The following is a 72,089-nucleotide window of genomic DNA, read 5'->3' as shown; positions in this document are numbered from 1 at the left end:
GTCCTTCTGTCAGACTGGCTAGTGGAGCGGTGGAGTGACGGCGGTCACTTCGGCTCTGCCGGGGGCGCGTGTCAGGATAGAGGTGTCAGGCCACCTTTGCGTTAAATGCCCCTGCAATTTGGTCAGTCGGTGTGGTGATTTAGTCAAGGTTGCTTCTGAGCGAAGCCAAGGCCTCGGGCGAGCCGGTGATGTGTCCGCCATAAAAAGGGGGCCTCGGGCGAGACGGAAGTCTCTCGAGGTCGGCTGCCTTTGGCCGAGGCTAGGCTCGGGTGAAGCGTGATCGAGTCACTCGTGTGGACTGATCCCTGACTTAATCGTACCCATCAGGCCTTTGCAGCTTTATGCTGATGGGGGTTACCAGCTGAGAATTAGGCGTCTTGAGGGTACCCCTAATTATGGTCCCCGACAGTAGCCCCCGAGCCTCGAAGGGAGTGTTAGCACTCGCTTGGAGGCTTTTGTCGCACTTTTTTGCAAGGGGACCAGCCTTTCTCGGTTGCATTTCGTTCCGGCGGGTGCGCGCGAGCGCACCCGCCGGGTGTAGCCCCCGAGGCCTCGGAGGAGTGGTTACACTCCTTCGAGGTCTTAATACTTCGCTTAACGCTTCGGCTGGTCTGGTCGTTCCCTCATGCGAACTGGTCGTAGCCCGGGTGCACGGTCGGGGCCCAAGCTCTCGGGCTGGTATGTTGACGCTGTCAACGATTTGGCCGGAGCCGGTTTTTGCGAGAGCAGACCCCGAGCCTCTGCACAGGGCGAGAGGACGATCAGGGACAGACTCGACTTTTTACATACGCCCCTACGTCGCCTTTCCGCAAGGAGGAGGGGGGGAGTGCGCCATGTTACCCTCGATGGGCACCGAACATGGTGTCTCCGGTGAGCTGCAAGCGGGTAATCCGAGTGGACGTCCGTGCCCCGTTCGTTGGGGGTCGGCTAGGGGCCCAGAGGCACGCCCAAAAGTACCTGCGGGTGATTTTCCGGACCCGGTCCCCTGGCGACGGGGTCCGAGGGCTCGATGCCTCCCTCCGATGGGATTCCGTTACAAGATCGTTCCCGCTGGTCTCGGAAATGTCCTAGGGTACCTCGGGAGCGCAGCCCGAGCCTTGGTTATGTATCGAACGTACCCCTGGTCATCCCTCGCTCGGCGTCTGAGGCGACTATGAACCCTTCGGGGGCCAGCCTTCGAACCCCTGATCAGTAATGGGCGCGGAGCCCGAGTAGCCTGAGGCGGCCATGGAGCCCTTCGGGGGGCTGGCCTTCGAACCCCTGACCAGTAGTGGGTGTCGGGCCCACGCGATCTGAGGCGACTGTTGAACCCTTCGGGGGGCCAGCCTTCGAACCCCTGATCAGTAATGGGGGGCTCGGAGCCCGGTTCCTTCGCGGAGAAGGATCCCTTTCGGGGTATCCCCCTTTCCCGGTCCCTGTTGCAAGAGATAGAGAAAGAGGAAAACGGAAAAGGATACGAAATCGGACGACGTGGCGTACCTTTTCTGACGCGTTTATTACGGCGAAGGTGAAGCGTCGCGCGCTCCTCCTGCCTGAGGTGCCGCGTGTCCCGCCGCGGAGTTAATGCGACGGGGCGAGTGGTTGGCGGGGCGGCCGTTGTGCGTGTGTGATCCGTTCGAGGAACGGGTCACGGGCGCACCGTCTCCACGCCGTGAGAGGAGGCTCTCTTGCTGTCTCAGGATGGGACGTGAGCCTGGCTGACGATGTGACCGCTGCGCCCGCCCGCCTGTCACCGCTATTACTGCCAGCCCACTTTCGGTCGCTTTGACCGACGCGCCAGGCTGGCGCTGTTGAGTCGCCTCGAGTCGTGACATAGGCTCCGCAACCGAAGAGGCGCGATGGTGGCACAAGTGGCGGAGCGGTTGCTTGTATGCAGCAACTGGCGCGCCGGTTGCTCGACGCGTGGGCCTGGGTTCCCAAGCTGGCGTGCCAGAAGTCGGAGAAGCGCGTCCATCTGGCGCGGTTGCATGCCGCCTGCACGGCTGCCCGCCCCTTCTGCCCGTTGGTCTGGGCGAAAATGGGGGGTCGCCTGTAACCGCTGGACGGTCGTGCGCACCACGCGCGGCGGTTTGGCTTCTTCTGCCCTGAGCCGGCTTGCATGACATGCGGGACCCAGCCCCCGAGTCGCAGGGGAGGGCCTTGGAGCGTGTTGGAGAAGACTCAGCCCGCGGCGCTTGGGGGCGCACGTAGGGAGAGTTGCCTTTAAAAGGAGGGAGACTCCTTTCGTAAGGCAACCATGTCTTCTTCCTCCCTTAAGCGTCGTGTCTTCCCATCTTCCAGGCCCCCGGATGGGGGGTATCCACCGCTTTTCCGCCTCCTCGTTGGAGGAACGCAACTCCATGGGAGTTGGTACCTCTCAGCCATCGTTCGGCTTCAAGGATTTTCATCATGCTGCCCGGCTGCTCCCCTCCGCCGGCGGTCACCTGAGATGGCGACCTCCGGCTTGATGGTGGGGGAAAGCGAGCCGGGCTGCGGCCTCTTCCCCTCCCTCAGCCTCAAGGATTTTCATCACCAGGGCTGGGGAGGGGAGTGCGCCGAGTTGAGGTCGGCCCCCGCGTGGGCGGCGGCCCGCTCCTTCACTCAGTGATTGGAGGGAGAGGCGGCCGTCGTCCGTGGCGCTGGCAGCTGCAGCGTGCCTGGCCTTCAGGCGCGAGTGGCTTCGGAGCCGCTCGCGGTGCCGGCATCCGCCACGGCAGCTTGAAGAGGTTCTGCTGCCGGCGAGATAGCCGGGGCCGGCCACGGGCTGACCTCCAACTCTATGGCCTTCTGCCCGTCCTTGCCTCACAAGTTTTGGCATGGGCGGGGGCCTCCTGGCAGCGGCATCGAGCCTGAGGTCGGCGTTGCCGCTGCTTGGTCCCTCGGAGCAGAAGGCGTCGTCGTCGCCGCTGCTGGAGCGGGTGACGGCGCACCATTCGTCGGCCTTCCGTTGCTCCGCAGGCCTTCCCCCTCGGAGGGGGGTTGTTCGTACCTGCGGAGGGGGAACCGGAGTTCCGTTTGTAATGGCACTTCGAATGCCGGTGTGTTTGTTCATTGCGGCTGTCGGGGCCTGAACGTGTATGTAATTTCGGCACGGAGCCGTGTTTTTTCCTCATTTTCGAGCATTAAGTCTCGCCTGTTGATTATCTGAACCGCTTTACCAAGCGTGAGTTGGCCCGTGTCAAGGTGACGGGTGAGGTATCCGTATCCCGGAGGCGTAGGAATCCCTCGGCCCGTTCGGCCTTGTTGTCTGGGGCTCCTCTAGCTTAGTTGAAGAGACCCCTCGGCCGCCCTTCGGTGGACCGAGGCCAGGGGTAGCGATATCAGTATGAACAAAGGCGGAGTTGGCTCGAGAATGGGAACCTGGTTGGCCGGAGCCTAGCCGTGTCGTCCGTCAGCGGAGCCGACGCCAAAGTCGACCAGTCGAGGCCTCGGGTCGGGCTGGCGCCCTTGGAAGCCGGCTGACCGAGGCCCCAGGGGTAACCGGTTGAGCCGCCTGCTCGGGCCGGATTCCCGGAGGGGTCCCTGGATCGCGGCGCCGCCCGAGGCTGGGTCGGGCTTCGCTGAAGACGTCGTCGATGCCGAGGGTGCTACGGCTCCCTTCAGCGTGAAGACCCGAGCCTGCGGGATCAGATCATCTTGTAGCGTGTGCTTTCTGCGGCCGCCGAGGCCAGGAGAACACACCCTCGCCGCGCTTGCGAAGCTGCGTCTTTTTTCCTCTTGTTTCGAGCATCTGGACTCTGTCGGTAACAGGGATGTTTGTGTGAGCGAGAGCTGCTTTTCGCGGAAGGGACGAGTGAGGTATCCGTATCCCAGAGGCGTGGGAATCCCTCGGCTCGGTCGGCCTTGCGGCTTACGCGTACTTTCACCCGTCCATGAGGCCCTGTCCCCGACTTAGTCGAGAAAGCTTGAAGGACTGCTTCGGCAGGAGAGCTTCCGAGCGTGATGACTCGTTCGGTCCACGGAGTCGCTTTATCCGAGCGCAAGTTACTTATCGCAGAAGGTGATGAGTGAGGTATCCGTATCCCGGAGGCGTAGGAGTCCCTCGGCTCGGTCAGCCTTGGCTGCTTACGTGTACCTCGTCATTTCCAGGATCCGCTTTCCGAAGTAGTCAAGAAGCACGAAAGAAATCCTGCTAAAAAGAGATCCTTTTTCGAGGAAAAATTCGACGCAGAGGGGGTCTCCCCCCTTTTAGCCCCCGAGGGAGGGTCGGGCTTTGCCGAGGCTAGGCCGACCCTTCCTTGACGACTAAACTTTGCGTAGGTGCGAGGTATATGAACAACTTGAAAAACATCTTAAGGGTAGAAGCGACGTAGCTGTTTGATGTTCCAAGCGTTGCCGTAGATCTCGCCTTGATTGTTGGGCAGCTTGTATGTTCCGGGCTTCAGAACTTTGGCGATGATGAATGGCCCTTCCCAGGGGGGCGTGAGCTTGTGCCTCCCTCGGGCGTCTTGCCGCAGCCGAAGCACCAGGTCGCCCACCTGGAGTTCTCGGGACCGGACCCCTCGGGCGTGGTAGCGTCGCAGGGACTGTTGGTACCGCGCCGAGTGTAGTAAGGCCCTGTCCCGAGCTTCCTCCAGCTGGTCCAGCGATTCTTCTCGGCTAGCTTGGTTGCTTTGTTCGGTGTAGGCCCTCGCCCTCGGGGAGCCGTATTCCAGGTCAGTGGGCAAGATAGCTTCAGCCCCGTAGACCAGGAAAAACGGCGTGAAGCCCGTGGCACGACTCGGCGTCGTCCTTAGGCTCCAGACCACCGAGGGGAGTTCCTTCATCCATCGCTTGCCGAACTTGTTGAGGTCGTTGTAGATCCGAGGCTTGAGCCCTTGTAGAATCATGCCATTGGCACGCTCTACTTGCCCATTCGACATGGGATGAGCCACGGCGGCCCAGTCCACCCGGATATGGTGATCCTCGCAAAAATCCAAGAATTTTTTGCCGGTGAACTGGGTGCCGTTGTCGGTGATGATGGAGTTCGGGACTCCGAAGCGATGGATGATGTTGGTGAAGAATGCCACCGCCTGCTCGGACCTGATGCTGTTCAGAGGTCGGACCTCGATCCACTTGGAGAATTTGTCGATGGCGACCAGCAGGTGCGTGTAGCCCCCGGGCGCCTTCTGCAAGGGACCGACGAGGTCCAGACCCCATACAGCGAAGGGCCAGGTGATGGGTATTGTCTGCAGAGCCTGAGCGGGCAGGTGTGTCCGCTTCGCATAGAATTGGCACCCTTCGCAGGTGCGGACAATTCTAGTGGTGTCAGCCACCGCCGTTGGCCAGTAGAAGTCTTGCCGGAAAGCATTTCCGACAAGGGCTCGGGGCGCTGCGTGGTGGCCGCAAGCCCCCGAGTGTACTTCTTGCAGCAGTTCCCGACCTTCGGCGATGGAGATGCACCGCTGGAGGATGCCCGAGGGGCTGCGATGGTAGAGCTCCTCTTCGTCGCCCAGCAAGACGAATGACTTGGCGCGTCGCGCTACCCGCCGAGCCTCGACTTGGTCGAGGGGTAGCTCTCCTCGACGGAGATATTGCAGGTACGGGGCCCGCCAATCTTGATCTGGTGTGGCCCCGCTCTCCCCTTCCTCGACGTTCAGTGCCCTGCCCTCGGGGGCCGAGGGTACCTCGGGCTGGGCCGAGGGTACCTCGGGCTGAGCCGAGGGTACCTCGGGCTCGGGCGTGTCGTCGAGCTTGACGGAGGGTTGATGCAGATCCCGGGAGAAGACGTCCGGGGGGACTGTCGTTCGCCCCGAGGCTATCTTAGCCAGCTCGTCCGCGGTTTCGTTGTAGCGCCGAGCGATGTGGTTGAGCTCGAGCCCGAAGAACTTGTCTTCCAGGCGCCGAACCTCGTCGCAGTAGGCCTCCATCTTCGGGTCGCGGCAGTGGCAGTTCTTCATGACTTGGTCGATGATGAGCTGCGAATCACCGCGAGCGTCGAGGCGTCTGACCCCTAGCTCGATGGCGATCCGCAATCCGTTGACCAGAGCTTCGTACTCGGCCACATTGTTGGACGCCGGGAAGTGGAGGCGCAGCACGTAGCGCAAGTGCTGTCCGAGGGGCGAGATGAAGAGCAGTCCCGCGCCGGCCCCCGTCTTCATCAGCGACCCGTCGAAAAACATGGTCCAGAGCTCCGGTTGGATCGGAGTCGTTGGCAGTTGGGTGTCGACCCATTCGGCCACGAAATCCGCCAACACTTGGGACTTGATGGCCTTCCGAGGGGCGAACGAGATCGTTTCACCCATGATTTCCACCGCCCACTTCGCGATCCTGCCCGAGGCCTCTCGGCACTGGATGATCTCCCCCAGGGGGAAGGATGACACCACAGTTACCGGATGGGACTCGAAGTAGTGTCGCAGCTTCCGCCTTGTCAGGATCACAGCATACAGCAGCTTTTGAACTTGTGGGTAGCGGATCTTAGTCTCGGACAGCACTTCGCTGATGAAGTAGACCGGCCTCTGAACGGGCAATGTATGCCCTTCCTCTTGCCTTTCGACCACAATCGCGGCGCTAACCACCTGAGTGGTCGCGGCGACGTAGACCAAGAGGGCTTCTCCGTCCGCCGGCGGCACCAAGACTGGCGCCTTTGTAAGGAGCGCCTTCAGGTTGCCGAGGGCTTCCTCGGCCTCAGGGGTCCAAGTGAAACATTCGGCCTTCCTTAAGAGGCGGTACAGAGGCAGACCTCTTTCGCCGAGGCGTGAGATGAAGCGGCTCAGGGCCGCGAGGCATCCCATGACCCTCTGTACTCCTTTTAAGTCCTTGATGGGTCCCATGCTGGTGATGGCCGCAATCTTCTCCGGGTTGGCTTCGATGCCTCGCTCGGAGACGATGAACCCTAGGAGCATGCCTCGGGGGACCCCGAAGACACACTTCTCAGGATTAAGCTTGACTCCTTTCGCCTTGAGACACCGGAATGTCACTTCAAGGTCGGAGAGGAGGTCGGAAGCCTTCCGTGTCTTGACTACGATGTCATCGACGTAGGCCTCGACTGTGCGACCGATGTGTTTGCCGAACACATGGTTCATGCACCGCTGGTACGTCGCGCCCGCATTCCTCAAACCGAAGGGCATGGTGACATAGCAGTACATGCCGAACGGCGTGATGAAAGAAGTCGCGAGCTGGTCGGACTCTTTCATCCGGATCTGGTGATACCCTGAGTAGGCATCAAGGAAGGACAGGGTTTCGCACCCAGCAGTGGAATCCACGATTTGGTCGATGCGAGGCAGAGGGTAGGGAACCTTCGGACATGCTTTGTTGAGACCAGTGTAGTCTACACACATCCGCCATTTCCCCCCTTTCTTCCTCACAAGCACAGGGTTGGCAAGCCATTCGGGATGGAATACCTCTTTGATGAACCCTGCTGCCATTAGCTTGTGGATCTCTTCGCCAATCACTCTGCGCTTCTCCTCGTCGAATCGGCGCAGAGGCTGCCTGACGGGTCGGGCTCCGGCCCGAATATCCAGCGAGTGCTCGGCGACATCCCTCGGTATGCCGGGCATGTCCGAGGGACTCCACGCAAAGACGTCGGCGTTTGCGCGGAGAAAGTCGACGAGCACTGCTTCCTATTTGGGGTCGAGCCCGGAACCGATCCGGATCTGCTTGGTGGTGTCGCCACTGGGGTCGAGGGGGACGGCCTTGACCGTCTCCGCTGGCTCGAAGTTGCCGGCGTGGCGCTCCACGTCTGGCACCTCCTTGGAGAGGTTCTCCAGGTCGACGATGAGGGCCTCGGACTCGGTGAGGGCCTCGGCGTACTCCACGCACTCCACGTCGCATTCGAACGCGTGTTTGTACGTGGGGCCGACGGTGATGACCCCGTTGGGGCCCGGCATCTTGAGCTTCAGGTAGGTGTAGTTGGGAACGGCCATGAACTTCGCGTAGCATGGCCTCCCTAGCACGGCGTGGTAGGTTCCTCGGAACCCGACCACTTCGAACGCCAGGGTCTCCCTTCGGAAGTTGGAGGGTGTCCCGAAGCAGACTGGGAGGTCGAGTCGCCCGAGGGGCTGGACGCGCTTCCCAGGGATGATCCCGTGGAAGGGCGCAGCACCTGCTCGGACGGAGGACGGATCGACGCGCAGGAGCTTGAGGGTCTCGGCGTAGATGATGTTGAGGCAGCTGCCCCCGTCCATCAGGACCTTGGTGAGCCTGACATCGCCGACAACGGGGTCGACGACGAGCGGGTATTTCCCCGGGCTCGGCACATGGTCGGGGTGGTCGGCCCGGTCGAAAGTGATGGGCTTGTCGGACCAGTCTAGATAGACTGGCGCCGCCACCTTCACCGAGCAGACCTCCCGGCGCTCTTGCTTGCGGTGCCGAGCCGAGGTATTCGCCGCATGCCCTCCATAGATCATGAAGCAGTCGCGGACCTCGGGGAACTCTCCTGCTGGGTGATCTTCGTTCTTGTCGTCGTCGCGGGCCCTGCCACCCTCGGCGGGTGGCCCGGCCCTGTGGAAATGACGCCGAAGCATAACGCACTCCTCGAGGGTGTGCCTGACGGGCCCCTGATGGTAGGGGCACGGCTCCTTGAGCATCTTGTCGAAGAGGTTTGCACCTCCAGGGGGCTTCCGAGGGTTCTTATACTCGGCGGCGGCGACAAGGTCCGCGTCGGCGGCGTCGCGTTTTGATTGCGACTTCTTCTTGCCTTTCTTCTTGGCGCCGCGCGGAGCAGACGCCTCGGGAGCTTCTTCCGATGGGCGGCCCTGGGGCTGCTTGTCCTTTCGGAAGATAGCCTCGACCGCCTCCTGGCCAGAGGCGAACTTGGTGGCGATGTCCATCAGCTCGCTCGCCCTGGTGGGGGTTTTGCGACCCAGCTTGCTCACCAGGTCGCGGCAAGTGGTGCCGGCGAGGAACGCGCCGATGACATCCGAGTCGGTGATGTTGGGCAGCTCGGTGCGCTGCTTCGAGAATCGCCGGATGTAATCCCGGAGCGACTCCCCCGGCTGTTGCCGGCAGCTTCGAAGGTCCCAGGAATTCCCGGGGCGCACGTATGTGCCCTGGAAATTGCCAGCGAAGGCTTGGACCAAGTCGTCCCAGTTGGAAATCTGCCCCGGAGGCAGGTGCTCCAACCAGGCGCGAGCAGTGTCGGAGAGGAACAGGGGGAGGTTACGGATGATGAGGTTGTCGTCGTCCGTTCCACCCAGTTGGCAGGCAAGGCGGTAGTCCGCGAGCCACAGTTCCGGTCTCGTTTCCCCCGAGTACTTCGTGATAGTAGTCGGGGGTCGGAACCGGGTCGGGAATGGCGCCCGTCGGATGGCCCGACTGAAGGCCTGCGGACCGGGTGGCTCGGGCGAGGGACTCCGATCCTCCCCGCTGTCGTAGCGCCCCCCACGCCTGGGGTGGTAGCCTCGGCGCACCCTTTCGTCAAGGTGAGCCCGACGGTCGCGTCGATGGTGCTCGTTGCCGAGGTGGCCCGGGGCCGCAGGCGCGGTGTTGCGCGTGCGCCCGGTGTAGACCGAGGCCTCCCGCATGAATCGGGAAGTCGCGGCATGAGGTTCCGAGGGATATCCTTGTCTTCGGGATGCAGTGCTCTCGGCCCGCCGGGCCGCAGCGCCTTCCAGGAGATTCTTGAGTTCTCCCTGGATTCGCCGACCCTCGGTGGTTGACGGCTCCGGCATCGCGCGGATGAGCATTGCTGCGGTTGCCAGGTTCTGACCAACCCCGCTGGATGCGGGCGGCGGCCTGATCCTGACATCGTTGGCGACGCGGTGCTGGAGACCTTGGGGCAGATGACGTATTTCTCCGGCCAGGGGTTGGCCCACCCATGCCTGTCCGACGTCCCGACGGATCGGCTCAAGCGCTCCTGTTCCCTCGTTGAGCCTGGCCTGCGCCTCGCGGACTTGCTCGAGTTGTGGGTCGTAACCCCCCGCCGGAGCGGGGACCACAGCTAGCTCCCGTGGGATGTCGGCGCGAGGCACCGGCCTAGGGAGATCACCATCCTCCGGCATGCCAAGATGGTTGCCTTCGGTGGGATCCCCTAGCTCGATGTGGAAACATTCGCGGCTTGGGCCGCAGCTCTCGTCGCCAAGGCTGCGGCTTCCATCGGAACAGTCGGATAGGCAGTAGTCACATGCGGTCATGAAGTCCCGCACGGCACTGGGGTTGCCAAGTCCGGAGAAATCCCAACCGATGCTGGGATCGTCATCTTCCTCGGACCCAGAGGGCCCGTAGGTCGAGACGTCCGTCAGTCGGTCCCAAGGCGACCGCATGCGGAATCTCAATGGGGTTGCACTCGCCTCAATGAGAGCGCCCGCCAAAACGAGGTCGTTTGGCGGGTTGAGGCCGAGTCGAAATGACGCAAGATGGGAGTTAGTCGGTACCTTTTGGTCGACGAGGAGCGACGTAGTCACATCGGGGACTGGTTGCACCGTCATCTCTGGTTCGAGGGCGACGTCCTGCAGGCTTTCCGCGAGCGCGCCGGCGTCGTCTTCTTGCTCAAGGTCAGCGCGCCGCGGGGGGACGGCGCTTGCCTCCGTCTTGAACGCGAGGTCGACGTCCGGCGTGCCTTCCGTCGGGGCGTCGGGGGCGTCGATTCGCTCGACGGCCGACGAAGCGCGGCCTCCCGTCTGGCCTTGACGGCCCCACCTCCTCCTCCGTTGGCGGGGGAGAGAACGGAGCGAGCCCGAATGTCGCTCTTCCACCACGCGGGGAAGAAGTCGTTGATTCCGCCGCCGGCGGGCGGGTTGTCGGCCGCCATTGTCGTAGTCGCGCGGCGGTGGAAGAAGTATCATGTCGTAGCTGCCGTCGAAGGACATGAACTCAAGAGTCCCGAAACGAAGCACCGTTCCGGGCCGGAGAGGTTGCTGGAGACTGCCCATCTGGAGCTTGACGGGGAGCTGTTCGTCAGCACGCAGCAGGCCCCTACCTGGCGCGCCAACTGTCGGCGTTTCGAGACAGGGGGTCCCTAAGCCGACGAGTGAGTGTGCTGCGTGCCCCAGCCCAGATGGGTCGAGCGTGTGGGCGAGCGCGAAGGGGGGAGAGGCGAGGTGGCCGGAGTCGAGCGTGAGAGAGGTGGAAGTCCCGCGGCCTTCGTGTTCGTCCCGCGCCCAGGTCAGGTGCGCTTGCAGTAGGGGGGTTACAAGCGTCCACGCGGGTGAGGGAAGCGAGCGGCCCCAAGAGAGCGCCTGTCCCGTCCTCGGTCCCGCGCGGCCAACCTTTTCTGAGAAGGCCCTGGTCCTCCCTTTTATAGTCGTAAGGAGAGGATCCAGGTGTACAATGGGGGGTGTAGCAGAGTGCTACGTGTCTAGCGGAGGGAGAGCTAGCGCCCTAGGTACATGCCAATGTGGCAGCCGGAGAGATCTGGGCACCCTGCTGGCGTGATGTCGTGGCTGTCGGAGGTGCGGCGGAGCCTGATGGAGGGACAACTGTTGGAGCGGTCGAGTCCCTGCTGACGTTGTCCTGCTTCCGTAAGAGAGCTGGGGGTCGCCGTCGTCATAGAGCTTGTGGAGCACCATCATTGCCCCTCCGGCGGAGCTGGCCGGATGAGACGCCGGTCTTGTTCTCCGTGACCCGAGTCGATTCGGGGTAGGATGATGATGGCGCCTCCTGCTGACGTGGCGGTCTGTGCCCTAGGCAGGGCGACGTGGGGGTTCCTCCGAAGCCGAGGTTGAGTCTGCCTTCTGTTGCCGTGGCCGAGCCCGAGCCAAGGGGTCGGGCGAGGCGGAAGTCGTCCGGCCGAGGCCAGGGCGGAGTCCGAGCCCTGGGGTCGGGCGAAGCGGAGTTTCGTCGTCTTCCGGGCCTTAGCCCGAGTCCGAGCCCTGGGGTCGGGCGGAGCGGAGTTCGCCGTCTTCCGGGTCTTAGCCCGAGTCCGAGCCCTGGGGTCGGGCGGAGCGGAGTTCGCCGTCTTCCGGGTCTTAGCCCGAGTCCGAGCCCTGGGGTCGGGCGGAGCGGAGTTCGCCGTCTTCCGGGTCTTAGCCCGAGTCCGAGCCCTGGAGTCGGGCGGAGCGGAGTTCGCCGTCTTCCGGGTCTTAGCCCGAGTCCGAGCCCTGGGGTCGGGCGGAGCGGAGTTCGCTGTCTTCCGGGTCTTAGCCCGAGTCCGAGCCCTGGGGTCGGGCGGAGCGGAGTTTGCCGTGGCGCCTTTGGCAAGGCCTGTCTGCCTGTCAGACTCACTCCGTCGAGTGGCACTGCAGTCGGAGTGGCGCAGGCGGCGCTGTCCTTCTGTCAGACTGGCTAGTGGAGCGGTGGAGTGACGGCGGTCACTTCGGCTCTGCCGGGGGCGCGTGTCAGGATAGAGGTGTCAGGCCACCTTTGCGTTAAATGCCCCTGCAATTTGGTCAGTCGGTGTGGCGATTTAGTCAAGGTTGCTTCTGAGCGAAGCCAAGGCCTCGGGCGAGCCGGTGATGTGTCCGCCATAAAAAGGGGGCCTCGGGCGAGACAGAAGTCTCTCGAGGTCGGCTGCCTTTGGCCGAGGCTAGGCTCGGGTGAAGCGTGATCGAGTCACTCGTGTGGACTGATCCCTGACTTAATCGTACCCATCAGGCCTTTGCAGCTTTATGCTGATGGGGGTTACCAGCTGAGAATTAGGCGTCTTGAGGGTACCCCTAATTATGGTCCCCGACAAATACGTCAAATTTATATTATGTAACTGAAATGTATGTTTGAACATGAACCAAACGTACTCCACTCACCCTATTAAATTCCATTCGTCTACCACTCCCCCACATGACCATAGCTTGTAGAACGAAGTAGCTTGTATTAACCCTACAGAATAATGTTTGGCCAACTATATTATATACAATGGTTATCATAGAAAAAATTTAAACTGTTGAGAACATGGTATTAAGAAAATACCCTTTTAAGTCCAATGGAAGACCAGACCGAATTGTATGTTCCCACTTAAAAATATCATGTGCCCATCCAGAACGTTTCTTATTGTAGGCAATCTTATATTTCTTAGAGGCCATGATAATTGCTTCTGCAAACTTCTTGTATGGCATGTGTTTACACCAATCTTCAGTGGGTGTAAAGTCCATAAAAGTTACGTGCTTTTTACCATGATCGATTATGAAAAGTGCGTAGCATCCGTTGAATTTCCATGGCATAAGAACCTACAAAATACCAGTCATTAGGATTGCAACGGAGTGCCTTTTATAAATACATTCGAAATGAACACATACTTACATATTTACAACCAGTGATATAATAGTTCAATGAAGGCCAACAGTCGAGTGTTTTGGCTAACTCTTCTGCTGTAGGATCCTGATGGTACTTTGCAAGTTTACCAAAACCAACCATTCTCTAGATAAATATATATACATGTCCACATTAGGATTATATGTATAGATACAATATATTACTACATTATTGATTGGAAACAAACTTACCCAGAAGCGCATGTCCATATAATGTTTTTTATCCTTTATCATTTCATCTTTCGACATATGTGACTCTTTAATTGCCAACAATCGAACAGCCATGTCAAAACATTTTAGAGTCATATCTAGATTTACCCTTAATACGTTTTGCAGGTCTTTGACAGATATTTCTATCTTAAAAGGGTTGAAACTTCGCACCCATGTCATCCTGTAATGCAACATGACAAAAGTATATATCAAAACTTTACGTAGTTGGTACATATAAAATAGATAAAACAATGAGCACTTACTCTAATGTCGTATCATCTTGGATTGTCATGATGTAATCACATAGAACATCTATTAAATCAGCTTTGGTCACTGGCATGTCCTTTGTGGAAAGGCCACTCAGTAAAAACTCATTAGTGCACTCATCGGTCGGGATTTTTATAGGAGTTCTTTTATCCCAATCATGAACAAACCACCTTTCTAAGTCTGCTTGAGTGATGGGGCCATCACCATCTTCCATCAATACTTCGTTTTCTTCAGATACACAAGGTAGTTTCCTCTTCTTAGGATTTGTGGGACTATCTAATATCTGAACATCAGAGGAGCATCCAGCATCGACTTCTTTGTCATACTTGTATAACGGACACCCCTTTCTCTTGTTTATATCTGAGGATAGTAATATAGCAGCCAATTTTTTCCTAAAGTGTGACATGTCGTCCTGCAAATAAGAAACAATTTATTTAGCAATTATATGTATCAATTGGATTGACATAATAATAACAGAAGACAGCAAACAGATATTCATGTTATAGCCACATGTAATGTCATAGTAGTAATAATATACCTGGGTAAAATTATCAGATAGTTCATCCCCTGTCCAGTACTCGATATAGTTTAGTAGAAAGAGGCCACACGAGGAGCTACATCAACCAGATGATAAAATGTCAAGATTAACAGCAATGAATATTAATAGCAACACATAAGAATATATGGTGTACCTATCTGTTTGCTTTGCATATTCCATTTCTATTTCTTTAAGTGGCCAAGAAGCAACTCGGAGGTCTGGCCACCTATGATCTTTTAACTCCTTACGTTGAGATACCATATCAATTTGTCTTTGGAGTCCTTTTATCTTTATTATTATTATAAAAACATAGAATTAGAAGATGAGAGTGTAAGTTAATAAGGGATTCGTAATTGTTGAGTTTGTATAAACTCACAGTGTCAATGAGGTCATTGCGACCGGATGATGTACCAAGTGAGTCGAGCACTTGTATCTCCATATTTCTTGCATTGATCACAGCAAGATACCAGTGCATTTCTCGGATATTTATTGGAATAAACACCTACAAGTCAATTATAAATATTGCATAATAATACATGTAAACACTAACCGTGTAGATTGCAATCTCGTATTTACCATGTCATGGTCTAGATAAAGTAAAACTCTTCTTTCAGCGCTAGATATTTGTGCCATGTCTTTACTTGGATATAACTCATCTGTTTTAGTTTCAGCATCACCGTCTCGCTTTAGAAAGTTGAACTGAAAAGCATTTTCTATATGTACACGACCTCCAGATCGGCATTTTAGATGCTCTTGAGCTTTTATTAAATTTATGTAACAGTCTATCACCTGCAAGTATGTAAGTTATGGTTTAAAATACCAGGGTGAGTATATTGGAAGTGTGGTGCTCCTAGCTAGTTGAATTATCATGAATTACCTCATCACCTAGATATGCGTCCGGTTGAAATAGGCATTCCATCCACTTCCTTTCCACAAAAGCATCATCAATAAGCACGACTTCTACCCTTGGTTCACAAGGGATTTCTTTAATCCAATCGATGAGTGCAAGATCACCCTGCGTGCAAATATAATCTACGAACGAAACAGTCATGAGATCAAACATGAATCACTTGCAATAAAAACAATACAAATTGATGCAGACGATAGTATGGAAGTTATCATACCTTTCGGAACTATTGTAGTAGTCACCGATTTTTTTGGCTTGTTATGAGACAAGGACATTAGTAGAGATTCATCTATAGACTTTGTATTATCTCTTTGGATGATTGTAAGTGCAACATTTTCCTCTTTAGATTCCATCCACAGGAGACAAAAACCTATAATCATTGTTACTATGTATTATTTGATACACGATTCAAATGTTTCTACTATAACCAGCTAAACAATTTTACATGCATTAGTGTGAGATCTCCACACTGCTTTGCAGACTTTATCAAGTGCTCCTCAGTGTCCCAACATGCTGGTAGGCCGCCGTACTGGCATGTATCTGTTGGGAACCATTATATACCGTGGTCCAGATGCCCACACCACCAGGAGCTGCACAACTTTCTTGTGCCCGGGAGGGAGGGAGGTCCTGGACGTGAAACTTTTATCTAATCTGAAGCCCCCCCATGCAAGATGCAACCAATTTCTTAACTGACATTCTGAAACCTGAGTGGTGGTCCAGCTTGTGTACTTTTGCTTTTGAAGTGGCAGGCGAGTACTATTTTTAAACAGTGGGCGATAAAACATGTGCGGTGCGGTTGCGGCTTTCTTCTGTGGCTAGGAGCTGCATTTCAGCCCCCCACTTTGAATTTGAGTTGTTTATTACGGGCAGTACGCATTACCCTGGAGTGTGGACTTTGTTCATAAGATTATCCCGACTCCTGAGAGATTCGTTCTATCTGATTTTCCTTGGAATGTTCGTGATCTTGGTATGCATAATAAAGACCATGACTGTCATTGATTGTGAATTCTGCCTCTTGATGAAAAAGACGTCAACGGACAGGAATATAGGCTCCCCTGTTCGATGGGCTTCATGCCCAGTTTCTTCTGCTGCTTCCGTTCTACTTGTCGAGGCATCACCTCCAAGATGAAGCTGCCACCGTTCCATGTCGAGGCGCACACCTTGAGTATCAGGAACACCACGTGCATCCGGTAGGACAGGAATATAGGGACCGTCAGGGCCATTGTTGCCACTGTGAACAGCGCCTGGAGCAGGGAGCAGTAGGTACATGACCTGCCGGTTCCGGTCACCCAGCAGTCCGCTCAGCCTCCACCAGATGTTGTTTGCTTTCTGTGCTTTCTTTGAGAGCTCTCTGACAAACAGTTCATAAGATAAACAATAGGTTTTATGTTTTTGCATTGGAACATTTGGTTCTATGTTGATCCGCCCTGAGGCGGACGGGCCAGTGAGCGAGTGGTTTGGGTTGTTTGCACGGTACCAGTTGGAACTATGCTATCTTCTGGCAGCTCTCACGCACAAAGTCTGGTGATCTCGTCCTTGGATGGGGGCATGGCTGCTGCGGTGAACCCCGCGATGGAGAGCTGGGAGCTGCTGCTTCTGCATAATCTGCAATTTCAGTTTGGAAACCGCCAAGGTCATGGATAAGAGTCACTGGAGTAGTGGAGTGTGGAATATGGGTCACAAAGTTTTCACATTGTGCAATGAATATTTTTTATTTATAGAGAGCACACCTCAAATTGGCACATTAAAACAGATGAAGGTGTGGTTAACAATAGGTTCTTTAGTAACCTCTTTTATGTGCAAAGCACTAAGAATGCACTGACCGACATATCAAAATATGCCAACCAGATTGGGAATTCATTTTTTTAATGTAGTAGTATAAGCATATGCCAACTAGAGCAAATGGACTTTAGTGATGTCGCCTGCTGAAGCAAACAACATAACCCATCTTTTGTGCGTGCCATTTTTTTCTTGATACTGCTGTTGTGCGTGCCATTTTTTTCTATTGGCAGACTACTCGAGACATCATTAGGCAACACATAACAATGACATTTCTCCATCTTCGATGTGAAAAATCAGGTCCCCCCTCCCACCATACTTCTGTGTACCTTATTCTGCATTTTTTCTCCAGAACTGACTACATTCGGGGCTTGAAGTTCAAATGTGACTTACCAGATCTTATTTTGGTTTAGCTTGTAATGATACAAGTATACAAGGAAAAAAATCACATCTGTAGTACATGGGTGAGCAGATGCACTGGTTAGGACACATTCAACATCAAATGAGAAGCTAGAAGAGTCACAGCTGCAAACTGCTATGGGGGCAAGCAAAATCATGCTCTGTTTTAATGTTCTAATTTTGGCCATGCTGCTTCCAGGAATTTCATCATCTGATAGATGGCAATATAGAGTTTCTTGTAAAGTTGAGAGATTTGGTCATTGATGGGTACAAGAAGGTTTTCAAGTTTTTTTCCAGAAACTTGATGGGCATTTTCATGTGCTTTCTGGGAGAAGCAAAAAAATTCCCAGGAGTCAACTACTCTGGATTCTGTGCAAATTGATAAGGTTCCAACAATCTTGGTACTTATGCTTGCACAACTTTGTGTCTACGCGGGACGTTAATTCTGTTTTGCTTAGATTTCATGTCTCCTTTGATGCTAAGATTTGGTGTGGTTAGCAGGAAAACAATGGAGTGGTGGGTTGCTGATGGATTGTACTACTTCCGGACCTGAAAGGAGCTTTTTACAATGGCACCGGGGAGTAGCATTGTGACTGTAGTCCCCGAGTCGGACTGTGGAGATGACGATGGGCTTCCTGAGTCGATTGGGGGTATCAGGCTTGACGTAGACTCTGCAAGTAAACCGTGGTCTACATCGGCATCGCTAGCCAATGTTGCATTGTCATCGCTGTGTGGCTTGAATGATTTGCTCGAATGCCCAGTGTGTACCAACTCGATGCGCCCACCTATACTCCAGGTCTGTCTGCTTAGACTTATCTTCTCCTTGTATGTGCTTTGGTGATTTCAGTATGCATCTTGCATGTTATCTGTGTGCAAAGAGTGCTGATAGCTTACATTGCCTATTAGATGTGTAGATTGAGTTAGTATAGATGGTGAGTTATATGGTATGTATGTTGCATTTGCACCACCTTAGGTTATCTAGGTTTGCCCATTGATCTCAAGTTGTTCAAAATGCTGTTCTATTAAAATCCTAGTGTAACTATTGTTATTGCCACATTGTACTCGATGTTAAGTTCTCTTGTATCCATGTGTTTATATCAGTCCTTGTTTTCCTCTATATGTTTATATCAGTGCATGCATAGTGCTGGAGCCCATGTATATCTTATGTCTTCACTTCCTTGGAATTTGGTATGGTACTATGATCATGACCATTAACAAGCTTAAAGGCTTTATTTATATCTTATTTATAGTGCATTGCGGTGAACCCCACGATGGAGAGCTGGGAGCTGGCAGCTCTCACTGATTTTCAGGTATGGCAGTTGTGCTAGTCTGCTAGTGAAAATGCAAATGCACATGTGCTAGCTTGCTTGTGAAAATGCAGATGCAAATGCAAATGGAAGTTGTGCTAGTTTGCTACAGCTGCAGATGTGCTAGTGAAAATGCAGTTGGCGATATCAGTGTTTTCAGAAGCCCAGTTTGGTATGGCTGCCAGATTTTCAGACAGCTGCCAGTTCTAGCACATCTGCAATTTCAGTTTGGTATGGCTGCTTCAGTCCAATTCAGTTGGCTTCAGTTATTTTTAGTTAGCTTCAATTAGTCCTAGTCTAATCGTGTTAGCTTCAGTTCAGTTATCTTCAGTTTTTCCCTAGTCCTAGTTCAGTTAGCTGCAGTTAGTCCCTGGTCAGTAAATTCTGAAGTAGCAAGATTCTGAAAATGCAGTTCCTGTATGTTTCTGAAAACCGAGCAGACAGAACCGAGCAGTCCAATTCTGAAAATGCAGTTCATGTATTCCTCTTTCCTACATTTCAAACATACCCTGAGAGTAGGGTCCATGTTCTACATGGTAGCATTTCTTCTCTTTTTGAAGATAGATTACACGTTTAACACTTTCCTGAATACCTCATAACTTAATTCAGGTAAATTACTGCTATGTAGTAATTATTTGATTTTGTCTTTACTCTTCAAGGACCGAGCAACTGAAATCTTCAAGAAAATTATTCAGTTGCTAGCTTATAAACTGATAAAAATTGCAGAGGCGTTTCTGTTCAACTCTCGGAATGACCAATCAAGCTGTTAACGCAGCGAAGGAGGCAGTTCAGCGCTCAGAGGACCTTGATATAAGGTTTGGAATTTCAGACTCTACATGCTAGCAACTGACCATTTCTGTTTGAAAAGGAGAAGATTGTTTCCCCAGATTTCAAACAGAAGTCAAGAAAACAGTTTGGATTCAGATTGTGAGCAATTCAATTGGGATGACTTTGAAGTTCTAGAGATAAAGAGTGCACTTAATGAAGTCCTTGATTTAAATCAAACAGAAAAAATAGATCAGGCCAAGAGATTTTTTTTTGCTCGCACGAACGCGCACATGTTCTACAAGATGCTCACGACATCCGATACCAGCACACACATCTTTAGAAATATAGTGTTCACATACAGTGTTGGCCGAGTTCACAGACATTATACCAACAGAAATAAATTCATAGTACAGCTACGGCGTAAGGACCTCCTTATAGACAATATTCTTTGTGTATGTTACGCCATTTATTGTTGACTTCTTTTCCACCCCCTTATTCATTTTATCATCAGTGACTGGAATTACAAGTACCTTCACATTCAATCGAGTTGTGGCCCTTGAGAGAGCAACATATAGCTGGCCATGAGAGAATACTGGTTCAGGCAAGTACACAGCAACATTAGGAATCGTCTGTCCCTGGGACTTGTTAACAGTCATGGCGAAACTTAGTCTTACCGGAAACTGCTTCCTTTTAAAATGGAAAGGGAACATCTCGTCATCAGAAGGGCACAGGGGTATACGAGGCAAGAAAACCCGCATTCCAGCATGCTGACCAAGGACAATTTCAACATCGATACTATTTTTTTGGAAACCACGTACCACCAGCCGTGTACCGTTGCAAAGTCCGTTAGCAGGGTCTATATTCCTAAGCAACATGACTGGGCACCCAATTTTGAGCTTCAGAACGTGCGGGGGTAGTCCATTAGGAGTCAGCGTGTTTAGGAATTCCGATGGATAATAGTTATTAGGATCGTCCACCGCGGTGTCAAAGCTATGGTACATCATCTGCTCCCGTTGAAAACGATCGATCATCCTCATATTTATCATATCAACCCAGTCGTTCCGAGTAGTCAATATTGCTCTTGAAGTGATGTAGCTTGTATTAGACATGCTTTCGTTTAGACTGGGGTAAATGTCATCTATCAATCTGTCAAGGTCACGGTCATCACCGGTATATGGCACACATACCTCATCTGGAAGACGAACATCACCATCGTTGTTCACTTCCTCAGTTCCACCACCGACACGCAACAAATATTCTGCAAACCATGGGTCGCTCTTTGCTCTCATGTTGCGAACAAGCTTTAGGTGGCTCATTGATTCCCATAGGTAAGAATTCCGTAGAGAGGCAGCAACTATCTGAGCCCTTGACCCTTTACGTACAACAGGGAGTACTTGTCTGAAATCTCCACCAAACACAATAGTCTTCCCACCAAAGGGCAGATCAGGGCGTCCCATGATATCACGCATGCTGTTGTCCAACGCTTCAATTGATTGTCTCTTAGCCATTGATGCCTCGTCCCAAATAATGAGCGACGCTTTCTGTAGCAACTTTGATGTCCCACTTTGTTTCGTGAAGGTACATATAGCACCATCATCAATAGTAAGTGGTATCTTGAAGCGTGAATGGGCAGTTCTCCCACCAGGCATTATGGAAGCCGCAACCCCAGATGTAGCTGTTGCAACTGCAATCTTGTCCTGACTACGTAGCACCGCAAGCAATGCCTTATACAGATAGGTCTTTCCAGTACCACCAGGCCCATCCACAAAGAACACACCGCCATTACTGGTGTCAACAACAGATAAGATCTTTTCATAGGCAGACTTCTGCTCCTCATTTAGGGTTTCTTGCAAAGCAACATCTTCTGCCGTCGCCTCGATAATTTCCTCCTCGTAAATCTCTCTATCAATACCTTGTGAATCGTCATATCTATCGATGATAGCAGGTAGAGGGAATGTCTTTATGTCTTTACCCATTGACTGCAACATGTTTCTAATGTCAATCAAGACCATCTGCTGCAAATGGCGTTTACTCTGAGTAATACGATGATAATCCTCGAACATTGTGTCAAGGTGTCTCTGCCACAATTCGGCCACATCATTCGGCTCGCAGAAAACCAGTATCGTTGCAAACAACCTCCGTAGCGCTGATGGCATTTGGTAAAGAGCAGCTTCATTGAGACACTCATCTATTGTGTTGTCTGCTTCAAGTAATCCCCTTCTTTGTGCTGCCTCACGAAACGATGGTAGTGTGTCACCGTCTACTGTCCTTAGATCCACATAGGAGGTAGCACCAGTAACATGATTTAGGAGGAGCTGAAGATAGAAGCGCTCCCCCTCAGATGGTAGAGCAGAGACGATTCTACCGACTTGTCCACCCGTATTCCGTTTCCTCCTTTGCCACACTTTGCCCTGCTGCCAAGTGTACCACTCAGGGAAGTCACGATACAGGATGCCCCGAGCCTCCTCGTACAGCTTATTCGCCTCAAAATATGCTGTAATCATTGACCTATCAGCACCTGGACGGTTGACGACTCGCTCGACCATTTGTCGCTCGTGAAACGTCACCATGTGCATGTTTGGAAGATGGAGTTGCAGCTGCATCACAGATGGAGAGTTCTGACTAAGCTCAAATCCATATATCCTCCATAAGGCTTCTGGAGGAGTCACCCACCTTGCATCTCTATACTGCTGGATCTCATCTACATCACCATTTTCCTTACTCGCATCTCTCATAACAACAGACGCACGATCATGGCCTTTGTATATGTACTTGAACAGGTACTTAACAGCCTTGATGCTCCCACACGCCTCAACATTGATGTGACAGTTGAAGAGCCGAAGCAGGTAAGGGTTGTAAGGGACAACCCATCTATTGTCCAATTCACATCCTCGAACCTTTTCCTTACGCCCATCATCACGACGTCTGTAATTAGGATATGAATCCTTCCCTTGCATGGTTGCCTCATGGAAATGCCGGGGGTATTGATGCTTGCACGATGCACAACCCTTAGTGCATGGGCAGTTAGGGTTTAGCGACCCGCACGGGCCATGCATCATATGCTTGATAACCATCTTTCGCAGTTCAGGGTACTTGTTGGACGGGATCTCAGCTGAGATCAAAAGGTCATACTGTTCAGGGCACGTGAGCTTGTACTTCCTTTGCATGATGAGTAGAAAATGGGCATGTGGCAAACCTCGTTTCTGAAATTCCACGACATAGACGTAGGCTCGGACTTTACCGAGTATATCCTGTTTAGTCAACCTATGCTTTAGCTCCTGTAGTTTCGCATGAAAGACACGCACTACAAGATCAGGACGATCTTGCGGTGTCTGTCCAGGTAAAAGCTCGCTCTTTATCTCATCCCAGTTAGGGTTACATGTCATGGTAAGAAAGATGTCTGGTTTACCAAACTTCCGCACCAGAGCCATAGCATCCATATATCGACGTCTCATGTCACGAGGACCGCCAATAAACGACGGTGACAACACAGTTCGCTTTCCAACCTTCTCTCCTCTAACATCTCCATCTAACATGCTATCCACCAAGCCCTGATATAGGTCTGCCCTTAACCGATCCTGGTTCTTACGTATGAAATCTAAACGGGAGCTCTCAATCTTAATGTATGTGTCGACCGCGAACTGCTGGAAAAGTCGTTTACCATGAAGTATCGGATTGAATACCCCTGGACGTATCTGAAATTTGTAGCAGTAGTAATCACGCACGGACACACATAGATGGGTAGGAGGTTCTGCATACGCAAGAATCGATTATTTAGTGATGCCGAAAACATATTTAATAATGTGAACAACTTAGAAATTACAAAAAACAACTAACCCGCATCTTCATCATTTCCATTACTTGCCCTATGCGTCGCCCGGTATGCATCCACTTCGCCCATGGATACACCAACCTTTGGGATATTTGCATGCCATCCAAGCTCACCTCTAGGGAAGAACAGTGGATATGATAGCGCATCGTAGCATCCATGGTATGAGCGGATGCCGTGGCTTGACCTATCCTTCCCATGTAGCATAACACTCTTGAACTGGCCTCGCCGTTCGCTCCCCTCGATCCAGACAGCGGCCACCTCCGAAGTGAGAGGTGTGTTATATGTCTTCTGGTTCAACGTCTGGTCAAGGTTCAATGCGATGTGATAGTCAGCAAGGTTCTCAACATGACCCATGCTCCTAAGGTGCTCAGAGTACGGATTTCCATGAAGTATGCCAACTATCTGTTTAATAACCTCTTGGTCTTTCTGAATCTGATCTTCACGACACTTACGGTATCGATGCTCGAGACTGGGATCATCATCGTAAAAGTAAAGCTCCAGATGTTTGTGCTCTGCCCCACATTCACTACCGAATGACTTGATATTATGGTACATCATGCCTTGTGCACGGAATGTGTATATACCAGAATCTCTCATATTAGTTGTCATACTGTCGAGGCAACAGTACAGGGAAGTGAAAGAAAAATGGCCATTAAAAAACCTGATGTTATCACGAAAGTGCCTAGCATCAGAGTCTGCACTATCCCACAACCTCATGAGCTGGGGAGGGGTCTCTAGTGGGGCTAGCTCAACCTTCCCACCTCGACAGCAAAACCCAGGCGGCTCATACTCAAACTTCTTCGCAGTGCAATAACCACAGTCGGGAACGTGCTTCAGCATATGTGTTTCTTCAGGGATGTTACTGTAGACCTTGTCGTACGGGTCAGGCACATCAGTGACAACAGAATAGTCTTGAGTACCATCTATCTCGAAGTCATCGTTAGTGTCCTCATCTGATATTTGTTTTGGAAAAGAACGATTAAGACATTGGAATTTTAGATACGCATTGTTATAGGAATAGAAATTGACATAAGTACAATTACCAGCGAATAGATATCCCTCGTTCTCATCATTATCCTCTCCGAATATGACACCCTCATCATCGTCATCAACTGGATCGTGAAAATACAATCCAAGTAAAAGACATGGCATTCAGGGTTGAGAAAATATATAACCTCAATAAAGATTTTTGACAATTACCATTGGAAATGAACCTTGGGATCGACTGGCTTTGCTCCAACACACTTCTTTGTTCGACCATGTGTGCACTCCCATTTGTTGCCACGATCGCACTTTGGCGTGTATTCCTATATTGTACTGATGGAAACACACGTTTAGTCGGACTATATTTTATCGTCGCCGTGCAAGATCCATTTACAATTGGTTAGTATAATTACCAGTGTTGTTGATCTCTATAGTTGAACCGGGTTGTGTCGAATCATCCATTTGTCCGACGTCACTAATAGTATCCTCAGTCAAAGTAGCCACGTTACGTGCAATGTTTGCTTCAAATTTCTTGTTTTGACGGGCTAAGATAGCTTGTCTTTCACCAGGCCGAACATGATGTTTACGTTTGAGTGGCTCAGTAGACATATCGGGTGAACCGACATCCTCAGTTTGTGTTGAAGCTGGCATGAAAGGTGTACTGGTGTATTCAGGGATAACCCAGTCGCATGCGTTATCAGAGGATGAATCAGGTTCCAATACATCTGCTGTAGAGTGTAGAACCTCAGAGGTATATGTTGGGACCTCCATGGCGATGGACCCCTGATTCAAAGTGCTAGCTTGCAGTGCTCTACGTTTTCTTATGTACTCTAACTTTCCCTCTTTCCACCTTGGTGTCTGATTGTACAACCTAAGCTGTTCATTTTGGTCACCTATAAAATATGAACACAATTACTTTCCAATTGTAGGTTTATGCGTAGATTTATTAATTAAAATTGGACAGTTGTCATCACCTCCTGACACATTGGGTATCACATTGTGTCCCTTGTTTCGTTGACGTGCTTCACGACGCTTCCTATTCTTCTCGTTCTTTTGTTCAACGGACATCGCTGCATATCTTTCCCTATCCCTTTTTCGCTTACGCTCCTTAGCATCGAGCATTGGTCCGAGCAATTCATTTTGATCACCTATAATGTAAGTTTGTGTATTAGTGTTCCCTACTTACTACGTTTCGACGATGTATGGTCAGTTTGTGTATTGACCTTTACCTCTAATGATATTGCTAGAGATGTCTGTGAATGGTTTGCGATCGGCATTATGTCCCATCTGATCTATAACAACAACAGTACCCGAGAAAACATGAGCATAAAAATAATATGCTGCAAGAACTAAGGGTGAAATGATATGACTGCAATAAACCAAGCGGATAGAAGATCAAAAAAGATGCCCTTGGTAATAGAGGTTATAGAAACAAGCATCATAACCGAGAGTAAAGAGATAAGACCTAGAGAGAGGTGATAAGAGAACGATGTTGGTGTCTGTATAAGATAGTGTATTATATTCCAAGTTTGAACTGCATAGATGGATATGGGTGACGCGCTAAGTAATTGTTTGCATAACTCTGGTGATGTGTCATATCTTCCTGGAGCATGCCTAGCTCCTATAGATGGGCTTCGGTATACCGAATGTACATTAAAATTGTTCCGGATTTGATATGTACATTTGACGTTATTTCACGAGCGAAGTTACGATTTGAATGTCAAAAATGACACAACATTAAACCAATATAATGTTGTAAATGGAAAACGTACGGGCTAAACCATTTGATCGTCCACTTATTCATTGAGATATGTCCCAGTAGAACAAAATGTTTTACAAATATTGACACATGTAAGTTGCATCAATAACAGTACATGTATTCCATCATAAAATTCAGATTTGCAAAAGTTACAGACTCTATCTACGCTTTTGGTCGTCAAGATATCTAACGGCAAACTGACGATCGTTCCGCGCCACCAAAGCCTTTTGAATTGCTGCAATGAGTGCAACATTTAATCACATGTATACTCAGTTCACAATATAATTAAAACAAGTACATAATTGTGATGTAGGTAACCTTAGAAAATACTTACGTTCAAAATAATGGGTGTTGTGATGGAACGGTTTGAAGTGTATTGTTGTATGGTCAGTTGATTCGAGACACTCTAGAATAGCATATTTAATATATTGAATATAAGAATCATTATAAAAGAAAAAATAGTGAATAATGTGTTAGCAAGGCGTAAACATATGTTGTACCTTGTTTTCTGAACCGCCGAAACATGGTCCCAATTATGATGCTATAATTCTCATTAGCCAACGCCCAACGGAGTGCATTTTTGTTTAGTAAATCGCCCCAAACTTTAATGGTATGTAAAGACCACCTTGTGCCATTGATTTTGTGAAGAATTTATTAGTACTAATAGATTTAACATCATATTGGTAATATATTAATGGAATATACCTAGCATCCATTATAACAATCTTCCTGAATGTACCCCACATTGTGCGATGGATTGTATCCAAGTGGACGACAATAGCCATAATGTCTACAAAAAGCACAATTAAATATGGATTAATACTCAATTTTGTGTAAAGGAATTTTTAATAGGGTTAGTAGATCGATATATTCTTACCAACTAAAGTCCTGTTTGGCAGCTCGGCAATATCATCAAGGTTCAAGAATATATGTTTTGGAAATGGCGGCATTTGAACTGGGACAGTGTATGGCTCTACGACAGTTTGGTGGGTGAAATACAACTCCATGGTACCATTTAGATGTCGAAAATTAAATGCACCCGGATTAAGACCAAACCATACGTTGTGCATCTTGTAGACATGCTTTTCATGGAGCAAACTGTTGAAGTATTTGACTATCTCATACCGCGTTGCAATGGCCTCGATCTTGGCTCCCTAATTTGATTTCAGCACAAAATAGATTGTGGTACGAACATTATATATAGTTATGTAAATGAAACCTAAAAAGGGGTTGTCTTACATTGATGTCAGACAAAATGTAATGTTGCCTGTCACGATAACGTGGTTCAATCGGGAATTTAACTTCAACTCGAGCGACAATACTATACTTCCGTTGTACCCCATAAAAATCTTCATCGCTATAGTCGTCGAACAACCTGAAGCTATATTAAACATGCGACTAAATAACATTCATAAATTTGATAGCGAAAGCTTGTGTTAACTATTGTTTATAATATAACTTACACAGGCATCCTGGTTTTCTTGTCCAATGCAACTCTTTCACGGTTCAATACGACTGGCTCCATCAAAACCTATTATCATTTGAAAATATTTTAAACTAAATTGTAAAATAGTCCAATGCATTTATATGGCACGACATAGGAGCAGTGTGGGTCGGTTGGTTGAGCACTTATTTAGGACTGTAGGTCTGACTCATAAACGTGTGGGCTGGTTGGTTGAGCACTTAGTTTGGACTGTAGGTGTGACTGTGATTAAGGCTTGCAGTTCACGAGTCTGCAGCTCATGCAGAGGTGGATGGCATGCTCAAGTACGGCGTCTACAGCTCATACTAAATACCTTTGATGACACAATGCCTAAAACCTTACTGGCAGTTGAAAAGAACAGACCTAATATAGTGGCGAGTTTTCTTGATGAGGATGAAATTATTCAGGAGTGCAAAGCATTGCACTCAATACTCATAAACTTGTAATTTTCTTATTTGTTGTGAGACACCAAGTATCTGTTTGTTTGACTTATTATAAGAGCACAAATGGGATACGCTAGTTACAACATATATTTTGTTGGACTTATTAAATGTCGCAAGACTACTTTCTAATTGCAGACAAATTCCATATTGGGTATGCGCCTCTCACGTTGGTATCAATTTCAACTTGCTCTGTAGATTACATTAGACACAATGTTTTTGTTGCTCATTTCTCAAATCTGTCTCGTTGTCCGATACTAATCTAATTATATTTATTTTGGTCCTGACTCGGTGGCACGCACGTAGAACAAGCTCTTTCCCTCCCACAAGGTCCATCAGGCGAGTAATCTACTACTACTATATAAGGCTGTAAAGAGGGCGTCCACAGTTTCGCCATGCCCCCGCCCGGCGTCCATCCTCGCGTTGCCCGCCCCACCCGCCCCTGCTGCGCACGGCCTGAGACAACGCCCGTGATCCCTGCCCCGGTGCCCCCGCGTGATGCCCACCCGTGATCCCTGCCGTGCCCCCGCTCACCGTCCTCGACGCCGTCTCCCCTCCCCGTGCTATCATTCCCACGCACAAGCAGTGGCCACATGTTGTCAGGAAAGATAGCAGAGATAAAGCTAGGAGAAGTTAATATTTTCAGATTTACATTGGTTCTTGTACTACGAGAGGAGCTGAACACAGCTTTTAGGGAGAAGTTTTGAGAGAACATGTTTGGTAGGAGGAGCTGAAAACAGCCTTTGCTGACTTAAGCTTAAGTGTTTCAAATTCTCTCCCCTCTGGCTTAAGAAACGCAGCACATTTGTGGCACTGTCACCAGAAAAATTGGGCTTACATAATGGTATCGAAAGAAATAAATCATCGCTAATGTTAACCACAAGTGATGTAATGTGCATTGTATTTATTGTAAAACAGGAACTGAGGCAATGTTTGCTGACCTTGGTCTATTCAGTGTGAGAGCTATACAGGTAATCGAACACTGCTATTTCCCGGCTTTACATTTTTCTGAATGCATGCACACACTAACTACTAACCACATTGATTATCACAAGATGTGATTGTGGAGAAACACCTTGGCAGTGTGTTGAGAACATGGTCCTAAACTGTGTAAAACTATTTTCATGTTGTAAAGAAATAGTCTGAATGTTGAACCTCAAAATTACTTTATGTGTCGATTCAGTTAGATATTCGTGGTAAGGTGTTATTATACTACAGATTGGCTTTTTCAGTAGTTCTTTTTCCTTCGTATCTACCCAGTAATTGTTGCAAATACATTCTACAAATCAATTCCAGGTAAGGGCATATAAGAATGTTGAACTTCAAAATTTCGGGCAAGGCGGAGGCGACAGGAGTTGGGTAGGGGAGAGGGAACGCTGGTGGGGCAGAGGAAAAAGGATTGTATCTGTTTTTCATGATGTTTTCTTGTCCAGGTCATCTTGTTTTGGTTGGATTTTTGTAGTATGACTGTATCTGTTTTTCATGATGTTTCTTTAGTATATTGGAAACTACCAAGTTATGAAGAGAAATCCACTATGTGGATTCATGAATTCCTTTTCTGATGCTAGCAGCCAGCATTGGTCTCATTGTGACATACGTTGTGTTTTATTCTATCCATGATTTACTGATAGTCATGTTGTCTGCTTGACTTTACTGCAGTTGGTCTTAAATCGAGTTCTCATGCTTGGTTCACAAGCTCAAACAGTTATTGGGAAGCCAATACTACCTGATGCTGCTGTTCATGCTGTTGTAGAAGAACATGTAAGATGAACAGTTGGAAACTAAATTATTGAACTATTTTGTTTTTGTTACCACAGCATTTTGCACTGACGAAATTTATGAAATGATTACTAAACTCAATTTAATAGAAACAAGTCAGTGAGTGTATTTGCTCGATTAGCGGAATTATAGTTTGCAATATATGTGTCAGACACTTTCTGTGTATCTGTGCAGATTTCAGATTTATTGGAGTGTATTTATTTTAGCAATTCAGTTGGTATGCATGCTCATTTAATTACTGAGTAGTGACTATGTTAACCTACAGAGTACCGATTTTGATGCATTTGATGCGTTCCTGCTAGCTCATCTTGTATGTACCGGGCTGCATGCATGATGCCTGTGAGCTGAATGGTCGTGGAATGCATGCCTAAGTTGTGCCTGCTCATCAGGTACTTACAACACTTTAGCAGAGATTTGGGTGGGTAGCGCAAAGGATATGGAGGCATTGCTGGTCGATTACCAATACTGTGTTTCCCAAGTCAACTTGAAGGAGTAAGAGACCAAGGTCTGCAGTGAGTCCTTGTATTGTAGTATGAAGCCAGGGACATGAATGAACTTCAGTCGAAGCGGAACCAAGCGATGCGGGAGTTGGGTGAGCTTCTGCAAGATAGAAGAAGCCTAGCTGCTTGCAACGGGAGTATGCTGGGATGGTGCATTTCCTGATCTGTTGGCTTGCAAATCTGGTAACCCCACTGTGCAAAATTGATAATGAGTGTTTTCTATTTGAGCAGTAAATGGTGTTTGTTCTTGTATTTAATGGCAGATCCAAACAAGAAGGAAGAGAAGCACGTAAGAAAGAGAATTGTGAACGGATGCAACTCACCGTACACAAATCATACTATTAGCTAAGCCTTACTACTATCATTAGATAAATAGCATCAACCTCTACATACAGGAAGTATGCATATAAACTTTACACTACCCCAATAAATACCCAAAATACACACACGTTAGGAATATTATACAGATAGAAAAGCCAAAGTGACCAATAATTAGGAACACAGGGAGTAGATAATAACGTAAATAACAAAAATCACCTCCCATGGTGCAGGATAGATACAGTGGTTTTACATGTTATAGTAGTAAGAAACATCATTGTAAGAAAAAATGGAATCCAAAATAAAATTAACAATAGCATAATATTGTGTGAACTGCGAGCACTTTAATGCTTAAAAAAATTATAAATTAGTGAATAGTGAACAAATCAATATATTACGTATTCCAATTAATGAAAGCACTAAAAACTCAAGCAGTACAATTAAAAAAAAACAACCACCAGACAGCTTGATACCTTCACCGTAAGGGACACGCGAGTGGTGATGTGGAGAACCTTAGTACGGATTCTGTCAGGTCCCTAAACCCTCAAATGCTTGTCCTTGGTTCCCTTTACCAATTCCGCACAACCTGAAATGTACCAGAAATCCCACAAACTTGTCAATTCAATGATGCATTGAAAATAACTCTGCAACGACAGTCAAATACTATGGTGTAGCTTGCATCATAGCCAATGAACAAATGCAGAATAATCAGACCAATAGTTTTAGTTATTGAAACTGTATCTATCATTTATCAAGCTTCTGGTTTGTGTTTCTTTCAGAATCAGAACCCAACAACTTGGATTTTCACTTTCTAGTTGGTTATAGCTCTTCTACTTTCTTTACTCGATTGTATGCAGAACACGCTAGGTTGCAACAGAATGCATGGTTTGTTTGTTAGTCTAGATTAGGCACTTAGCCTGGAATTTTGCAGATCAAACAAACAATAGTCATTCAGGTCACGAAGTTAAAAGTGACTTCCCCATTGCAGAATATCAAGAGCAGCAATATAGAACTGGCGACCACAGAGATTGCAAAGAAGCTCAGAAATAGGTGGCAAAAGGTGACAGATAACAGAATATGATGAAACAAATAGAAGTGAATCGGAATCAAGACTATAGCTTAACCATAAAAACTACATTCGACCACGGTAATAGCACACAGATTAATGAAACAGTCCAAATCATTGGAATAAATCTACGCGTTTGATTTTTTTGCAAAATATTGTAAAATGAAATAAAGGGAAAATAGACAAAATAGCAGGTAAAAAATATTATAATTGATTGGAAGTATCTATATAGAATGAGAGCTTGATAAGTTGATCTACCAGCTCCATTAATCAATCGAATAAATGTAAACTGAAATGTCGCTGCTTATAAGAACAGAAAAGAGAACCTAATGTACATAACGGACTACTCTAGCTCGAACATACTATTTAGAGTGCATTGTCTTCGACACAGTAACTTCCTGGTGATCATGCATGTTTGCTTAGAGAAAAAAACAGACTTGGAGAGCATCTGTTATAACCATATGTGGAGCAGAACCAGGTCGGCAAGCAACGCTATGCACAAGAGTATGCAGCCTACCGTGGTGCAGCCGCTGAACAGTGATTACTAAGCAATACTCAACAAGTTACATGTTAGAGTGATCCAAAGTAGGCTACAGAACACTGAAAGAAAGTTTTCGTTTGCTGCAAAAAGAATGTAGGTAGTGACTAACAAATCATGCAAATTTCATCTAGAAACCATGGTGTGGTGAGACCCCACACAGATGTCGCGCTATCTGTGCATGGCTGTTGCAAATGATCATCTTTACTTATGAAACCGAGCAGTGCATGAAAAATAAAAAAAGATAAATACACCATTTTATACAGGTGGCCACGCAACCAGACAGAGGTCTGAACGTTTGTGGTGCTTCAGTCTAGAACCACCTCGACGGCTTTCAGCGGGAGGGAGCAGAGAAGGTTTATAAAATCAGACCCTAGCCAACCTAAAAATATGAGTTTCACACTCCTAATGAGTCATTGGCTACATTAAGGAGCAACTGACAAGTAATTAAGCAATACTGTATTTTTTTGAATGTGCCAGAGTGCTTGGGTTTTGGCTAATTGGATGAGCAAATATATGTTTTTCATTGGGAACTGGATCTTGTCGTTTTAGAACAGCAGAGCATCCTACGTGATTTTCCTGATTATATACAAATTACAGAGGCAGGGAGGAGGCGAAAAGCACAATTATTTAAACTGCTGTATCTGCACATTTAGGATGTGGATTTACAGTTAGATGTTCGATCCTTATTGACCTACCGCAGATGAGTACATATACCTATTTGTGACTTCAGGACCTGAACTACCTATAAACATGCAGAAATTGTACTAATTCATGAATACGGAAACTGTTGCTTTTCAGGGTATTGATTACCTGAAGTATGACAACTGCTACAATTTGCGAATAAAGCATCAGAAAAGGCAAGGAAACTCATTTGTAGGTTTGTTTTGTGGGGTGAAAGTAAAGATGGATGGTGGAAAAGACAAAATTGGAGGCATTGTAGAACTGAGCTCACAGGGGTGACTATGCTGAAATCAGTAAAGTTCCTATGACATTCACTACCTAATGGCATTTGTAAAATGTGTTTTCCCGTGTCTACATAATCCGAGAATGCAATCCACATGAGACTTAATTCCTCAGGATCAAGCACAACAATACACAGTCGACAATTAAAATCAAAACCCCGTAGCGAACTGAGTGTAAACAAACATAATAATTCCAGACTTCATTGGAGAGTGGATCATACCTTCGTCAAGCCCTGCGCGGTTGAGCAATAGCAGATATCTTTCCTATCCGGTGGCGCGGCAAGCTCCTTCTCCTTTGTGTGTCTCCTTTGCACTGAGCTCACAGGGGATTGATCAGGGGAACAAAGGTCTTCAGAGCCACGATTTGACGGTGGATTGACGATGGCGGTGTTTTGCGGATAGGTCGAGGCCGGGACGAGCGGGGTTTTGAGCTTGGGGCGAAGCGCGGGCGGGCGTGCGGGTGTTGGTGGCGGTTGCTGAGAGGTGGCGGCATGCTGTGGGGTGTGCGGGCGGGATTCGCGGCTGGCGCTGGTACGTGCGGGCGCTTCGGCTGCGGATGGCTGCGGGCGGGATTCGCGGCTGGCGCTGGTACGTGCGGGCGCTTCAGCTGCGGATGGCTGCGGGATGGGCGGTTTCAGAGTGCCGCGCGCGCGTGATTCACGGAGGGGGAGGAGTACGGCAGAGGATTGATTGTCGCGGGCGTGCATCGCAGCTGGAGAAGCTGCCGCAGGCGAGCAGGAGATGCCGCGGGCGTGGAGGAGATGCCGCGGGCTACGAGTTCGGCGGGGAAGCGTAGCTCCGGCGGGTCGTACGGCTGGTCGTGAGGGCGCGGGCGCGGCGGCTGTTGCGGGCGCGGCGGCTGAGGGATCGTGGGCGCGCGGGCGCGGCGGCTGTTGCGGGCGCGGCGGGTGAGGGCGCGTTGAACGGCGGTTGTTGCGGGAGAGCGGCGGCTGTTGCGGGCTCGGCGGGTGAGGGCGCGTTGAACGGCGGTTGTTGCGGGCGAGCGGCTGTTGGGGGCGCGTGGGCGTGCGCTGGTACGAGCGGGGGCAGTCTACACTGCCTCCTTAATGGTTAGTAGAGATTTATACCGTTGGGTTGAACCACCACTTTGAAGTATTCAAGTATATATACATTTATTTATGCCGTTGTGTTGATATAAACAAACGTTTAAACCATGGTCAGTGAACATTTCATAGGATTTCATCAAATCAAATTTCTTGAAACCTTAGTCATTTTCCTTTCACCCCGCACTTCACGCGTCCGAGCATTGCTGCTAACTTGTGTCTAGAGATGGCAATGGGTACCCGCTACCCGAAATCCGGTGGGTTTTTGCTCTATTAGAGTATGGGTTTGGGTCAATTTCTCTACCCATGGGTTTGTTAATGGGTTCAAATGGAAACCCAATGGATACGTGGGCATGGGTTTGTTCTTCCACTACCCATACCCGCAAACTCATGGGTTTTTAAAACCCGCCTTAAAATCAACATTCCTTATAAATATGTCTCATAATATTATTAATTGAATATGTTCTAATTGAAATAAACTTTATGTAACAATTTTTAGGCTAAAATTAGCTATCACTTGTTGCTTTTATGCTAGCTTATTAATGTATTGATTGTCATTTACATGATGAATTATTTTTTATGTTGATGTTAGTGGGTATGGGAAACCCGTTGGGTACCCGAAACCCGCATGGGTATGGGTTTGGGCAAAATTTTATACCCATCATGGGTATGGGTTTTTTAGTGGGCGTATTTTTTCTTCACGGGTACGGGCTTGGGCAAGTAATACCCAGCGAGTTTTTACCCATTGTCATCTCTACTTGTGTCCGCCTCGCTCTCTCACAACATGTTGTTATCGACCTCTCTCTCTGTGTCCTCCTCAGCTCTCCCGCACCGCGCTACTACTATTCTCGTCCTGCCTCCACTGCCCTCGATAGAGATAGTAATGGATCACGATCTAAAATACTTCTTCACAATAAGTTAGGGCTCTTAATTAATTTTAGTTTAAAAATTAATAGAAATAAAATTTGATCCTAATTCGATTCGTAGTTGTTTTGTATATGCAACAATTGGTGGAGATCTGCAATCAATAGTTGTTTGTGTAGGAACACAATTTGTTTGTTCGTTGCAATGAGTTGTAAATGCTTAAATGAATGCCACAATTCAGTTTACACAATTTTTGTATAAGAAGCAACCGCGATTATTAGTTGTTTATGTAGGAACGCAATTTATTTGTTTGTTGCAATTAGTTGTAAATGTCTAAATAGATGGTGCACCAATCAGATTCTGAAGATGGTGTTGCGCCAAGTTTAGTATTTTCTGTAGAAATGAATAATTTGAATACTATTTCAACATGTTCAAGTGTAACTACATATGTAAACTCTCTAGAAACAAATGGATTACTCAAAAATCAATTTCCTGGAGAACCCAATATGATAGATTTATTTGCCGACTCTAAAGCTGGATGTAATTTAGAGAAAGGAGCTCCTAGATTGGTTGAAAATGAAGTAAACTTGAAGGTTGATCCATATAAACAAGTTGCAAATGTTGACTACACAGATATGGTTGATAGTAAATCTGTTGTGGCATTTGTTAATAGTGAGATGATTGGTTGCTTAAATGTTTCAACCCTTCAGGAACCATGTCTGGTAATTTTGGAACCGGAATCAGAGTCTACATGCTCAAGAAATGCAGAAGGTTTCATGAAAGAAAGAATGCATGTTCTTCATACCATGCCTAAGCATCACCAAGATCATCAATAGTAGGCTCATATAATTGTCAGTTGGAAATAATAACAAATCTGTGCACTAAACTTATGCTAATTGGGAGTGATCTGAATGTTGTCTGTGCTGATAATACTATTACATATTGTTCCATGGAGCTCCCTAGACAAAACTGGAATGTTGAGGATGTACCATTGTCACACTCGGATTTAAGGGGTAAATACAGGTGCGTCTCATATGTGCGCCAAAAAAGAACAACACATATAATAACCAAGTGTATAGAGATAAATGTCACAATCATTATTACATAGCGGAAATGTCTTACAAAAATAAATGATAACAAATAAGCGAACTAATACTATTTCTTTGGTGCCATTAAGCTGACTGGGAGACACCTCCTAGACCTCGTCAAACTCTTCATAGTAGTCCTCCTCCTGGGCTACCTGCTCTTCACCTGTGGGGGTTTATATATCACAAGGGTGAGCTCACAAAAGTTCATAGCTCAACAAGTGTGGGAAATAATGTGCATGAACTCACCAAAAGTGGGGGCTCATGTTTAGTGTTAGGTTGATCAACAAATAATGGTTAAGGCAAAGCATTTCTTTTAAGAAGTTGAGCAAGTTTTATTAGCAGTTACTAAGTATAAGTAAATACCATCCCAAATAATGAGAGATCATAATTAATTAATAAATCACAATGCGATGCAAATGACCAATTAAATTTAATTCTATAAGTTACTCATGTGAGGGTACGAGCCGCTCATGACCGTGAGCACGGTTGATATACCAGTTTTACACTCTGTAGATGTTGCACATCTTTACCCACAAGTCATGTTACCCATCTACCACGGGGTTGTACGGGCCCCATACACCCTACCTCTACCTCTACCAAGGAAGCGAGACAGTGTAACACTACGAGGCCTTTACAAGTTCCACTAACTTCAGAAAACCTGCTACGGTTTCTGAGGAGAGCAATATAGGAATCCCTCGCCTGAAAAGCCATCTCAGCAAGATCAACCCGAGAACCTCCCTATACCGACAATTCCCCTACTACCCTTGCCCCTTTCGGGTAAGGTAGTCCTCCACTAGCTGTAATACCCCGGGATCCACAAACACCCCAAGGTGCTACTAAACTACACATCTAACATTCATATATAAAAATTCGACAACATCTTCTTTGAAAATTGCATAAATGAGGAAGCAACAAAGTATAAACAGATATCATGGTAAGAAAACATATTAGACATTAATAATCTGCTAGCAATGGGAAGATAACCATAACGACATGAACTGAATTAACCAGTGCACACGACTAGTTAAAAACAAACGTCTGAGAGCACCTAGAGGGGGGTGAATAGGTGATCCTGTAAAATTAAACACTAAATAGCCACGAAACTTAGTTATAGAAGTGTTAGTGCGACAAATTAGTTTTGAGGCGAGTTCTTGTGGACAAAACAATCACAGAGAAAGCAATCACAAGAGACACGCGATTTTATCCCGTGGTTCGGCCAAGTAACACTTGCCTACTTCCACGTTGTGGCGTCCCAATGGACGAGGGTTGCACTCAACCCCTTTCAAGTGATCTGATGATCAACTTGAATACCACGGTCTTTTCCTTTAGTGTATTTTCCCGTTTACGAGGAATCTCCACAACTTGGAGTCTCTCGCCCTTACAATAGAGATCACAAAGAAGGCACAGAGTAAGGTTGGGAAGAGCAACACACACAAAATCCGCAGCACGGCCACGCACACAAGTCATGACTTGAGCTCGAAACACAACACACGGAGTTCGCAACTCAAATGGAGCTCAAATCACTAACACAATGAAGCGAATGCGCGGGAGCGAAGTCTGGATACTTTAGAATACATAGAGAATGCTTGGATGACTCCTCCATACGCCTAGGGGTCCCTTTTATAGCCCCAAGGCAGCTAGGAGCCGTTAGAGGCCAACTTGGAAGGCCAAACTTGCCTTCTGTCAGGTGATGCACCGGACAGTCCGGTGCACCACCGGACAGCTACTGTTCATGTCCGGTGCTCGATTTCTTTCCATACGGAGAGCAGCCGACCGTTGGTCCTCGGGATCGGTTGGCACACCAGACACTGTCCGGTGCACACCGGACAGTCCGGTGTGTCTAACCGACTGTTGGCGCGACCACGTGTCGCACGAAGATTGCGCTGGCGACCGTTGGCTCACCGAACAGTCTGGTGCACCACCGGACAGTCCGGTGCATTTTAGCCACGTCGCCTTTCTTCATTCCCGAGAGCGATGAGCTCGCACGGATGACTCACCGGACAGTCCGGTGAATTATAGCCGTACACCACCGTTGATTCCCGAGAGCAGCACTTTCACTGGAGACCAGGCTGGCGCACCGACACTGTCCGGTGCACCACCGGACAGTCCGGTGTGCCAGACTGAGCTGAAGTTTGGCTGCTCACAGCCAAGTCTTTTGCAATCCGATTCCTCTCTTTTCGACACTGTTTCTAGCACTTAGACACACATTGTTAGTTCACAAAAACAATGTACTAAGTCTAGAAACGTACATTTTACTTTGATTTGCACCTTTCACACATTTAGCACATTAATACTCAAATAATGTGTTGGGCATCTAATCACCAAAATACTTATAGAAATTGCCCAAGGGTACATTTCCATTTCAATCTCCCCCTTTTTGGTGATTTATGCCAACACATCAAAAAGCAAGAAGAGAAGTGCAATAACGATTCATAATTGAAGACCAAATTATTTTTGCTTATAATTTGGCATATTTGGATCACTCTTTGCCGCCACTTGGTTTGTTTTTCAAATCAAATTCTTTTTCCTATATGTAAGTCAAACACACTTGTTTGGGCACATATAGAGTTATTCCAAGAGTAAAATTGATCAAGTGTCAAAAACTCCCCCTTTTCCCATAATCAACATTCTCCCCCCACAAGAGACCAAATTTTGCAATAAGAGTATTTTGGACAAATCAAAAAAATTCTAACTCTATTATTTTCAAAAATCACAAGTGATTGGCTGGTCCATTTGCTTTGGCCTTAATTTCTCCCCCTTTGGCATTAAGCACCAAAAACAGGATCATTGTTGGCCCTTTAACCCCATTGCCTCACCAAAAATGTCAATTCAGAGCAAAAGGCAATTAGAGCATAAGAATGAACTTGGAATTAATTATACTAATACCGGAGTGCAGTGGAAGTCTTTGCATCGTCCAAGTCCACATTTCCCTTTCAATGCACCTTTTAGACTACATCAAGTATACTCAAACAACCAGGTTAATCTCAAAAGGTCAAGTTGTAGCACATCTCCCCCTTAATATTTGTATCACTTGCATATGGACTTGTGAGGTCCGGGGATCACGTGTACAACTTGAGCACCACAAATAAACAGTAATGGATTTAAATGCATAAAGTAACATGATCAAAGGCATAGAACACATGTATGCTATAGATCAATCTAAGTTACGTGAATCTAAGACTTTTAGCTCACTACGCAACCTGCAAAACCTTTTCTCATCTAAAGGCTTAGTGAAGATATCGGCTAGCTGGTTCTCGGTGCTAATATGGTACACCTCGATATCTCCCTTTTGCTGGTGGTCTCTCAGGAAGTGATGCCAGATGTCTATGTGCTTAGTGCGTCTTTGTTCAACAGGATTATCCGCCAAGCGGATTGCACTCTCATTATCACATAGGAGTGGGACTTTGCTCAGATTGTAGCCAAAGTCCCAGAGGGTTTGCCTCATCCAAAGTAGCTGCGCGCAACACTGTCCTGCGGTAACGTACTCGGCCTCAGCGGTGGATAGGGCAACGAATGTTTATTTCTTGGAACTCCAGGACACCAGGGACCTTCCTAGAAATTGGCACGTCCTGATGTACTCTTCCTATCAACCTTGCACCCGGCATAATCGGAGTCTGAGTATCCAATCAAGTCAAAGGTAGAACCCTTTGGATACCGGATTCCGAAGCAAGGTGTAGCAACTAAATACCTTAGAATTCGCTTAATGGCCACAAGGTGACATTCCTTGGGGTCGGATTGATATCTAGCACACATGCATACACTTAGCATAATGTCCGGTCTACTAGCACATAAATAAAGCAATGAACCTATCATGGACCGGTATGCCTTTTTATCAACGGACTTACCTCCTTTGTTGAGGTCAACATGTCCGTTAGTTCCCATCGGTGTCTTTGCGGGCTTGGCGTCCTTCATCCCTGAAAGGGAATTAGGCTTACACCTATTTCCTAACTGATTTTGGTGGTTGAATTGTCCAACACAAATAATTGAACTAACTAGTTTGCTCTAGTCTATAAGTTATACAGGTGCCAAAGGTTCACAAAAAGCCAATAAAAATACCAAGAAAAGGGCTCAACATTAAGAGCAAGGGACAACCGAAGTGTGACCTGGTCTGGCGCACCGGATTGTCCGGTGTGCCACCGGACAGTGTCCGGTGCACCAGGGGACTTCAAGCTGAACTCCACACCTTCGGGAATTTTCAGAGGCGCTCCGCTATAATTCACCGGACTGTCCGGTTAGTCACCGGACAGTGTCCGGTGCACACCGGACTGTCCGGTGTGACAGCGGAGCAACGACTACTTCGCGCGCAACGGTCGACTGCAACGCATTAAATGCGCGCCTGCGCGCGCAGAGGAGCAGTGCACGCGCGGGTGGCACACCGGACAGTCTACAGGACTTGTCCGGTGCGCCACCGGACAGCCAGGTGGGCCCACAAGACAGAGCTCCAACGGTCGAACCCCAACGGTCTGCTGACGTGGCTGGCGCACCGGACTGTCCGGTGCGCCATACGACAGCCCACTTCCAACGGCCACTTTGTGGTGGTTGGGGCTATAAATACCCCAACCACCCACATTCATTGGCATCCAAGTTTTTCACCTTCCAACTACTTACAAGAGCTAGCATTCAATACAAGACACACCAAATAGATCAAATCCTCTCCCAACTCCACACGAAGCCTTAGTGATTAGAGAGAGTGATTTGTCGTGTTCATTTGAGCTCTTGCGCTTGGATCGCTTCTTTTCTTTCTCATTCTTTCTTAAGATCAAACTCACTTGTAATTGAGGCAAGAGACACCAATCGTGTGGTGGTCCTTGTGGGAACATTGTGTTCCAATTGATTGAGAAGAAAAGCTCACTCGGTCTGAGGGACCGTTTGAGAGAGGGAAAGGGTTGAAAGAGACCCGGTCTTTGTGACCACCTCAACGGGGAGTAGGTTTGCGAGAACCGAACCTCGGTAAAACAAATCCGTGTGTCACACTCTTTATTCGCTTGCGATTTGTTTTGCACCCTCTCTTTCAGACTCGATTATATTTCTAACGCTAACCCGACTTGTAGTTGTGATTAACTTTGTAAATTTCAGTTTCGCCCTATTCACCCCCCCTCTAGGCGACTTTCAATTGGTATCAGAGCCCGGTGCTTCATTAGAGCCTAACCGCTCGAAGTAATGTCGGGAGATCACGCCAAGAAGGAGATGGAGACCGGCGACAAGCCCACTACAAGCCACGAGAAGGCTTCATTGGAAGAGTCCCACAACAAGGGGAAGAGGAAGGAGAAGAAATCCTCTTCCCACAAGTCGCATCGGAGTGGCGACAAGAAAAAGAAGATGAGGAAGGTGGTCTACTACGAGACCGATACTTCATCACCTTCCACCTCCGGCTCCGACGTGCCATCCATTACTTCTAAGCGCCATGAGCGCAAGAAGTTTAGTAAGATCCCCCTACGCTATCCTCGCATTCCTAAACATACGCCTTTACTTTACGTCCCTTTAGGCAAACCACCAACGTTTGATGGTGAAGATTATGCTAGGTGGAGTGATTTAATGCGATTTCACCTAACCTCACTCCACAAAAGTATATGGGACGTTGTTGAGTTTGGTGTACAGGTGCCATCCGTAGGGGATGAAGATTATGATGAGGATGAAGTGGCCCAAATCCAACACTTCAACTCCCAAGCCTCAACAATACTCCTCGCCTCTCTAAGTCGAGAGGAGTATAACAAGGTGCAAGGGTTGAAAGGTGCCAAGGAAATTTGGGACACGCTAAAGAACGTGCACGAAGGAGACGAGGTGACCAAAATCACCAAGCGGGAAACGATCTAGGGGGAGCTCGGTCGCTTCCGACTTCGCCAAGGGGAGGAGCCACAAGACATGTACAACCGGCTCAAGACCTTGGTGAACCAAGTGCGCAACCTCGGGAGCAAAAAATGGGATGACCACGAAATGGTTAAGGTTATTCTAAGATCACTTGTTTTCCTTAACCCTACTCAAGTTCAATTAATTCGTGGCAATCCTAAATATACACTAATGACTCCCGAGGAAGTAATTGGGAATTTTGTGAGCTTTGAATTGATGATCAAAGGCTCAAAGAAGATCAACGAGCTTGACGGCCCCTCCACGTCCGAAGCACAACCGGTCGCATTCAAGGCGACGGAAGAAAAGAAGGAGGAATCTACTCCAAGTCGAACACCCATCGACGCCTCCAAGCTCGACAACGAGGAGATGGCGCTCATCATCAAGAGCTTCCGTCAAATCCTCAAGCAAAGGAGGGGGAAAGATTACAAGCCCCGCTCCAAGAAAGTTTGCTACAAGTGTGGTAAGCCCGATCACTTTATAGCAAAATGTCCTATTTCTAGTGACAGGGGCGACGACAAGAAGGGGAGAAGAAAGGAGAAGAAGAAGTACTACAAGAAGAAGGGCGGCGATGCCCATGTTTGCCGGGAATGGGACTCCGACGAGAGCTCCACCGACTCCTCCGACGAGGACGCCGCAAACATCGCCGTCACCAAGGGTCTTCTCTTCCCCAACGTCGGCCACAAGTGCCTCATGGCAAAGGACGACAAAAGGAAGAAGGTAAAATCAAGATCCTCCACCAAATATGAAACCTCTAGTGATGAGGATAATGCTAGTAATGAGGAGGACAACTTGCACATTCTTTTTGCCAACCTAAACATGCAACAAAAAGAAAAATTAAATGAATTGATTAGTGCTATTCATGAGAAGGATGATCTCTTGGACACCCAAGAGGACTTCCTCATTAAAGAAAACAAAAAGCATGTTAAGGTTAAAAATGCTTACGCTCTAGAAGTAGAAAAATGTGAAAATTATCTAGTGAGCTAAGCACTTACCATGAGACTATTGACAACCTTAGAAGTGAGAATGCAAATCTAATTGCTAAGGTTGATTTAAATACTTGTGATGTTTCAATTCCCAATCTTAGAAATGATAATGATGATTTACTTGCCAAGATTGAGGAATTGAACATTTCTCTTGCTAGCCTTAGGAATGAAAATGAAAAATTGCTTGCTAAAGACTTTGATGTTTGCAATGTTACTATTTCTAACCTTAGAAGTGAAAATGATATATTGCATGCTAAGGTTGTAGAATTAAAATCTTGCAAACCCTCTACATCTACCGTTGAGCACACTTCTATTTGCACTAGATGTAGAGATGTTGATATTGATGCTATTCATGATCATATGATATTAATTAAGCAATAAAATGATCATATAGCAAAATTAGATGCTAAAATTGCCGAGCATGAACTTGAAAATGAAAAATTTAAATTTGCTCGTAGTATGCTTTATAGTGGGAGACGCCCTGGCATCAAGGATGGCATTGGCTTCCAAAAGGGGGACAATGTCAAAATTAATGCCCCTCCTAAAAGATTGTCTAATTTTGTTAAGGGCAAGGCTCCCATGCCTCAGGATAACGAAGGTTACATTTTATACCCTACCGGTTATCCCGAGAGCAAGATTAGGAGAATTCATTCTAGGAAGTCTCACTCTGGCCCTAACCATGCTTTTATGTATAAGGGTGAGACATCTAGTTCTAGGCAACCAACCCATGCTAAGTTGCCTAAGAAGAAAACTCCTAGTGCATCAAATGACCATAGCATTTCATTCAAAACTTTTGATGCATCATATATTTTAACTAACAAATCCGGCAAGGTAGTTGCCAAGTTTGTTGGGGGCAAACACAAGGGATCAAAGACTTGTGTTTGGGTACCCAAAGTTCTTGTATCTAATGCCAAAGGACCCAAAACAGTTTGGGTACCTAAAACAAAGAACTAAACTTGTTTTGTAGGTTTATGCATCCGGGGGCTCAAGTTGGATAATCGACAGCAGGTGCACAAACCATATGACAGGGGAGAAGAAGATGTTCTCCTCCTATGAGAAAAATCAAGATCCCCAACGAGCTATCACATTCGGGGATGGAAACCAAGGTTTGGTCAAAGGTTTGGGTAAAATTGCTATTTCACCTGACCATTCTATTTCCAATGTTTTTCTTGTAGATTCTTTATATTACAATTTGCTTTTCGTTTCCCAATTATGCCAAATGGGCTACAACTGTCTTTTTACTGATATAGGTGTCATTGTCTTTAGAAGAAGTGATGATTCAATAGAATTTAAGGGAGTGTTAGAGGGTCAGCTATACTTGGTAGATTTTGATAGAGCTAAACTCGACACCTGCTTAATTGCTAAGACTAACATGGGTTGGCTCTGGCACCGCCGACTAGCCCATGTTGGGATGAAGAATCTTCATAAGCTTCTAAAGGGAGAACACATTTTAGGATTAACAAATGTTCATTTTGAGAAAGACAGGATTTGTAGCGCATGCAAAGTAGGGAAGCAAGTTGGGACTCATCATCCACACAAGAACATCATGACGACTGACAGGCCACTGGAGCTCCTACACATGGACCTATTCGGCCCAATAGCTTATATAAGCATCGGCGGGAGTAAGTACTGTCTAGTTATTGTGGATGATTATTCTCGCTTCACTTGGGTGTTCTTTTTGCAGGAAAAATCTCACACCCAAGAGACTCTAAAGGGATTCTTGAGACGGACTCAAAATGAGTTCGGCTTAAGGATCAAGAAAATTAGAAGCGACAACGGGACGGAGTTCAAGAACTCACAAATCGAAGGCTTCCTTGAGGAGGAGGGCATCAAGCATGAGTTCTCTTCTCCCTACACCCCATAACAAAATGGTGTAGTGGAGAGGAAGAATAGAACTCTATTGGACATGGCAAGAACCATGCTTGATGAATACAAGACTTCAGATCGGTTTTGGGCCGAGGCAGTCAACACCGCCTGCTACGCCATCAACCGGTTGTATCTACACCGAATCCTCAAGAAGACATCATACGAACTCCTAACCGGTAAAAAGCCAAACATTTCATATTTTAGAGTCTTTGGTAGCAAATGCTTTATCCTTATTAAAAGAGGTAGAAAATCTAAATTTGCTCCTAAGACTGTAGAAGGCTTTTTTACTAGGATATGATTCAAACACAAGGGCATATAGAGTCTTTAACAAGTCCTCTGGACAAGTTGAAGTTTCTTGTGACATTGTGTTTGATGAGACTAACGGCTCTCAAGTAGAGCAAGTTGATCTTGATGAGATAGGTGATGAAGAGGCTCCGTGCATCGCGCTAAGGAACATGTCCATTGGGGATGTGTGTCCTAAGGAATCCGAAGAGCCTCCAAATGCACAAGATCAACCATCCTCCTCCACGCAAGCATCTCCACCAACTCAAAATGAGGATGAGGCTCAAGTTGATGAAGGAGAAGATCAACAAGATGAGCCACCTCAAGATGACGACAATGATCAAGGGGGAGATGCAATTGTTCAAGACAAGGAGGATGAAGAACCAAGACCGCCACACCCAAGAGTCCACCAAGCAATACAACGAGATCACCCCGTCGACACCATCCTCGGCGACATCCATAAGGGGGTAACCACTAGATCTCGTGTTGCACATTTTTGTGAGCATTACTCCTTTGTCTCCTCTATTGAGCCACACAGGGTAGAGGAAGCACTACAAGATTCGGATTGGGTGGTGGCGATGCAAGAGGAGCTCAACAACTTCACTAGGAACGAGGTATGGCATTTGGTCCCACGTTCTAATCAAAATGTTGTAGGAACCAAGTGGGTTTTTCGCAACAAGCAAGATGAGCATGGTGTGGTGACAAGGAACAAAGCCCGACTTGTGGCCAAGGGATACTACCAAGTCGAAGGTTTGGATTTCGGTGAAACCTATGCACCCGTAGCTAGGCTTGAGTCAATTTGTATATTATTAGCCTATGCTACTTACCATGGCTTCAAGCTTTATCAAATGGACGTGAAGAGTGCCTTCCTCAATGGACCAATCAAGGAAGAGGTCTATGTTGAGCAACCTCCCGGCTTTGAAAATAGTGAGTACCCTAACCATGTTTATAAACTCTCTAAGGCGCTTTATGGGCTCAAGCAAGCCCCAAGAGCATGGTATGAATGCCTTAGAGATTTCCTTATTACTAATGGATTCAAAGTCGGAAAGGCCGATCCTACACTCTTTACCAAAACACTTGAAAATGATTTGTTTGTATGCCAAATTTATGTTGATGATATTATATTTGGGTCTACTAACGAATCTACATGTGAAGAGTTTAGTAGGATCATGACACAGAAATTCGAGATGTCGATGATGGGGGAGTTGAAATACTTCTTAGGATTTCAAGTGAAGCAACTTCAAGAGGGCACCTTCATTAGCCAAACGAAGTATACTTAAGACATTCTAAACAAGTTTGGGATGAAGGATGCCAAGCCCATCAAAACTCCCATGGGAACCAATGGACATCTCGACCTCGACACGGAAGGTAAATCCGTCGATCAAAAGGTATACTGGTCGATGATAGGCTCTTTACTTTACTTATGTGCATCTCGACCGGATATTATGCTTTCCGTATGCATGTGTGCAAGATTCCAAGCCGACCCTAAGGAAGCTCACCTTACGGCCGTGAAACGAATCTTGAGATATTTAGTTTATACTCCTAAGTTTGGGCTTTGGTATCCTAGGGGATCCACTTTTGATTTAATTGGTTATTCGGATGCTGATTGGGCGGGGTGTAAGATTAATAGAAAGAGCACATCGGGGACTTGCCAGTTCTTGGGAAGATCCTTGGTGTCTTGGGCTTCAAAGAAGCAAAATTCCGTAGCTCTTTCTACCGCCGAAGCCGAGTACATTGCCGCAGTCCATTGTTGTGCGCAACTACTTTGGATGAGACAACCCCTTAGGGACTATGGTTACAAATTAACCAAAGTTCCTCTTCTATGTGATAATGAGAGTGCAATCCGCATGGCGGATAATCCCGTTGAGCATAGCCGCACTAAACGCATAGCCATTCAGTATCATTTCTTAAGGGATCACCAACAAAAGGGAGATATCTGAAAGGGAAATGTGCCCTTGGGCCATTTCTAAATATTTTGGTGATTGAGTGCAAACACAAGTGCTTAAATGTGAACTTATGCCCAAAGATGAACAAAGTGCAAATCATGAGTAAAGGTATGTTTCTAAGCCTTAGTACATTGTTTTGAAGACTAATGTATTGTGTCTAAGTGCTTGAAACAGGAGAAATCGAATAAGAGAAAAGTTGGTTGTGTACAGCCAAAAGGCTGTTTGGTCTGGAGCACCGGACTGTCCGGTGGTGCACCGGACAGTGTCCGGTGCGCGCAGACTGACTTGGGCGAAAAGACCGCTCTCGGGAATTCGCCGACGGCGTACGGCTATAATTCACCGGACTGTCCGGTGTGCACCGGACTGTCCGGTGAGCCAACGGTCGGCCGGGCCAACGGTCGGCCGCGCGATCTGCGCGAGACACGTGGCCGAGCCAACGGTCGGAAGGGGGCACCGGACTGTCCGGTGTGCACCGGACTGTCCGGTGCGCCAACGGCTCCCAGATCTTCAACGGTCAGCAACGGTCGGCTGCGCTGTTTAAGGAAACAAATCGGGCACCGGACTGTCCGGTGCACCCGACGACAGAAGGCAAAGATGGCCTTCCAGATTTGTTCTCAACGGCTCCTAGCTGCCTTGGGGCTATAAAAGGGACCCCTAGGCGCATGGAGGAGAACACCAAGCATTCCTACAACATTCCTAAGCACCAAGACATCGATCTCGCGCATTCGTTTCATTGTGATAGCATATAGAGCTCTTGTGGAGTTGTGAACTCTTTGAGTTGTGTTGCGAGCTCTTGTTGCTACTTGTGTGCGTGTTGTTGCTCTGACCTTTTGAAGTCTTGTGTGCGTTGCTCATTCCCCCCTTGCTCTGTGTTTCTTTGTGAACTTCAATTGTAAGGGCGAGAGGCTCCAAGTTGTGGAGATTCCTCGCAAACGGGATTGAGAAAAAGCAAGCAAAACACCGTGGTATTCAAGTGGGTCTTTGGACCGCTTGAGAGGGGTTGATTGCAACCCTCGTCCGTTGGGACGCCACAACGTGGAGTAGGCAAGCGTTGGTCTTGGCCGAACCACGGGATAATCCACTGTGTCATCTCTGTGATTGATCTCTTGTGGTATTGTGTTGTTGAGACTCCTTTATAGCCACTTGGCAATCATTGTGCTAACACTTAACAAGTTTTTGTGGCTATAAGTTTAAGTTTTACAGGATCACCTATTCACCCCCCCTCTAGGTGCTCTCAATTGGTATCAGAGCCGTTCTCTTCAAGAAAGGGACTATCCGCCCGAAGAGATGGATCCTAAGGGGAAGGGAATCGTGATCAACGATAAGGAGAAGGAGTCCTTCGTCAACGAGCCCAAAGATGACAAGCCTACCGACTCCGGCTCGGGCCATAGACGGAAGGAAGGGAAGAAGAAGAAGACAAGGCGCATCAAGGAGATCGTCTACTACGACGACAGTGACGAATCTTCCTCTTCCCAAAAGGACAACGACGACAACGACTATGACAAACAAAAGACGGTTAACTCAAACTTTTCTTTTGATTATTCACGCATTCCGCATAGCTCAAATGCTCATTTGCTCCCCATTCCACTTGGCAAGCCTCCTCACTTTGATGGAGAGGACTACGGATTTTGGAGTCACAAAATGCGTACTCACCTATTTTCTCTCCATCCAAGCATTTGGGAGATTGTGGAAAGTGGAATGAAATTTGATAGCTCGGATAGCCCTTCGTTTATTAATGAACAGATCCATAAAAATGCACAAGCTACTACTGTGTTGCTAGCCTCTTTGTGCAGGGACGAGTATCACAAGGTGAGCGGCTTGGACAATGCCAAGCAAATTTGGGACACCCTCAAGATCTCTCATGAGGGGAATGATGTCACCTTACTCACCAAGATGGAGTTGGTGGAGGGCGAGCTCGGACGATTCGCGATGATAAGGGGCGAGGAGCCGACACAAACATACAACCGGCTCAAGATCCTTATCAACAAAATAAGGAGCTACGGAAGCACGCGATGGACGGATCACGACATCGTCCGCCTAATGCTAAGGTCATTTACCGTTCTTGATCCTCACTTGGTGAACAATATTCGTGAAAATCCTAGGTACATCAAGATGTCGCCCGAAGAAATTCTTGGAAAATTTGTAAGCGGGCGAATGATGATCAAGGAGGCGAGGTACGTGGACGACGCGTTGAATGGCCCAATCCATGAGCCTCAACCCATTGCTCTCAAGGCAACAAGGAGCAAGGAGGCGCTACCCAGCAAGGTGGCGCAAATTGAGGCGGCCGGTCTTAATGATGAAGAGATGGCCCTCATCATCAAAAGATTCAAGACGGCACTAAAGGGTCGCAAGGGACAGCCAAGCAAGACTAAGACCAAGGGAAAGCGATCATGCTTCAAATGCGGTAAGCTTGGTCATTTTATTGCTAACTGTCCCGACAATGATAGTGACCAGGAACACGGGAGCAAGAGGGAAAAGAAGAAGCATTACAAGAAGGCCAAGGGCGAGGCACATATCGGAAAGGAGTGGGATTCGGATTGCTCCTCCTCCGACTCCGACAATGAAGGACTCGCCGCCACTGCCTTCAACAAGTCATCCCTCTTCCCCAACGAGCGTCACACATGCCTTATGGCAAGGGAGAAGAAGGTATGTAATCAAAACAATGTCACTTATGATTCTTCCAGTGATGATGAGTCTAGTGATGATGAAATAGATTACTCTAGTTTGTTCAAGGGATTGGATAGAACTAAAGTAGATAAAATTAATGAATTGATTGATGCCTTGAATGAAAAAGATAGACTCTTAGAAAAACAAGAGGACCTTTTGTACGAAGAGCATGACAAATTTGTAGAGGCACAAAAATCCTATGCTTTAGAAGTTAAAAGAAATGAAGTGCTTTCTAGTGAACTATCTTCTTGTCATGAAACCATTGCTACTTTAAAGAGTGTTAATGATGACTTAAATGCTAAACTAGAAGTAGCTAGTAAATCTAATTCTTGTGTAGAACATGTTGAGATTTGCACTAGGTGTAAAGATTTCGATGTTGATGCTTGTAGTGATCATTTAGTTTCAATTTCCAAATTAACTGAGGAATTGGCTAGTCTTAATGCCCAACTTAAGACTAGCAAGAATGAATTTGATAAACTAAAATTTGCAAGGGATGCCTACACGATCGGTAGACACCCCTCAATTAAGGATGGACTTGGCTTCAAGAGGGAAGCCAAGAACTTAACAAGCCATAAAGCTCCCATTCCCGCTAAGGAGAAAGGGAAGGCCCCTATGGCTACTAGTGCTAAAAAGAACCATGCCTTTTTGTATCATGATAGGAGACAAACTAGAAATGCTTATAGGAGTTATAATGCGTATGATAATTTTTCTCATGCTATGTTTGCTTCTAGTTCTTCATATGTGCATGATAGAAATGTTGGTAGAAGGGATGTTGTTCATAATATGCCTAGGAGAAATGTTGTTAATATTCCTAGGAAAGTTAATGAGCCTTCTACAATATATCATGTGTTGAATGCTTCCTTTGCAATTTGTAGAAAGGATAGGAAAATAGTTGCTAGGAAGTTAGGGGCAAAATGCAAGGGAGACAAAACTTGCATTTGGGTCCCTAAGGATATTGTGACTAACCTTGTAGGACCCAACAAGAGTTGGGTACCTAAGTCCCAAGCCTAAATTTGCCTTGCAGGTTTATGCATCCGGGGGTTCAAGCTGGATTATCGACAGCGGATGCACAAACCATATGACGGGGGAGAAGAAGATGTTCACCTCCTACGTCAAGAATAAGGATTCCCAAGATTCAATTATATTCGGTGATGGGAATCAAGGCAAGATAAAAGGGTTAGGTAAAATTGCAATCTCAAATGAGCACTCAATTTCTAATGTGTTTTTATTTGAGTCTCTGGGATATAATTTACTATCTGTCAGTCAATTATGCAATATGGGATATAACTGTCTATTTACAAATATAGATGTGTCTGTCTTTAGAAGAAGTGATGGTTCACTAGATTTTAAGGGTGTATTAGACGGCAAACTTTATCTAGTAGATTTTGCAAAAGAAGAGGCCGGTCTAGATGCATGCTTAATAGCTAAGACTAGCATGGGCTGGCTGTGGCATCGCCGCTTAGCACATGTGGGGATGAAGAACCTTCACAAGCTTCTAAAGGGAGAACACGTGATAGGTTTGACTAACGTGCAATTCGAAAAAGATAGACCTTGTGTAGCTTGTCAAGCAGGTAAACAAGTGGGAGGAGCGCATCACAGCAAGAATGTGATGACCACTTCAAGACCCCTGGAGCTGCTGCATATGGACCTCTTCGGACCCGTCGCCTATCTGAGCATAGGAGGAAGTAAGTATGGTTTAGTTATTATTGATGACTTTTCCCGCTTCACTTGGGTGTTCTTTTTGCAGGAAAAGTCTGAAACCCAAGGAACCCTCAAGCGCTTCCTCAGGAGAGCTCAAAATGAGTTTGAGCTCAAAGTGAAGAAGATAAGGAGCGACAACGGGTCCGAGTTCAAGAATCTTCAAGTGGAGGAGTTCCTTGAAGAGGAAGGGATCAAGCACGAGTTCTCCGCTCCCTACACACCACAGCAAAATGGTGTGGTAGAGAGGAAGAACAGGACGCTCATCGATATGGCGAGGACGATGCTAGGAGAGTTCAAGACCCCCGAGTGCTTTTGGACGGAAGCCGTGAACACGGCTTGCCACGCCATCAACAGGGTCTACCTTCATCGCCTCCTCAAGAAGACGTCATATGAGCTACTAACCGGTAACAAACCCAATGTATCTTACTTTCGTGTATTTGGGAGCAAGTGCTACATTCTAGTGAAGAAGGGTAGAAATTCTAAGTTTGCTCCCAAAGCTGTAGAAGGGTTTTTATTAGGTTATGACTCAAACACAAAGGCGTATAGAGTCTTCAACAAATCATCGGGTTTGGTTGAAGTCTCTAGCGACGTTGTATTTGATGAGACTAATGGCTCTCCAAGAGAGCAAGTTGTTGATTATGATGATATAGATGAAGAAGATGTTCCGACGGCCGCTATACGAACCATGGCGATTGGAGAAGTACGGCCACAGGAACAAGATGAACGAGATCAACCTTCTTCCTCAACAACGGTGCATCCCCCAACTCAAGACGATGAACAGGTTCATCAACAGGAGGCGTGTGATCAAGGGGGAGCACAAGATGATCATATGATGGAGGAAGAAGCGGAACCGGCACCTCCAACCCAAGTTCGAGCGATGATTCAAAGGGATCATCCCGTCGACCAAATTCTGGGTGACATTAGCAAGGGAGTAACTACTCGGTCTCGATTAGTTAATTTTTGTGAACATTACTCTTTTGTCTCTTCTATTGAGCCTTTCAGGGTAGAAGAGGCCTTGCTAGATCCGGACTGGGTGTTGGCCATGCAAGAGGAGCTCAACAACTTCAAAAGAAATGAAGTTTGGACGCTGGTGCCTCGTCCTAAGCAAAATGTTGTGGGAACCAAGTGGGTGTTCAGCAACAAACAGGACGAGCACGGGGTGGTGACAAGGAACAAGGCTCGACTTGTGGCAAAAGGTTATGCCCAAGTCGCAGGTTTGGACTTTGAGGAGACTTTTGCTCCTGTGGCTAGGCTAGAGTCAATTCGTATCTTGCTAGCATATGCCGCTCACCATTCTTTCAGGCTGTTCCAAATGGATGTGAAGAGCGCTTTCCTCAACGGGCCAATAAAGGAGGAGGTGTACGTGGAGCAACCCCCTGGCTTCGAGGATGAACGGTACCCCGACCACGTGTGTAAGCTCTCTAAGGCGCTCTATGGACTTAAGCAAGCCCCAAGAGCATGGTATGAATGCCTTAGAGATTTCTTAATTGCTAATGCTTTCAAGGTTGGGAAAGCCGATCCAACTCTTTTCACTAAGACATGTGATGGTGATTTGTTTGTGTGCCAAATTTATGTCGACGACATAATATTTGGTTCCACTAATAAAAAGTCTTGTGAAGAGTTTAGCAGGGTGATGACGCAGAAATTCGAGATGTCGATGATGGGCGAGTTGAACTACTTCCTTGGGTTCCAAGTGAAGCAACTCAAGGACGACACCTTCATCTCCCAAACGAAGTACACGCAAGATCTGCTAAAGCGGTTTGGGATGAAGGACGCCAAGCCCGCAAAGACTCCGATGGGAACCGACGGACACACCGACCTCAACAAAGGAGGTAAGTTCGTTGATCAAAAGGCATACCGGTCAATGATAGGGTCATTACTTTACTTATGTGCTAGTAGACCGGATATTATGCTTAGCGTATGCATGTGTGCTAGATTTCAATCCGATCCTAAGGAGTGTCACTTAGTGGCAGTGAAGCGAATCCTTAGATATTTAGTTGCTACGCCTTGCTTCGGGCTCTGGTATCCAAAGGGGTCTACCTTTGACTTAATTGGATATTCAGACTCCGACTATGCTGGATGTAAGGTCGATAGGAAGAGTACATCGGGGACGTGCCAATTCTTAGGAAGGTCCCTGGTGTCATGACATTCTAAGAAACAAACCTCCGTTGCCCTATCCACCGCTGAGGCCGAGTATGTTGCCGCAGGACAGTGTTGCGCGCAACTACTTTGGATGAGGCAAACCCTCAGGGACTTTGGCTACAATCTGAGCAAAGTCCCACTCCTATGTGATAATGAGAGTGCTATCCGCATGGCGGAAAATCCTGTTGAGCACAGCCGCACAAAGCACATAGACATCGGGCATCACTTTTTGAGAGACCACCAGCAAAAGGGGGATATCGAAGTGTTTCATGTTAGCACCGAGAACCAGCTAGCCGATATCTTTACCAAGCCTCTAGATGAGAAGACCTTTTGCAGGCTGCGTAGTGAGCTAAATGTCTTAGATTCGCGGAACTTGGATTGAATTGTAGCATACACATGTTTATGCCTTTGATCATGTTCATTGTGCATTTTGTTGCTTATTGTGGTGCTCAAGTTGTACAAACACTCCCTGGACCTCACAAGTCCGTTGCAAAGTGATGCACATGTTTAGGGGGAGATGTGTTACAACTTGACCCTTTGAGACTAACCATATGCTTGAGTTTGCTTGATTTAGTCTCGAAGGAGAATTGAAAGGGAAAAGGTGGACTTGGACCATGAAAGACTTCCACTGCACTCCGATGAGAGGGTAACTTATTCCAAGTCCATCTCATGAACTCTTATTGCCATTTGCTCTTAATTGAAGATTTTGGTGAGGCAATGGGGTTAAAGGGCCAAGATTGATCCTGTTTTGGTGCTTGATGCCAAAGGGGGAGAAAATAAAGGCCAAAGCAATAAATGGATCAGCTACCACTTGAGAAATTTTGAAAATAGTAGAATAGAGCTTTTGGTTTGTCAAAACTCTTGTATTGTCTCTTTTATCAAAAGTCGGTTTCTTGTGGGGAGAAATGTTGATTATGGGAAAAAGGAGGAGTTTTTGAAATCTTTGATCAATCTCTTTTGGAATGACTCTCTTTATGCTTCAACATGTGTGTTTGACTTAGAGATAGAGATTTGAGTTTGATTTGCAAAAACAAACCAAGTGGTGGCAAAGGATGATCCATATATGCCAAATTGAATCAAAACGAATTTGAGTTTTATTTGAAGTGATTTTGCACTTGTTCTAGTTGCTTTATGTTGTGTTGGCATAAATCACCAAAAAGGGGGAGATTGAAAGGGAAATGTGCCCTTGGGCCATTTCTAAATATTTTGGTGATTGAGTGCAAACACAAGTGCTTAAATGTGAACTTATGCCCAAAGATGAACAAAGTGCAAATCATGAGTAAAGGTATGTTTCTAAGCCTTAGTACATTGTTTTGAAGACTAATGTATTGTGTCTAAGTGCTTGAAACAGGAGAAATCGAATAAGAGAAAAGTTGGCTGTGTACAGCCAAAAGGCTGTTCGGTCTGGAGCACCGGACTGTCCGGTGGTGCACCGGACAGTGTCCGGTGCGCGCAGACTGACTCGGGCGAAAAGACCGCTCTCGGGAATTTGCCGACGGCGTACGACTATAATTCACCGGACTGTCCGGTGTGCACCGGACTGTCCGGTGAGCCAACGGTCGGCCGGGCCAACGGTCGGCCGCGCGATCTGCGCGAGACACGTGGCCGAGCCAACGGTCGGAAGGGGGCACCGGACTGTCCGGTGTGCACCGGACTGTCCGGTGCGCCAACGGCTCCCAGATCTTCAACGGTCAGCAACGGTCGGCTGCGCTGTTTAAGGAAACAAATCGGGCACCGGACTGTCCGGTGCACCCGACGACAGAAGGCAAAGATGGCCTTCCAGATTTGTTCTCAACGGCTCCTAGCTGCCTTGGGGCTATAAAAGGGACCCCTAGGCGCATGGAGGAGAACACCAAGCATTCCTACAACATTCCTAAGCACCAAGACATCGATCTCGCGCATTCGTTTCATTGTGATAGCATATAGAGCTCTTGTGGAGTTGTGAACTCTTTGAGTTGTGTTGCGAGCTCTTGTTGCTACTTGTGTGCGTGTTGTTGCTCTGACCTTTTGAAGTCTTGTGTGCGTTGCTCATTCCCCCCTTGCTCTGTGTTTCTTTGTGAACTTCAATTGTAAGGGCGAGAGGCTCCAAGTTGTGGAGATTCCTCGCAAACGGGATTGAGAAAAAGCAAGCAAAACACCGTGGTATTCAAGTGGGTCTTTGGACCGCTTGAGAGGGGTTGATTGCAACCCTCGTCCGTTGGGATGCCACAACGTGGAGTAGGCAAGCGTTGGTCTTGGCCGAACCACAGGATAATCCACTGTGTCATCTCTGTGATTGATCTCTTGTGGTATTGTGTTGTTGAGACTCCTTTATAGCCACTTGGCAATCATTGTGCTAACACTTAACAAGTTTTTGTGGCTATAAGTTTAAGTTTTACAGGATCACCTATTCACCCCCCCCTCTAGGTGCTCTCAATATCGAGATTGCATACATTAACACTAAGGAACAATTAGCTGATATCTTTACCAAGCCACTAGATGAACAAACCTTTAACAAACTTAGGCATGAGCTAAATATTCTTGATTCTAGGAATTTCTTTTGATGTCTTGCACATATAGCTCATAAATATACCTTTGATCATGTCTCTTTTATATGCTATGACTAATGTGTTCTCAAGTGGTTTTCAAACCAAGTCATAGGTGTATTGAAAGGGAATTGGAGTCTTCGGCAAAGACAAAGGCTTCCACTCCACTCCATGACTCATCCTTCGCCATCGCTCCGAGCAACTCTCCGACTTTGGTATAATCTTCACTCATATGTCTTTTACCAAAGGGGGAGAAAGTAGAAAAGGGCTCTAATGATTCCATTTTTGGCGATTTATGCCAAAGGGGGAGAGAGCATGAGCCCAAAGCAAAAGGACCGCACCACCACCAATTTCAAAAATTTTAGTCTTTCAATTTGGTTTTAAAGAAGTATTTTCAAATTGGTATCTTACTTGTGATATAATTTCAAATTGGTATACCCTCTTCAAAATTAATATCAAAACCCTCTTGAACACTAAGAAGAGGATTTCATTAAGGGAGAGTTTTGTTTAGTCAAAGGAAAAGCATTTGAAACAGGGGGAGAAAATTACAAATCTAGTAAATGCTTCTCAAAATTCTTATTCATTTACCTTTGACTACTTGCAAAAGAATTTGAAAAGAATTTCCAAAACATTTGCAAAAACAAAACATGTGGTGCAAGAGTGGTCCAAAATGTTAAATAAGAAAGAAAATCAATCCTTGCATATCTTATGAGAATATTGGTTTCAATTCTAAGTAACCTTTGCACTTACAAATATGCAAACTAGTTCAAATCTGCACTTTTATATTTGCTTTGGTTTGTGTTGGCATCAATCACCAAAAAGGGGGAGATTGAAAGGGAATTAGGCTTACACCTATTTCCTAACTGATTTTGGTGGTTGAATTGCCCAACACAAATAATTGAACTAACTAGTTTGCTCTAGTCTATAAGTTATACAGGTGCCAAAGGTTCACAAAAAGCCAATAAAAAGACCAAGAAAAGGGTTCAACATTAAGAGCAAGGGACAACCGAAGTGTGACCTGGTCTGGCGCACCGGACTGTCCGGTGTGCCACCAGACAGTGTCCGGTGCACCAGGGGACTTCAAGCTGAACTCCACACCTTCGGGAATTTTCAGAGGCGCTCCGCTATAATTCATCGGACTGTCCGGTGCATCACCGGACAGTGTCCGGTGCCCCAGGGGAGAGCAACTCTGAACTCGCCAGCTTCGGGAATCCGCTTCGCTAAAATTCACCGGACTGTCCGATGCACACCGGACTGTCCGGTGTGACAGCGGAGCAACGACTACTTCGCGCGCAACGGTCGACTGCAACGCATTAAATGCGCGCCTGCGCGCGTAGAGGAGCAGTGCACACGCGGGTGGCACACCGGACAGTCTACAGGACTTGTCCGGTGCGCCACCGAACAGCCAAGCGGGCCCACAAGACAGAGCTCCAACGGTCGAACCCCAACGGTCTGCTGACGTGGCTGGCGCACCGGACTGTCCGGTGCGCCATACGACAGCCCACTTCCAACGACCACTTTGTGGTGGTTGGGGCTATAAATACCCCAACCACCCACATTCATTGGCATCCAAGTTTTTCACCTTCCAACTACTTACAAGAGCTAGCATTCAATACAAGACACACCAAAGAGATCAAATCCTCTCCCAACTCCACACAAAGCCTTAGTGATTAGAGAGAGTGATTTGTCGTGTTCATTTGAGCTCTTGCGCTTTGATCGCTTCTTTTCTTTCTCATTCTTTCTTAAGATCAAACTCACTTGTAATTGAGGCAAGAGACACCAATCATGTGGTGGTCCTTGTGGGAACATTGTGTTCCAATTGATTGAGAAGAAAAGCTCACTCGGTCCGAGGGACCGTTTGAGAGAGGGAAAGGGTTGAAAGAGACCCGGTCTTTGTGACCACCTCAACGGGGAGTAGGTTTGCGAGAACCGAACCTCGGTAAAACAAATCCGCGTGTCACACTCTTTATTCGCTTGCGATTTGTTTTGCACCCTCTCTTTCGGACTCGATTATATTTCTAACGCTAACCCGGCTTGTAGTTGTGATTAACTTTGTAAATTTCAGTTTCACCCTATTCACCCCCCCTCTAGGCGACTTTCAATCCCAAACCGCTTGAGAAGATCTTGTGTGTACTTTGTTTGGGAGATGAAGATGCCGTCTTGGAGTTGCTTCACTTGGAACCCAAGGAAGTAGGTCAACTCGCCCATCATCGACATCTCGAACTTTTGCGTCATCACCCTGCTAAACTCCTCACAAGACTTTTGATTAGTAGAACCAAATATTATATCATCGACATAAATTTGGCACACAAAGAGATCACTGTTGCAAGTCTTTGTAAAAAGAGTAGGATCAACTTTCCCAACCTTGAAAGCCTTAGAAATAAGGAAGTCTCTAAGGCATTCATACCATGCTCTTGGGGCTTGCTTAAGTCCATAGAGTGCCTTAGAGAGCTTATACACATGGTCGGGATAGCTGTCATCCTCAAAGCCAGGGGGTTGCTCCACGTATACCTCCTCCTTGATTAGCCCGTTGAGGAAAGTGCTCTTTACATCCATTTGAAACAGCCTAAAAGAGTGGTGAGCAGCATAGGCTAATAATATTTGAATAGACTCTAGCCTAGCCACAGGAGCAAAAGTCTCCCCGAAATCCAAACCTACGACTTGGGCATAACCTTTTGCCACAAGTCGAGCCTTGTTTCTTGTCACCACTCCGTGCTCGTCTTGCTTGTTGCGGAACACCCACTTGGTGCCCACAACGTTTTGCTTTGGACATGGCACGAGGCTCCAAACTTCATTTCTTTTGAAGTTGTTGAGCTCTTCCTGCATGGCCAACACCCAGTCCGGATCCTGCAAGGCCTCTTCTACCCTGAAAGGCTCAATAGAAGAGACAAACGAGTAATGCTCACAAAAAATTGCTAAACATGAACAAGTCGTTACTCCCTTGCTGATATCACCCAGAATTTGATCAATGGGGTGATTTCTTTGGATCATCGCTCGAACTTGAGTTGGAGGGACCCGTGGTGCTTCTTCCTCCATAACTTGTTCTTCTCGTGTTCCCCCTTGATCACGCTCCTCTTCTTGAAGTACATGTCCATCTTGAGTTGGGGGATGCACCAGCGTCGAGGAAGAAGGCTGATCTTGTTCTTGTAGTTCCTGTGGTCGCACATCACCTATCGCCATCGTGCGCATTGCGGTCGTTGGAACTTCATCTTCATCTATATCATCAAGATCAACTTGCTCTCTTGGAGAGCCATCAGTCTCATCAAATACAACGTCGCTAGAGACTTCAACTAATCCTGATGATTTGTTGAAGACCCTATACGCCTTTGTATTTGATTCATACCCTAGTAAAAACCCTTCTACTGTCTTGGGAGCAAATTTAGAGTGTCTACCTTTCTTCACCAGAATGTAGCATTTGCTCCCAAATACACGAAAGTAAGAGACATTGGGTTTGTATGAGGTCTTCTTGAGAAGGTCTTCTTGAGAAGGTGATGCAGATAGAGCCGGTTTACGGCATGGCAAGCTGTGTTCACAGCTTCCGACCAAAACCGCTCGGGCGTCTTGAACTCTCCAAGCATCGTTCTCGCCATGTCGATAAGCGTGTTCTTCCTCTCTACCACACCGTTTTGCTGTGGTGTGTAGGGAGCGGAGAACTCGTGCTTGATGCCTTTCTCCTCAAGAAATTCTTCAACTTGTAGATTCTTGAACTCAGACCCATTGTCGCTCCTTATCTTTTTCACCTTAAGCTCAAACTCATTTTGAGGCCTCCTTAGAAAGCGTTTTAGGGTCCCTTGGGTTTCTGATTTGTCCTGCAAAAAGAATACCCAAGTGTAGTGGGAAAAATCATCAACAATTACAAGACCATACTTACTTCCCCCGATGCTAAGGTAGGCAAAGGGTCCAAAGAGGTCCATGTGGAGGAGCTCCAGTGGTCTTGATGTTGTCATCACATTCTTGCTGTGATGAGTGCTTCCCACCTGTTTCCCTGCCTGACATGCTGCACAAGGTCTGTCTTTCTCAAAGCAAACATCAGTTAGTCCTAACACATGATCTCCCTTTAGAAGTTTATGAAGGTTCTTCATCCCAACATGTGCTAGACGGCGATGCCAAAGCCAGCCCATATTAGTCTTAGCCATTAAGCATGCATCTAGATCGGCATTCTCTTTCGAAAAATCTACTAAATAGAGTTTGCCGTCTAATACACCCTTAAATGCTAATGAACCATCACTCCTTCTAAAGACAGATAAATCTATATTTGTGAATAAACAATTATAGCCTGTTGGGGGCCTTCGGCTTCCGAAGGTCCTCAAAAACAAGATTTAACAGTGTTTCTGGAGTATAATGTGTGAACAGGTATCTTCGGACTCGAGTCGATATCACAGTAGGAGAAGCCCAAATAATACGAAGGTTGATACAGCGCCGAAGATGTGAGTAGGAAAGCTTCGGCGTGGTAGCAGAAAAGGAAACCGACTTAAAGATGAAAAGGCTATTCAGACCTCGGTGGATTACTATAGAATTACTACCAAATGTAAAGGGCATGGATGTAATTTTATATGGGCTGTGTCCCGTGCCTATAAATAGGTGAACAGTACCCCCGTACTGCTCACGCTGACTTGGCATTTGCTTTTGCGTCACGCTTGTACTTTCGCCTTTCTTTCAAGCCGAAGGTACATCTGTAATTTGATATTATTTCTACTTTTCTATAATAATAATACAGAAATGAGTTGATAATAATACATAATGGTTTACCCTGTCTTTTGTGTCTCATATGATTCCTTCTTCATTATTATATGTTGAATTTATGAAGGTATGTCCTTCATAACCTTCGTCCGAAAATCATTATGTCCTAAGGGAAATAATGCTTCGAAGGACGAAGGGCTTTAACGTTTAACATTTCTTGTGTTGCCTTGTTCTTAATTCATAGCATTTGAGAACAAGTCCCCAACATTGGCGCCCACCTCCGGTGAACTCACTTCCACTCTTTGAGTTTTGAACACCTTCGGCGATCATAAACCTTCGCTATGGCGCCGAAGAAAGCTTCAGCAACTGGGGCTGCAGCTCTGCAACCGCTAGACCCCAATCAGGAGACTCTCTCCCTTCGGGAGGCCCGAAGCCAGAAGAGGAAGGCTGTCAGCCCGACACCGCCAGAGGATGATCTAGACCAAGAAATCAGAGACATGGAGATGCTTCATCAACAGGTGCAGAGGAAGAAGGAAAAGATGGCCAGGCTAGCTGAACTGCAAAGGCAGATAGACGAAGCCTCTGAAGAAGTTCGTCATCTTACTCAGGATGAGCAGAACCGAAGGCCTCAGAATAAAGACCTTCATCAGGAGGGTTTCCTCAACGAAGATGACTGGTATGAGAATTTTCACCATGGAAATTTTGCTTTTGATGATGCTTCTCCTCTGTCCGCTGAGCTGCAGGCTACACCTTGGCCTCCGTCCTACAAGCCGCCTCAGCTTCCCATATTCGACGGCCATTCAGACCCGAAGCAGTTTCTGATGAGCTACGAAGCAACAGTATCTTCGTATGGTGGCAATACTGCAGTCATGGCAAAATCTTTTGTTATGGCTGTCAGGAGTGTTGCTCAAACCTGGTATTCCTCCCTTCGGCTAGGAACGATCACTTCATGGCAAAAGCTGAAGGACATGTTGTTAACCAGCTTCCAAGGGTTTCAGACGAAGCCGGTCACTGCTCAAGCTCTATTCCAGTGCTCCCAGGATCACGAAGAATACCTTCAGGCGTATGTCCGGAGGTTCTTGCGTTTGAGGGCACAAGCACCAACAGTGCCCAATGAAATTGTCATTGAGGCCATGATCAAGGGACTTCGGCCAGGACCTTCAGCTCAGTACTTTGCTAGGAAGCCTCCTCAAACCTTGGAGAAGCTGCTCTAGAAGATGGACGAGTATATTCGTGCCGACAATGATTTTCGTCAAAGAAGGGAGGAGGCTTTCAGGTTTTCTGAAATGACTAGGGGCTTCGGAGGAAGATTTTATCCGAGGCATGTTAGGTCAATTCACAACTCTACTCAAAATGATGATAAGGGAAGTCAGCAGCAAAGGCCACAGTGCTCCTCACAGGCTTCGGGGCAACAGCAAAGCTCCTTCCGGCCGCCAGCTCCAAGAGGCAGAGGCGCCAGGGACTTCGGCGGAAGGTTTGGAGATCAACCAAGGAGAATATTTTGCTTGTTCTGTGGTGAAAACAAGGGCCATACCACCAGGATGTGCCATGTTACCATCCAGAAGCAAAAGGAGATAGCCGAAGCTGCAGCACAACAGGCTCAGCCGAAGCAAATCATGCACACTGCTTCGTATCATTCGCCTTACATCCCAGAATATGTAGGCAACCACCCTGCAGTTTCTGTTGCTTCGGCGAGTCAACCTCAAGCTTCCTGGCAACAGCCTCCGCCTCCACCACCGCTGCAACAAGGCCAGCAGCCAGAAGGGGGCCAATATGCTCAACACCAAAGGGACTTCAGAGAACAGTCCGAAGCTCGCACAGTCAATAGCACTGTGCTAGAGTCGAAGCACATCTATTGACAAATATCCTACCTTGATAGTAGTCTTTTCCATTCAATTTTATTTTCTGTGTAATAAAGGACATTTTTTAAATTTCATGTAATAGTTTCGTTGTTTGCCACAAGGAAAATATATTTTCTCCACAGGCTTAAGTTGTTGAAGCTTAAAGATTTGCGATAACAAGGAGGACCTTCGAATTATCAAAAATTCTTCGAAGCAACAAAAAGTCGTTCTAAGGAACGCAGAGTAAGTTTGCTGAAGTTACAAAAAGCCGTTCCAAAGGGAGCGCAATGTAAGTTTTCTGCTCCAAAGTCGTTCCAAAGGGAATGCAGAGCTTACAGCGAAAAATAAACGCTGATACCGCCTAAGTAAAAGGCGAAGCGCGAAAAGTCAACGCGAATACCGCTGAAAGTAAAAGGCGAAGAAGCTCCTAAGGGAGGCTTACAGCGAAAAATAAACGCTGATTCCGCTGAAGTAAAAGGCGAAGAAGCTCCTAAGGGAGGCTTACAGCGAAAAGTCAACGCTGATTTAAAAAGATTATGTGTTTTATTACAGGGATGTGCGTGTATCTTCGGAATAAATACCATCTTACATAGCATAACATCATCACATCATTTCGCATGGCATAAGCATCATACATCATGCTGCATATGGCACAAGAAGGGGACACAATATCGATCTTCAGAAGAATGTTTTGAAAAAGGGGAAAATCATGCTAAGTCACAAGGAGATACACTATTGATCTTCGGAAGTGTAGCTTCGGAAAATATCTTCACGAAGCTTGGATATTCTTCATCAGAACACTACGGATATTGTTGTGATAAATGAAAATTCTTCTTCACGAAGCATGAAAAGAAGGGAAGGTGTTTTTTCGTCAAAGACTCAAAAACGGTACGTATGTAAAATTTCATGCATCATAAAGAATTGAACCATAAAAACAAGTATATTATATTCAGGGTTACAAGATGTTACACATATTACATTTCAGAAGTTTTTACAATAGCACTTAATCTTCTCTAAGTACAACTTCAGCAGCTTCGTTCAGGAGCCGATTAACAACTTCATCCATGATAGCTTTAGCCATCTTTTTAATTTCGTCGTCTCCTTTCGGGTGAGGGCCCGTAGACGCTTTAGTAGGATCTGAAGGAGGACAGGATACGGCTACATTGCTATTACAAATTGCGAACGAAGTTTAAAACCAAAAATTACAACACAATAAAAACCATTAGTTAATACCTATTTGCCCTTCGGGCTCTGCGCTTTTCTCAGCAGCCTCTGCTACTTTTCTAGCATCATGGATGCCCTTTTCGCTTTTTTGGATAATTTCTGGGGCCATTTCTCGACCACCATTATCCCAGACATCGGTGAAAATTTTTCCACCAACCATGCTAGCTTCGGCTGAAGGATCTTTTGCATCTTCGAAGGACAAGGTAGCTTCGGATTGCGCTAAAATCTTTACATGCTCGCAGCCCTTTTTCTCCAAAATGGTGGCAATCCCCCTGGCACCCGAGAAAGCACATATGTCTCCGTGGCTATTTAAAATTTCCTCAAAGGCCTCAGCTTCGTGATTAATCCATTCGATGGGACCTTCGGGGTTGCCTCTTGTAAAGTTTTCTTCGCTCGAGAATGCGCCGACGCTGGCGAAGCTAGCTTTCAACTTCTTAACACACTCCATAGATTTGTCATAGCATCTTTTCTTGGACGAACGAAGCTCTTCAACAGTTCCTTCTAAATGATTTGCCCATTGGTCGCTAAGTTCTCGCTTCGTTTCTTCAAGTATGCGTTCCTCTTTAGCTCTGGCCAGTTGTTTTCGAAGATCTTCAATTTCACGCTTCTGAGCCTCAGCTTGACCTTTAAAAGTAGCTTTGTCTTCTTTTATTCTATTTATCAATGAATGTAATATTTTATCTTTTTTGAGACCTTCGTTCCTTAGTTCAATTACTTCGGAACGAAGGTTGCTCAGGGCTATAACGCACCCTTCGTCTTCGGCATCTTTTTGGGCCCGGAGGGCATTGCTAAGTATAAGACCCTGCAAAGAAAAATGTGTGTGTCAATAAATTTAAGCAAACGAAAAATTTTGGTCTCAAGAAAAAATACAAAGATCTCATTTTTTGCACCTTTAAGCTATTGTACGCCAGGCTGTCGGCCAGTTCGTTTTTCGACAGCACCGAGAGCCCGTCTTCTAGTGTTGGGAATCCGAAGCTCTTGCTCATCTCCCGATAGACAGAAATCTCCTTGCTGTCAGGGAGACAATACAAGAAGTCTTCTTCTCCGCTGCCGTTGAATATTAACGCCCCCTTTGGATACTTCAGTTTTTGGGCGTAAAGCTGGGCCTCTTGCTTTTCTTTTTCTGATAATTTTTTCCCCGAAGCATGTCGAACGATATAATCAAGGACTTTGGGGGATGCTTCGGGGGCAACAGCACTGATTTCTTCAACAAGGATTGGCTCCGTCATTTTTTCTTCCTCGGTTTCCAAGGATTTTACCTTCGTGGGCTCTGAGGGCCCAGCTTCAGCCTCAGTTTCTTGCTTCGGAACCTTAGTATCAAAAATTTCAGTTTTCGCTTCGGAAGTTTCAACAGTCTTCTTCGGAGTTGTGCTTGAGGACTTAATTGTCTCCAGAACATCTAGCACATTGACCATTCTTTTTCTTTTCGGAGTCACCGCTGGACCCTTTTGCTTTTTTATTGTCTCAACATTTGCTGAAGGACTTAAAACTTCTGATATTTTTTATCCTTCAGTTGATCCTTTTGCTTCTTCCATTTTTTCTGTCGATGGCGCTTCGGCCATCTCTTTGGTTTCTAGTAACAAAATCTTTGGTTCTTCCAATTCTGTTCTTGTTGGCGCTTCGGCCATTTCTGCGACTTCTGGCAGCAAGGTTGGCTCTTCAGCCTCGGTGGCCGAAGAGGTCTCTCCGGTGAACTCAGGCACCGAGGCTGGTTCAATATAGCGTGGCCGATGTGTGAGGACCTTTATCCTTTTTCTTTTCGGTGCTGGCTCACTAGGAGCAGCTGCAGCTTCTTCTTTCGTAGAAGTCGTGCCTTTTCTTTTCTGCCCTCGAATGGGATAACGATAGTCAGGGTAGACGAACCCGATTGCGTCAAACACTCGGTTCAGTCTTTTCTTTTTCCGGCCTCCGAAGGCTGCCGACAATGCAGTATCTTCGGCCTTCGAATAAGCCCCAAGTAGTTCATCACTTACATTTTCAATGCTTTTTAGCCAGTCATCATCTGGCTCAACGAATTTATCTCCGAACTTGAAAGTATACTTCAGCCTGATAAGTCCACCTTCGTCAGCCTCCTTTATGGTCTCTTGCGGCATTTCCCATTTTTCCGCGAGCGGCCATACTCTGAAGGCAATATGCTCTTGGATCAAATCTCTCGTTCCAATAAAAGAACAAATAACTCCGAAGGCTCTCTGGCATTCTTCGGCAGCTTCATTCATTTCAACCTTCGGCCTCCGCAGGCCGAACCTTTGCCAAATAGGGCGCATAATTATACCTTTAATATCTTCCCGTGTTTTCAGGTCATTCTTCACATAAAACCATTCTGTCATCCAGTCGCCGGGCCATCTCTTCCGAAAGGTTGGCACGGGACAGCTTGACCCAGACCGAGAAACGAAGCTGTAGCAGCCAAAATTATTGTGATACTGTTCCTTACCCCAGGGTTTTGTCTCGTATGATAATTCGTGTATGTTGCAGAAACTTTTCGCATCAGGTTCCAGACCTTGGCTTCTCACGACCCACACGAAGATATTCAGCCTTATGATTGCTTCGGGGGTAAGTTGGTGAAGATAGACTTCAAATATTTTCAGCACCTCTACGACAAAGTTGCTCAGGGGAAATCGAAGTCCAGCTTTCAAAAAGCTTCGGTACACTACGACTTCATTTTCTTCAGGGTTCGGACAAGTCTTTTCTCCTTCGTCGGCCCTCACAACGGACAAGTCCCGGAAATATCTTCCCCTCATGTTGACAAGATGATTTTCTTTGATACTTGATTTGCCGAAAACCGCATGGCTTGGTCGCCAAGGGCGATCTTCGGAGTCTTCACCACCACTATCCACATCATAACTGTCGCTGTCATCAGTATCTTCAGACAAACCTTCTAAAATCTCTTTGGTGATTTTTTCTGTATTGGTCTTCGACATTGCTATAAGAAACCCCAGGTTTTTCTCTTCAGAGAGACTCAGCTTCATCTCGGCAGCAGCCTTCTTATCTTCAGACATCTTCGGAAACACTAAAAAACTGTTTTCAACGCCGAAGCTTAAAAACTTAAAAAGCTAAGCAAGTCTTGGTGCGCAAGAGCTAAAAATTGAGTGAGCAAGAGCAGATGGCAAGAGAGCGTACCAAATGAGCTCGCGGTATGCTCTTATTTATACGCCCAGTGCGTTGAAAATTGAAAGACCCCGCTTGTCAGTGAATGTTGCTATTCTAGCAAAGGGAAGGTGTTTTTTCGGACCTTCGGCTTAAGGCCTTCGTCCATGTCGCAATCTAAATTTATTATTCTAACAAATTAATATTGCGAGGGGCTACTGTTGGGTGCCTTCGGCTTCCGAAGGTCCTCAAAAACAAGATTTAACAGTGTTTCTGGAGTATAATGTGTGAACAGGTATCTTCGGACTCGAGTCGATATCACAGTAGGAGAAGCCCAAATAATACGAAGGTTGATACAGCGCCGAAGATGTGAGTAGGAAAGCTTCGGCGTGGTAGCAGAAAAGGAAACCGACTTAAAGATGAAAAGGCTATTCAGACCTCGGTGGATTACTATAGAATTACTACCAAATGTAAAGGGCATGGATGTAGTTTTATATGGGCTGTGTCCCGTGCCTATAAATAGGTGAACAGTACCCCCGTACTGCTCACGCTGACTTGGCATTTGCTTTTGCGTCACGCTTGTACTTTCGCCTTTCTTTCAAGCCGAAGGTACATCTGTAATTTGATATTATTTCTACTTTTCTATAATAATAATATAGAAATGAGTTGATAATAATACATAATGGTTTACGCTGTCTTTTGTGTCTCATATGATTCCTTCTTCATTATTATATGTTGAATTTATGAAGGTATGTCCTTCATAACCTTCGTCCGAAAATCATTATGTCCTAAGGGAAATAATGCTTCGAAGGACGAAGGGCTTTAACGTTTAACATTTCTTGTGTTGCCTTGTTCTTAATTCATAGCATTTGAGAACAAGTCCCCAACATAGCCCATGTTACATAATTGACTCACAGACAGTAAGTTGTACCCGAGCGATTCAACTAAAAACACATTGGAGATAGAATGCTCAGATGTAATGGCTATCTTCCCCAATCCTTTAACCTTGCCTTGGTTCCCATCTCCAAAAATAATTGTATCCTGTGAATCCTTGTTCTTGACGTAGGAGGTGAACATCTTCTTCTCCCCCGTCATGTGGTTTGTGCATCCGTTGTCGATTATCCAGCTAGAGCCCCCGGATGCATAAACCTGCAAAGCAATTTAAGCTTGGGTTTTAGGTACCCAACTCTTGTTGGGTCCTACAAGGTTAGTCAAAATAACTTCTGGAACCCATATGCAAGTTTTATCTCCCTTGCATTTGGATCCCAACTTCTTAGCAACTACTTTTGCATTTCTACATGAAAGAACAAAAGAAGCATTACAAGCATGGTAAATAGTAGAAGGTCCATTGTACATTTTTCTAGGAGTATGAGACACAACATGATTTCTCCTAGGCCTACTTCTACCATGAACAAAAGTAGAACTAGAGGCAAACATAGCATGTGAGTTATAAGCAGCATGATCATAACTCCTATTGTAATGAGTGCGACTAGTAATTTTCCTATCATTAATAAAGGCATGGTTCCTTTGAGGACTACTAGCCATGGGGGCCTTCCCTTTCTCCTTGTTGAGAACGGGAGTCCTTTGACTTGTTAAGTTCTTGGCTTCCTTTCAAAAACCAAGCCCATCCTTAATTGAGGGGTGCCTACCAATGGTGTAGGCATCCCTAGCAAATTTTAACTTATCAAAATCAACCTTGCAAGTCTTAAGTTGAGCATTAAGACTTGCCACTTCATCGTTTAATTGAGCAATAGAAATAAGGTGTTTATTACAAACATCAACATCAAAGTCCTTACATCTATTATAAATAACAATATGCTCCACACATGAACTAGCTTTATTTACTTCTTCTAGCTTTGCATTTAATTCATCATTTAAATTCTTTAAACTAGAGACAGTTTCATGGCAAGCAGATAACTCAGAAGGCAGCATTTCATTTCTCTTAGTTTCTAAAGCAAGAGATTTTTGTACACTAACAAATTTGTCATGTTCCTCATACAAAATATCCTCTTGCTTTTCTAGCAGTCTATCTTTTTCATTTAGAGCATCAATTAATTCGTTAATTTTCTCAACTTTGGCTCTATCTAAACCTTTAAATAAACTAGAGTAATCTACTTCATCATCGGAGGATTCTTCATCACTAGATGAAGTGTACTTGGGTGTGTCTCGAACACGTACCTTTTTCTCCTTGGCCATAAGACATGTATGGCATTCGTTGGGGAAGAGTGAGGATTTGTTGAAGGCCGAAGCAGCAAGTCCTTCGTCGCCGGAGTCAGAAGATGAGCAGTCCGAGTCCCATTCCTTTCCAAGGTGTGCCTCGCCCTTTGCCTTCCTGTAGTTCTTCTTTTTCTCCTTCTTCCCGCTCTTTTCTTGTCCTTGGTCACTATCATTATCGGGACAATTTGCAATAAAGTGATCGGTCTTACCGCATTTGAAGCAGAAGCGTTTTCCCTTTGTTTTATTTATGTTGGGGTACTCCTTGCGTCCTTTGAGTGCGGTCTTGAAGCGCTTGATGATAAGCGGCATCTCATCTTCATTGAGTCTGGCAGCCTCCACTTGAGCTACCTTGCTTGGTAGCGCCTCCTTGCTGCTTGTTGCTTTGAGAGCAATGGGCTGCGGCTCGTAGATGGGTAGTGGACCGTTCAAGGCGTCATCCACGTATCGTGCCTCTTTTACCACATGCGCCCACTCACAAATTTTCCGAGTATCTCTTTGGGCGTCATTTTGGTGTACCTGGGGTTTTCACGAATAAGATTGACAAGATGGGGGTCAATTACAGTAAATGACCTTAGCATGAGTCAGACAACATCATGACCCGTCCATCTTGTGCTTCCATAGCTTCGGATCTTGTTGACCAGGGTCTTGAGCCTGTTGCAGGTCTGAGTTGGTTCCTCTCCTCTGATCATCGCGAACCTCCCCAGCTCGCCTTCCACTAGTTCCATCTTTGTGATCATAGTGGCATCGTTTCCCTCATGAGATATCTTGAGGGTGTCCCAGATTAGCTTGGCATTGTCCAAGCCACTCACCTTATTATATTCATCCCTGCAAAGTGAAGCTAGCAAGACAGTAGTAGCTTGTGCATTTTTATGAATTTGCTCATTTATGAAAACGGGATTGTCAGTACTATCAAAATGCATTCCGTTTTCAATAATATCCCAGATACTAGGATGAAGAGAAAATAAATGACTACACATTTTATGACTCCAGAAAGAGTAGTCTTCTCCATCAAAGTGTGGAGGTTTCCCAAGTGGAATTGATAGCAAATGAGCATTTGAATTAAATGGAATATGGGAATAATCAAATGAATAGTTTTGATTAACCGTTTTCTTCTTTGAAGAGTCGTCGTCGTCGTCGCGTGGTGAAGAAGACGAGGCATCGCTGTCGTAGTAGATGATCTATTTGATGCACCTCTTCTTCCCATCTCTCTTTTTTTGACTCGAGCCTGAGTCAGTAGGCTTGTCGTCTCTTGGCTTGTTGAAGACGAACTCCTTTTCCTTGTCGTTGACCACCATCCCCTTTCCCTTAGGATCCATCTCTTCGGGCGGTTAGTCCCTTAGATGAAGAGTACGACTCTGATACCAATTGAGAGCACTTAGAGGGGGGGTGAATAGGTGATCCTGTAAAATTAAACAGTAAATAGCCACGAAACTTAGTTATAGAAGTGTTAGTGCGACTAAGTAGTTTTGAGGCGAGTTCTTGTGGACAAAACAATCACAGAGAAAGCAATCACAAGAGACACGCGATTTTATCCCGTGGTTCGGCCAAGTAACACTTGCCTACTTCCACGTTGTGGCATCCCAATGGACGAGGGTTGCACTCAACCCTTTTCAAGTGATCCGATGATCAACTTGAATACCACAGTCTTTTCCTTTAGTGTATTTTCCCATTTGCGAGGAATCTCCACAACTTGGAGTCTCTCGCCCTTACAATAGAGATCACAAAGAAGGCACAGAGTAAGGTTGGGAAGAGAAACACACACAAAATCCGCAGCACGACCACGCACACAAGTCACGACTTGAGCTCGAAACACAACACACAGAGTTCGCAACTCAAATGGAGCTCAAATCACTAACACAATGAAGCGAATGCGCGGGAGCGAAGTCTGGATGCTTTAGAATACTTAGAGAATGCTTGGATGACTCCTCCATACGCCTAGGGGTCCCTTTTATAGCCCCATGGCAGCTAGGAGCCGTTGGAGGCCAACTTGGAACGCCAAACTTGCCTTCTGTCGGGTGGTGCACTGGACAGTCCGGTGCACCACCAGATAGCTACTGTTCATGTACGGTGCTTGATTTCTTTCCATACAATGAGCAGCCGACCGTTGGTCCTCGGGTTCGGTTGGCGCACCGGACAGTCCGGTGTGCCCAACCGACCGTTGGCGCGACCACGTGTCGCACGAAGATTGCGCGGCCGACCGTTGGCTCACCGGACAGTCCGGTGCATTTTAGCCACGTCGCCTTTCTTCATTCCCGAGAGCGATGAGTTCGCGCGGATGACTCACCGGACAGTCCGGTGCACCACCGGACAGTCCGGTGAATTATAGCCGTACACCGCCGTTGATTCCCGAGAGCAGCACTTTCACCGGAGACCAGCCTGGCGCACCGGACAGTCCGGTGTGCCAGACTGAGCTGAAGTTTGGCTGCTCACAGCCAAGTCTTTTGCAATCCGATTCCTCTCTTTTTGTCACTGTTTCTAGCACTTAGACACACAATGTTAGTTCACAAAAACAATGTACTAAGTCTAGAAACGTACCTTTTACTTTGATTTGCACCTTTCACACATTTAGCACATTAATACTCAAATAATGTGTTGGGTATCTAATCACCAAAATACTTATAGAAATTGCCCAAGGGTACATTTCCTTTTCAACATCATTTTACAAGAAGTTTCTAATTAAATCATGGCTGCGCCTGGGCAGCATTATTATGAGAGTGAAGGTGGACGTGCTGCTACTTCTCCCATTCCCAACATGAATCAAGTACCTGCATTGAGTAATGCAAGAGTGAGATGACACATCTCAACAAATAAAATAATATCAAACTGTTTAACCACATAAAAACATTGTTTTGCCACCACTTGATTCCACAACTTTCTTATTATGAAGGTGCAACACGAATACAACGTACAACACACCTAGTTACCACACCTCGTAGGTAGAAACCATAATAGTAACATACAATGTCACACTTCATATATATCTCATGAGTGCAAATGACTGCAAATGCAAGGATGACTTCTGCCTTCATACGTCTAAGGATATGAAGGCGCATCATACCTCTCCTCGGGCAACGTACGATGCTAAATGTACCGGTACGGTCAGACCATAAAATCACGACATAACTTTAAAATGAAAGATGGATGATG

At 46.7% G+C, this 72,089-nt stretch overlaps 2 long non-coding RNA genes across 2 annotated transcripts; both read right to left on the bottom strand.

Moving 5' to 3' along the window:
* Positions 1–14,935: 14,935 nt before the first annotated feature.
* LOC111591323 (uncharacterized) lies at positions 14,936–15,407 on the bottom strand. Its single transcript, XR_002750489.1, has 2 exons — positions 15,222–15,407; positions 14,936–15,129 (listed from the first exon to the last, which is right to left on the bottom strand). It is a non-coding gene; the product is annotated as an uncharacterized lncRNA (long non-coding RNA).
* A 10,587-nt stretch (positions 15,408–25,994) lies between these two features.
* Positions 25,995–26,424, bottom strand: LOC103654419 (uncharacterized). Its single transcript, XR_566105.1, has 3 exons — positions 26,333–26,424; positions 26,167–26,238; positions 25,995–26,067 (listed from the first exon to the last, which is right to left on the bottom strand). It is a non-coding gene; the product is annotated as an uncharacterized lncRNA (long non-coding RNA).
* Positions 26,425–72,089: the final 45,665 nt, after the last annotated feature.

Source organism: Zea mays, chromosome 4 (assembly GCF_902167145.1).
Source record: "Zea mays cultivar B73 chromosome 4, Zm-B73-REFERENCE-NAM-5.0, whole genome shotgun sequence".
NCBI classification, from domain to species: Eukaryota; Viridiplantae; Streptophyta; class Magnoliopsida; order Poales; family Poaceae; genus Zea; species Zea mays.
The sequence above is the reverse complement of the archived record's forward strand: the minus strand, read 5'-3'. Positions and strand labels throughout refer to the sequence as shown.